This window comes from Columba livia, chromosome 21 (genome assembly GCF_036013475.1).
Source record: "Columba livia isolate bColLiv1 breed racing homer chromosome 21, bColLiv1.pat.W.v2, whole genome shotgun sequence".
NCBI lineage: Eukaryota > Metazoa > Chordata > Aves > Columbiformes > Columbidae > Columba > Columba livia.
The window spans coordinates 8,838,640-8,909,347 of NC_088622.1; the positions used below are offsets into that span (position 1 = coordinate 8,838,640).

General features: G+C 44.7%; 1 protein-coding gene and 1 pseudogene across 1 annotated transcript; one reads left to right on the forward strand and one right to left on the reverse strand.

Moving 5' to 3' along the window:
* Nucleotides 1-10,977: 10,977 nt before the first annotated feature.
* Nucleotides 10,978-11,910, reverse strand: LOC135575994 (olfactory receptor 14A16-like). The gene has a single exon (XM_065038227.1). It carries the CDS (start codon nt 11,908-11,910, stop codon nt 10,978-10,980), a length of 933 nt encoding a protein of 310 aa, XP_064894299.1.
* Nucleotides 11,911-15,540: 3,630 nt separating this feature from the next.
* On the forward strand, nt 15,541-43,208 carry LOC135575995 (la-related protein 6-like; annotated as a pseudogene).
* Nucleotides 43,209-70,708: the final 27,500 nt, after the last annotated feature.

The following is a 70,708-nucleotide window of genomic DNA, read 5'->3' on the forward strand; positions in this document are numbered from 1 at the left end:
CTGGCCTTTCTTCTGCTTTGACTTCCTGGTGGCAGATGCCTGGACTGCCAGTCATCTCTTTCATTTTGGGTTTAAACTTACAAGCGCCACATTTGAAGCTGGAATCAGCTTGACTGTCTAGACCCCAAGTGCACACAAGCGGCCACATCTGGTAGGATGCAGGACTGCTGTTCTGCCAGTTGAAGAGCAGAAATACTCGGTGTCGAGGGTTAAGATTGCGGGGTGACAATAAAACCCTGGCAGATGTATTGTTAACCCCCTCTCCCCCCCTCCCCACACTTCCCCCTCCCTCTCCCCCCTTTTCACTAAGGAGAGGCGATTGAGAGGAAAAGAAGCACAGAGTGAAGAGAGTTGGAAAAAATTAAAGATGTTTTACTAATGCTACTAATAAGAATAGAGAAAATAATACAAAATATACAAAACCAATCTTGAAATTCTCAGCAACTGCAGAGCCGGCAACCAAAGTCCTGGATTAGACTCCGCAGCCAATAGGAGCTGGATTCAGTCTGTCACTGGCCTCAGTTCGCAGGGACGACTAGCAAGGTCCTCTCCTAATGTCAGCCATAAGCAGAAGGGAAAAGGGAAAAGCACATGAGATCCTTGTGATCTCCCACTTCTATATGAAGTATTCACGTGAATGGAATGTTATACACAGTTGGTCAGTTTCTTGCTCACTTGCTTCTCGTCGCCCCTCTCGCGAGATGTCCATCCGTGCTTATCAATAAGTTTGCATTCCATTGCTAGGTTTACCAAAACATGTGTCTGGTGCTCCAGGAAAATGCAGTTAATATGAAGGCTTTAGCTGACAGGCAAAATTCACTGAAAGAGAAACTTGTTTTTAGCAAAACCAGGACACTGGGCTTCCTGAGGATTTTGTTGGTGCTGGCAGTGAGTAGTGACAGGGAGGCCATTCTGTTTCTGTGGCTTCCTAGAGAAGGGAACGAGACATAAAACTGACACCAGTACTGGGTCTTCTGACTGTGGAATCCTGTGCAGGCGAGAACTTTCCAGTGTATTTGCTGAGGCATCTGGTCACTGCTTCTTCCTTTGCTGTTCTCATGGCCCAATGAGGGAACATCTTGACCATGACAGGTCAAAAGTCCCCGCAGGGCAGCAGGAAGGAAGCTGTTGAATGAGGCCATTGCTGTGGCACGTCTGTCAGCGCTCACGTGCCAGAGAGGAAAAAGCAACTAATTTCTTCTTGTCATTGCAGAATGAGCTCCCTGGGGTCGTGAATTACATCAGGCTGCAAGTGCTGAGCAACTGGGGCCACCCGGACTACACCTGCCTGTATCGGTTCAGGGTGCACGGTGATCCGCCCAAAGATGGGGGAGACGTTCTTGCTTCATCTGTCAATTAATTCCATTAATGTTCACCAAGTCGAGTTCCAGTCTGCTTTGCCTGTGATGCTGCCTGGTCCTCCCTGAGCTCACTGGAGCTCCCCGTCCTTCTCTAAACCCACCAGCTTATGGGAGACTCCAGGAGTACACAGCAAGATTTTCCTTATTAAGAGAAACAGGAAAACTCAGCTACAAATCTGCAGAAAGCCTGACATCCACACACTTGCTGCCTACTCAGGAACATCAGCAAGGCCCTGCCTGGACACCAAAGATTAAATTAATCGACACGTTTCCTGTGCAGGAAGCAACCAAGGATCAACTGAGTGTTTTCAGAAGAGGCAGATGCTGCTTCAGCTTACACCTGTCAGTCTGTTGCCAATGAGAAAATGGAAGGCTGTTTGTTTTGGTTTTTTTTTTTGTGAGATGGAAACCTTAACTGGAAAGTTGGTTCATGAACTTATTTGGCTCTCTGGGCACATATCGTGTTTATATCCCAGGAAACATTACAGAGTGATTAGCAAAGCAATCCCAGGACACTTAAGAGATCCCATAACCACACGAGTCTGTCTTTCTTTTTCACCACATGATGCTGAAAGCAGAAGTTGCGTGTGTGTGTGTGTGTGTGTGTGTGTGTCTGGGAAGCCTCGTGCTGTGAAAGCTGTCAGACACCCATGTGTTCTCTTAGGTCGAGGATGGGCAAGGGACTGGAGATACAGCAGAGGAAGGGAGAAAATGACAGACAGACACAGACAGGAGGGCCTGAGCTCCACAGCTTGCCTGGCTGTGCAGAGAGCAGGAGCTCTGGTGAGTCCTGGGCCCTTGGGGTCATGTCACCTCTTCTGTGTCCCCATCCCTCCCTGCCCCCTCCCCTTTCCTCCTGCTCCCTCTCCCTCTTTCTGCCTTTCTTCCTCTTTCCCGGCTGATTCTTCTTCCATCTCTTTCCACATCCCTGTCCCTATTTCCCTCTTGCTGTTCTGTCCTTTTTTTTTATTGTCTGTCTTTCTATCCTATTCTCAGTCCTGTCCTTTCTCACTACATCCCCCTGTCCAGCTGGCAGCCCCTTCTTCCCTCATTCTCTTACTCTTTTTTCCTCTCACCATCTCTTTGTCCTGCTGCCCACCACAGCTGTTTTATTCCCTTCAGTGCTGTCCTGCCCCCTGTTCCTTTGCCTGTCCCCGTTCCTTGTTCTGTCACTCTGTCCCAGTCACAGTGTATTTTAAATATTTTTTTCATTTAATTTTCTTCTTCTTCAAACCCTTTTGTCCTGCTCCCTGCCCCCGTCTTTCTCTCCTTCTCTTTGTTCTTCTGCCCATCTCATTTTCCCTTCTTCCTCCAGCTCTCTGTCCTGCTCCCTGCCCCTCTCATTCCCTCTCTGTTTCTCTGCCCTTCTCCCTGTCTGTTCCCCACTCTGGTTTTCTGTCCTGCTCCCTCTGTAGTTTTTCCACTCTCTCTGTCACTCTCTCCTGCTCCCTGTCACTTTCATTTCTCACTCCATCTCTGTCCTGCAGCCCAGCCCAGGCTTTTTAACTTCTACCTGTGCCCTGCTGCCTGTCTCTCACTTTTACCTCTCTTTCCCTATGTGCTGCCTCCCTGACCATTTTTCTCTGTCTGTTTGTGTTTCTCTGACAATTCATGTCCTGCTCCCTTTCCTTCTCTCTTAGTCTCTCCCAAGTCCTTCATCCAATCAATTTTCTTTCACAGTCACAGATGTCACAGAGTCACAGTCATAGCCACAGAGTCAGAGTCACAGAGTCACAATCACAATCACAGAGACACATAGTCACAGTCACAGAGTCACAGTCACAGAGTCACAGTCACAGTGTCACAAAGTCACAGTCACACAGTCTGATTCACAGGCACAGAGTCACAGAGTCACAATCACAGAGTAACAGTCACAGAGACACAAACACACAAAGTCACAGAGTCACAGTCACATAGTCATAGGGTCACAGTCAGAATCACAGAGTCACAGAATCACAGTCACAGCCACAGAGTCACAGTCACATAGTCAAAGAGTCACAATCACAGAGTCACAGTCACATACTCTCAGAGTCATAGAGTCAGGGTCACAGTCACATAGTCACAGAGTCAAAGATGTCACAGAGTCACAGTCATAGTCACATAGTCACAGCCACAGAGTCACAGTCAGAGAATCACATAGTCAGAGTCGCATAGTCACAGAGTCACAGTCACTTAGTTACAGAGTCACAAAGTCTCAGGTGTCACAGAGTCACGTCACAGCCACAGAGTCATAGAGTCACAGACACTGAATCACAGTCACAGCCACATAATCACAGAGTCATAGAGTCACAGTCATAGTCACAGAGTCACAGTCACAGTCACAGAGTCACAGTCACATAGACACAGAGTCACAGTAACACAGTCATAGTCACAGAGTGACAGATGTCACAGAATCACAGAAGCAAAGACACGAAGTCACAGAGTCACAGTCACATAGTCAAAGAGTCACCATCACAGAATCAAAGTCACAGAGTCCCAGTCACAGATTAACGGTCACATAGTCTCAGAGTCACACAGTCAGGGTCACAGTTACAGAGTCACAGTGTCACAGAGTCAGAGTCACATACTCACAGAGTCACAGTCACAGAGTCACATGGTCACACAGTCACGGTCACAGAGTCATAGTCACAATCAAAGAGTCACAGTCACTTAGTTACAAAGAGTCTCAGATGTCACAGAGTCACGTCACAGACACAGAGTCATAGAGTCACAGACACTGAATCACAGTCACAGCCACATAATCACAGAGTCACAGAGTCACAGTCACAGTCACAGAATCACAGTCACAATCACAGAGTCACAGTCATATAGACACAGAGTCACAGTAACACAGTCATAGTCACAGAGTGACAGATGTCACAGAATTGCAGAAGCAAAGACAAGGAGTCACAGAGTCACAGTCACATAGTCAAAGAGTCACCATCACAGAGTCAGAGTCACAGAGTCCCAGTCACAGAGTAACGGTCACATAGTCTCAGAGTCACACAGTCAGGGTCACAGAATCACAGTCAAAGAGTCACAGTCACAGAGTCACAGCTGACACAGAGTTACAAAGTCACGGAGTCACAGAGTCACAGAGTCACAGTCACAGAGTTACAAAATCAGAGTCACACAGTCACACAGTCACACAGTCACACAGTCACACAGTCAGAGTCACAAAGATATGGAGTCACAGATGTCACAGAGGCAGAGTCACAGTCAAAGAGTCACAGTGTCACAGTAACACAGTCATAGTCACAGAGTTACAGATGTCACAGAATCACAGAAGCAAAGACACAGAGTCACAGAGTCACAAAGTCACAGAATCACAGTCACAGAGACACAGTCATAATCACAGAGTCACACAGTCACATAGTCAGAGAGCCACAGTCACACAGTCTCATTCACACAATCACAGTCACACAGTCACAGAGTCACAGGCACAGAGTCACAGAGTCAGGGTCACAGTCAGGGTCACAGAGTCACAGTTACAGTCACAGAGTCACAGTGTCACAGTCACAGAGTCACAGTCACACAGTCATAGTCAAAGAGTCATAGATGTGACAGAGTCACAGTCATAACAACAGAGTTACAAACACGGAGTCACAGTCACAGCCACAGAGTCACAGAGTCCAAGTCACAGAGTCACAATCAGAGAGCCACATTGTCACATAATCACAGAGTCACAGACACACAGTCACAGAGTTACAATCAGATAGCCATAGATTCACAGTCACAATCACAGAGTCGTAGAGTCACAGAGTCGTAGAGTCACAGAGTCACAGTCACAGAGTCACAGTGTCAAAGTCACAGTGTCACAGAGTCACAGTCATAACCACAGAGTCACAGAGTCACAGAGTCACAGAATCACGGAGTCACAGAGTCACAGAGTCACAGTCATGGAGTCACAGATGTCATGGAGTCACAGATGTCACAGAGTCACAGTCACAGTCACAGAGTCACAGAGTCACAATCACAGATTCACAGAGTCAGAGTCACAGAGGCAGAGTCACAGTGTCACAGTCACAGAGTCCAGAGTCACAGAGTAACAGGCATAGCCACAGAATCACATAGTCACAAAATCAGAGTCACATAGGCACAGTCACAGAGTCACAGAGTCACAGAGTCACCAAGTCACAGAGTCACAGAGTCATAGTCACAATCACATAGTCATACAGTCACAGTCACAGAGTCACACACACAGTCACAGACTGACAGTCACATAGTCGTGGAGTCACAGTCACGGTCACAGAGTCACACATTCACAGAATCAGTCACAGAGTCACAGTAACAATCACAGAGTCAGAGTCACAGAGTCAGATTCACAGAGTCAAAGCGTCACAGAGACTGTGTCATAGTCACAGAGTCACAGTCACACAATCACAGTCACATACAGAGTCACAGTCACAGAGTCACGGATTCACTGTCACAGAGTCACAGAGTCACTGTCATAGCCACAGAGTCACAGACAGAGTAACAATGTCACTGTCACAGTCACAGTGTCACAGTCACAGAGTTACAGTAATAGCTACAGAGTCACAGAGTCACAGAGTCACAGAGTCACAGTGTCACAGTCACAGTGTCACAGAGTCACAGTCATAGCCACAGAGTCACAGTCACAGCCACAGAGTCAGTGTCACAATCACAGTCACAGAGTCACAGAGTCACAATCACAATCACATGTTCGCAGAGTCAGACTCACAGAGTCACAGTGTCACAGTCACAGAGTTACAGTCATAGTCACAGAGTCACATTCACAGAGTCACTGAGTCACAGTGACAGAGGCACAGTATCGCAGTCACAGAATCACAGAGTCACAGTCACAGAGTCACAGAGTCACAGAGTCACGGAGTCACAAAGTCACAGCTACAGACTCTCAGTGTCATACAGTCAAAGTCTCACAGTCACAGAGTTAGATTCAGAGAATCTCATTCTCTGAGTTACAGGGTCTAAGTCACAGAGTCACTGTCACAGTCATATTCACAATGTCACAGATTCACAGAGTCAGAGTCACAGAGTCTCTGTCACTGTCACAGTCACAATGTCACAGATTCACAGAGTCAGAGTCACAGTTACAGAGTCACAGAATCACAATTACAGTCACAGAGTTAGTGTCATAGTCACAGAGTCACGGTCGGAGATATAGAGTCAGAGTCACAGTCACAAAGTCACAGTCACAGAATCACAGAGTCACAGATTCACAGAGAGTCTCAGTCACAAAGTCACAGAGTCACAGTCACAGAGTCAGAGAATCACAATGTCACAGAATCACAATGTCCCAGTCATAGAGTCTCAGTCAGAGATTCATAGAGTCACAGGGTAACATAGTCACAGTCACAGAATCACATTCACAAAGTCACACAGTCACAGAGTCAGGGTCACAGAATCACAATCATCATTTTGTAGACTCACAGAGTCAGAGTAACAGTCAGAGTGTCACAGTCTCAGAGTCACAGAGTCACAGCACCGAGGTGCTCCCTTCTGCAGGACTGGCTGTTCCGTGTGACTGGAGTTACACGAGGGTTTACACTGAGTATATATTCTTAATTTAATTTACTTTGATTTTTTATATTTCATTTTAGTTTTTTAATTTCGTTTCATTTTGTTATATACAAAGTAGTAGTAGCATGTTAGTAGTAGTAGTATATTATACTATACTATTTTTATTGTCTTATTAAAATGCTTTTTCTGAACCCACAGGTTTCTCCCTTCCCATCGGTTATCCCACTTCATAGGTTGAGGGAGTACGTGAGCAACTATTGTGATCTTAGTTGCTGGCTGGGGTAAAACATTGACAGGGAAGAATAGCAGTGGCTCAAGAATTCTTGAAAATCGCTTTCCAAGACGATGGCACTTTTTTTTTTTTGGTAGAGGGAAACAGCATGAGAAAGGAAAACCATGAGAAACTGCAGCTCTGGAGTTCCAGAGTGCAGCTCAGGATCAATAAATGTCATTCTGAGCACAGTGCTGTGGTCATTCAGAAGGACTATGGATCAGCCGTGACTTTGTGTTTCAAGGAACAGCAGATGAGGATGGAGAGACAGCAGCACAGGTGGGGACACACTGGGGTGAGAACAAGGTGGGGAAGTGCATGGGGTGTCTGCAGCCTGTAGGGAAACAGCCGCAGGCCTGGGACAGTTTAGGACAGCCTGTGGTGGAGATGGCCAAGGTGTTGGGAAGGGCAAACATCCAGACAGTCTGCTGGAAGTTGTCCTTTGACATGGACATATAATCAGGAGAGGTGGAAACTCCTGAATGACAAGAGAGATGAAATAATAAAGTGTTGGTAATAGAAGTACAGGGGAAGACCAATATTTCTTCTCCTATCCTTAGTAAACTTCCCAGTAATTCACTTTTTGGCTTTTTTTTTATTTAATTTTAATATGTTAAAAAAACAACCGAACAAAATTCTCCAATCAAACAAACAAACCGAACAAACAAAAGAAACAAAAAAACACACAAAACCAAAGCAAAAAACAAACAAACAAACCCGGACCAACCAAACAACAATCAAAACCAAAACCAAACACAAACAAACAAAACCCCAAACAAAACAAAACAAAAACAAAAAAAAAAAAAAAAAACAAAACAAAATCCAAAAACAAACAAACAAAACAAAACAAAAACAACAACAACAACAAAAGAAAACAAAACCCACACAACAAAAAGTGCACCTTTCCAGGCAGACATCAGTTGTGTCACCATAAACAGCCAGTGCCATTTTAAGGGACCCAGTGTACCTGAGGTGCCGGCCTGGGATTGGCATCTGTTACACAGGACCTGGGGGAGACCAGAGCACCTTGCAGTGCAGATGGAGACTGGGCAGGGGTTCCCAGGGCATCTACACTGGCACCAGGTGTTTGTATCCCTGGAGCTGAAGACATTTGTGTCCTAAATCCATGCCCAGTTCTGGAAAACTCCTTCGTTTTCAAAGAAAACAACCCTCCCCAAAGAAAAATAAAGAAAAGTACGTTGACACCTTCCTTTGCTTTGGATCTTTGTCTTCAGTTCTTCTTATTTTAATTTTCATTGACATTAACTGACATCTGATGGGCCTACAGGCATTAAGCCACGATCATTTTGTGTCTTGCATAGCGCCCCATGCCCTCTAAACCTTCCCTGCCCAGGACTCCTCACACTTTGCCCAGAGCGAGTCACACTGAGGTGTTGGCTGACTCACTGAAATGTTGGTTTAGGTGGTCACCTACAGCACAGGTGGATTCATGTCCCATAATCGTCTGCTCTGCTCCAGTTAGAAACAGAGCCCAACATCACAATGGGATCATAAGAGAACTGAGGTTAAAGGGAGCTCAGGAGTCTGCAGTCCAACCTGTCACAAACTGGATCACACCAAGGTGTTCAAGCTTTGATTCAATCAGAGACTGACAACCTGCAAAGACAGAGACTGTGCAGCCTCTCTGGGTGACCTGAGACAGCACTTGGCTGAGCTCCTGGGGAAAAAGCTTTTCCTTGTGTCCTGGCTGAACCTTTCCTTTTTCACCTTCCACCCATTCTCTTTTGCTCTTCTACCACACATCATGGTGAAGAGCCTGGCTGTGTGTTCTCCATGACCTCCTCGCTGGTACTGACAGGCTGTGATGAGGTCCCTGTCAGCCTTCCCTTCTTTGGGCTGGACAAGCCCAGCTCCCTCAGCCTCTCCCCACAGGCAAAGTGCTTCAGTCCCTGGCTGCCCTGAGGCCTTTTGCTCAACCCACTCCAGCTTGCCAATATCTTTCCTGAATTGGGATCTGAGATCTCAATGGAGTATTCCAGAGAATCCCTTCCCTCCATCTCCTGGCCGTGCTCCTGATGGCACAGCCCAGGGTACTCCTGGCCTCCCTTGCACCAGGGCACACACTGCCTCCTGTCCAGCTCCCTGCCCACCCAGACCTTTCCCACAGCAGCTCCCAGCCAGGCAGCCCCAGCCTGTGCCATTGCCAGGGTGAGGCCCCTGCAGGGACAGACACTGGTGTTTGTCCTGCTGGGGTTTCCTGAGGGTCCTGCCAAGATGTGCTCTCCTCCTTGAACCCCTTCATTAAGCACAGAGGCCTGGGAGGGTGTTTCAGTAAAGACCGAGGCACAGAAGGCATTGAGTTGCTCAACACTAGCATCACTGCTGTTATTAAATTCCCCTCAGCAGCACCCCCACATTTCCCTTGTACAGTCGTGGTCTCTGACGAAGTTGTTGAAGCTCTTGGTTTTGCTCTTGACTTTTCTCACAGCCACCAACTCCATGTGAGCTTTGCCTTTCCTGAAGTCACCCCTGCACAGCAAAGGTGATGCACATGGACTCCTTGTCTGCACCTGTCCTTGCTGTCACCCCTGACAGCTGCTTTGTGGCCCCTGTCTGCACTTTGCGCTGTGACAGCCCAGCCCTGCTGCCCCTCAGATGATCCCACAGCCCCACGGTGCAGGCTCAGCACAGGACAGGGTGCATTCAGGGTGGCGAATGGTCTCCCGACATGATGCCCACATCAGTCCTTGGTGCTTTGTCACCCCATGGCCTTCCTGTTAGGCAGCCTCTCCAAGCTCCTGGAGAGGCTGTGTCAGCTGTGGGGTCACAGACAGCCCTGCTCCAGGCTCTGCCAGGATCTCGGCCAGGAGAGAGGCTGGGCAGGGCTGGCCATTCCCTGAGACAGGCCCTGAGCCCAGCAGGAGGTTGGACATGGCCTCACAGGGAACCTCACCCATAAACCTGGGCTGAGCGGCCAGTGCTGGAAATGGCCCATGAGAGATGGTGAGTGGTTGGATGGTGACAAAGGCCCTGGGCCATCTTCCCAGTCTTCCCATGTCACCAAGGGCACAGAGCAGCCTCCTCTCTCCTGCACCTGCATGTCTTTGATCTGTTCCACAAGCCCTGGCTCTGCACCACAAACCCCTGGTGTGAGTCTTCACCCTGCATGGCCATGCAGCATGAAATACACACTGATGTTTTTCTCTCCCAGGTCCTTTCCAGCCCAGCCCAAGTCGTCGAGTCTCTCCCACCTCCCCTGACCTCTCTCCACCCCCAATGCCCCCTCTCCAGCAAAGCCCAGTTGGGGCTGGTCCCACGGCAGTGCCCATTGCAGGTGCTCTGGGCAGTCACCCCACAGCCTCTGCTCCTCTAAAGGGCACAGCAGCTCCTGGGGCTCAGAAAGGAGTCACCCCAGAGGTGGGTGAACATGCATAGCGAAAGGAAAGAAGGTGCTCTGTGTGTCCTTTGCTCTCCTCTCCAGGTGATCCTGAGAGGTCCTCAGCGGCTCCAAGCCATCCTGTGTCCCCAGGCCAGCACAAAAACCCTGGCCCTTGAGGTCCTCAAGAACTCTTACTGCTCCCACCACAGAGCAGCCTTCCCAGAGCTGGTGCAGGCAAGAAAGTGTTTTCATTTCCCATTCATTCTAACTGTGCTGAGGATGGATCTCAGACTGAAAAAGAAAAGCTATTCTAGATTCATTTATTTCACTTAAATACGAGAAACTGCTCATTTACACGGAGTGTCTTGGTTACACAAGATGTGAGGATACTTAATGGGATGAATAGTGACATTACTTTGAAGACGTCATCACATGGAGAAAAGAAAAAAAAATGCAGAGAAGGAAAGACAAACTTGGCCTGTCATGATGTACATTGGAGCCCTTTGCAGAGGAAAGCAGGCAGCCTATGACTGTTGAAAACACCCAGTCATCAGCTTCCTCAGAGCATCCTTGATCTCTTGGTTCCTCATGCTGTAAATGAGAGGGTTCAATGTTGGAGGTACCACTGAGTACAGAACAGACATCACCAGATCCAGGGATGGCGAAGAGATGGAAGGGGGCTTTAGGTAGGCAAATGCACCAGTGCTAATAAACAGGGAGACCACGGCCAGGTGTGGGAGGCACGTGGAAAAGGCTTTGTGCCGTCCCTGCTCAGAGGGGATCCTCAGCACAGCCCTGAAGATCTGCACATAGGACAGCACAATGAACACAAAACATCCCAAAACAAGAAGACCACTGAAAGCAAGAAGCCAAATTTCCCAGAGGTAGGAGTGTGAGCAGGAGAGCTTGAGGATCTGGGGGATTTCACAGAAGAACTGGTCCACAACATTGCCCTTGCAGAGTGGCAGTGAAAAGGTATTGCATGTGTGCATCCCAGCATAGAGAAACCCAGTGGCCCAGGCAGCTGCTGCCATGTGGACACAAGCTCTGCTGCCCATGAGGGTCCCATAGTGCAGGGGTTTGCAGATGGCAACATAGCGGTCATAGGACATGACTGTGAGAAGGGCACACTCTGCTGATATTGCAAATAAAAGGAGAAAGACCTGAGAAACACAACCTTGGTAAGAGATGTTCCTGGTGTTCCAGAGGTAATTGGCCATGGCTTTGGGGACAGTGGTGGAGATAGATCCTAGGTCGAAGAGGGAGAGGTTGAGGAGGAAAAAGTACATGGGGGTGTGGAGGTGCTGCTCACAGGCTATGGTGGTGATGATGAGGCCGTTGCCCAGGAGGGCAGCCAGGTAGATGCCCAGGAAGAGCCAGAAGTGCAAGAGCTGCAGCTCCCGTGTGTCTGTGAATGCCAGGAGGAGGAACTGGGTGATGGAGCTGCTGTTGGACATTTGCTGCCTGTGGGCATGAGGAACCTGTGCAAGGAGGAAAAGACAGTGACAAGTTAGGGGAGACTTCTCTGAGGAAAATCAAAGCCATTTCCCACATACTCTTCCCTGTCCACACCCCCTTATCCTTTCCCCGACCTTCCTTCAGCTCCGTGTCTGAGCCCTGGGTGGCACTGGCTGGAGGTGTAGTGAGGAGCAGGGCCTGTGCCTGCTGGCTGCTGAGGAGTCAGCCCTGCTCTGCAGCATGGGGTCATGGGAACGGGGAGCAGGGGCCAGACCTGGGGTTCAAAGTTGTCATCTGAAACTGCTGCTAGTGAAGAATGGTCTGTCAGCACCCAAAATATCACAGAAAATGAAACAGGATGGTAAAATGAAGTTTGAGAGGATTGGGTTTTTTACAGCTTCCTGCATATTCCCAGGAGAGTGTTGCTGGGTGTCAGAAACCCTCAGCATTTCTGCTGCACTCAGGGAGAACAGAGCGAGTCCTGTGAGACCAGAGGATGCCTGTGGGTCAGTGCAGAGTGAGGCAGCTGGTCTGTCCCTCTGTCTTGCTCCAGCTGCCCTGGGCTGGCACCTCTCTGAGATGGAGGCTGATCACACTCCCATGTTACCCTGAAAAGCCACCAGGTGCTGCTGAGAGCAGAGGCATCCAGCTCAGACCATGACATGTGTAACCCTTTCCCAAGGTCTCAACACCCCACGTTTAGCCCAGGACACACACGGCTCATTTCACAAACCCAACAGCATTTCCTCTATCATAGCACCTCAGGACTTCTCCATGGGGAATTCAGATAATGCTAAAGTGCTATAGAATAGTTTTGCATCCTGGAGGGAAGCTCACGGCTTGGAAGGAAACCTCAAGGACATAGTAAAGTGTTCTAATGATGGCATTTGATTAAGGGAGACTCAGCTCATTCCCCAGCCCCACAGACTGCATTGCCCACAGCCCCACAGGTCAGAGCAAAGCTGGGACACATGTTCCCATGGACACACCTGCAGGAAAGGACCCACAAGATCAGGCTGTGACTCTGCAGCTGAAACTCCCATCCCCAGAGAGCCTGACAGCAAGAGCAAGATCACAACAACAGTGACCCAGAGCAGTGGAGCAAGAAGGAAAATGCAGTGAGGATGGGTGTGAGAGAGGCCAGGGCAGAGGCAGCCGGGCACTCAGACAGCGTCACCCTTCCCCAGCTGTGCAGCCACCTCCCAGACACCAACACTGCCGGGCAGCTGCTCTCAGCCCCTGTGCTCTGCAGAGGAACTGGAGCTCTGGCTGCACAGGAGCTGCTTCATGCCTTGGAGCCCCCAGCCCTGAGGGCAGAGGCTTTGCTGGGTGGGAGAGGAGGCCAGGGGGCTGCTCACAGGAGGGATCTGCACTGCAGGGGATCATACAGCGTTTTCTCTGTCCTCTCTCCCATAGCAATTCAGGGTTTAATTTCATCTCATTTCTGATAATTTCCCAGCTGCCTGGAGATTCTCCTCCTGGAAGGTGTTTCCCTGTCCATGCCTCTTCCCTGTCAGCACACACAGACCATCCCACCCTCTGTGCCCTCCCCCTGGCCCTACAGATCCTGCCTGTTCACAGGGCACTGCCTGGGGGCATCTTCCTGTTTGCAGGTTGGAAAACAGGACAGGTCAGAGTAAGGCTGACGGGTCCAGCCAAGGTGATGCAGGTGCTGTCCACAGGCAGAGGGGTGGTGAAGGGATGTTCTGAGCCTTCTGGCAGATGTACTGATCACTCAAAGTTGCAGTTCAGGAGTGTCAGTGACTTGTTTAAGCATGAGAGCTCATTTTCATTTTATCCTTTCCTGAATCCCCCACCCCTTGAGAAAGAAAACGGAATAGACAGACTCAGGAAAGCTCCTTATCTGTCTGCTAATCCTTGCATTGATCTTGTCCTTGCGGCATCCCCTTGGAAAAATTGTGGGGGTGATCTGGAACTGTGAGCACCACTGAGCCACACAGCACCCACTGCACTGCACAAGCACCTTTCCTGCCCTGACTGGGGTCACTCCTTCCCCCCACAGCTTCTCCCCACAGCACCGTGGGGATCTCCCTGGGCAAGCTGAGCACTGACCCTGGCAGGCGGCAGAGTCCATGCCCCAGCACAGCCCTGGGGTGCAGGAACCCTGCTCTGCAGGACAGCCCTGGGCAACCCTGGCTGCAGAAACAGCTTCACACACCTGGAGTCATCCTCAGCAGGAGGCACCTACCATGTGTTATCCCTCTGATGCTTTGAGAAGGAAATCCCTGCACTGCTGCATGTCCTCCTTATCTAGACAAGAAGGTCTCTGATAGTTTTACTTACGTATCTTGTTTATTGTCCAAGTGCTAGGAAATCCCACCACGATTTGTAGATGCAATGATGTGCAGCCAGAGACAGACTGTCTTTGAAGATTTCTCTCCTTGTGAACTCACAGCAAATCTCCCACCTTACATTGCCTTTCCCCTCTCTCTGCCTGGCTCCTCTGCCCTCAGCCCTGCTGCGCTTTGCAGAGGAGCTGCTCCTGGGCAGAGCTGTCTCTCTGCAGCGCTGCCGCTTGCCATGAGCTCCCTCTGTCCCAGGAGCCCAGCCCAGCTCAACAGCACAGGAGCAGCACATGATGACCCTTTCTCTGTCCCCTCTGGGCTCCCTTGTGTTCTTCCTGGATCTCCAGGGGAATGGCCCATGAAAAAGTCTGAAATAATCAGTGATGTTTCTTCTCTCACCACTACAGAGACAATTCTTTCCTGCAGTAGTTTTTTTCATATTAAGAAATAATTTTGGCATGAGAAACATATTTTCTTGCCCCATCATTAGACAGGACACCAGGAAGGTTACAGCAAAGGATCTAATTCCTCCAAGCTGGGGGAGGAGTATCTTCAGTTGAATGAATTTAGGCATTTTATTCTGGTTTTATACTCCTAGGTGTAGAGAGACATTCAACAATCTGTGCTCTGTGGCAAAATCATGTCTGTGCTCTGAGCAAAGCCTACGCACACATGGGGTCTTGGACACTTGGTACCAGGTTTCCTGTGGCAGGTCAGAGCCGGGCTGGTGCCACAGCTGGGGTGGTTCAGCCCAGATGTGAGGCAATGTCCTCAGCCAGGGACCTGACGGGGTGGGCTGGAGCTGTCAGTGCTGCAGACAGAGCTGTGACACGGATGGAATAAACTGCCAGGCAGGGTGGCAGGAGTGAGTTCATCTGGTGCTCAAGGACAACAGCCTCCAAGCACAGCAGCAGTCCAGATCAGAACTCAGTCTAGACCTGTAAGGCAATTGAAGGTCCCCATAATGAGCTGTTACTACTGCAGGAACAGTTAAAGGAGAAACAAAGACACTGTGTGGTGACTGATGACTTTCATAAGAGAAAGAGGTGAGAATTTCTGTGTCCTCTTGTTCTCCATCTTGACCAGCAAGTTCTCCCAAGCATCTGTGACTTGAGACAGGAATCTGGAGAACAAGCAGCAGTGAATGGGGATCAAGTCAGGGATCACTGGAACTAACACAATCCTTTCCAGTCTATGGGACAGGAGGGGCAGCACCCCAGGAGCTGAGACAGCAGGACGATGTCACAGTGAGGCCACTCTCCACCATCTTGGAAAGTTCATGGACCAGTGGCAGCTCTCACACAGTGTGTGCACTTCTCAAAAATGGCCAATGGGTGAGCAGGGGAACCAAGGGCTGTGCCCCAGAACATGTCCACTGGAACCCCATTTCTGGGTGTCTGAAAGAGCAAGTGACAGGGTTTACCCAGAGGTGGTTGTGCCTGTCCGTCGTCTTTGCTTTCTGTGAGGAAAGGACAGGGTTGCTGTGCATGGGGAGAACATTGATGGTCTGTTACCTGAAAGTCGTCAAGACATTAAGTGTCACCCTCTGTAATGTTCTTGTGTTCAAGGTGGGATATTATGGTCTGTGTCAGTGTGTAAGTAGATGAGTAAAAAACAATCTCAATGATTGGGCTTGGAAAGGTTCTATAGAAGGGGAGAAACTTTCCCATCATGAGGACAGTCAAGCACTGGAAGCTGTTTCCCAGGAGTGTGCACCCACTCTGGCCCAGAAAGTGACCAAGATGTGTTTGGATAAAGTCCTGAGTAATCTGGTCTGACCCTGATTTGAGCAGGATGTTGGTCAAGACACCTCCCAAGCTCCCTTTGAGCCTGAATGACACTGTCCTTTTATCCTCCTCATGTTTTCAATTTAGAGAAAGCTCTCAAGTTCTCTCTGACCACGGGAATAATTAACATGAGGTGCAGGGCTGCTTTACAAGTACCTCTAAAAAGCTCTGACGGCAACTTTTGCATCCCTTTTCTTTTGCCCCAACCCAGGGTCTTCTTTTTTTGCTATGCTAATACCCTTTCAGAAAGAACTGCTCATCTTGTTAGCCCTTTCAGAGCGGGTTGTTCAACAAGTGTGAGTATCCATGTACAGAGTCTGCACATCAGTCAGGCATCAAAGCCACCATTACAGAAACGGAGACAAGGCTCTTGACCAGCTCTTTGAAGCCAGGAATCAGCATGCCATGTCTGCTGAGATGCTCCTGAACACCTGAACTTGAAGAGCAGAGCATGTGAGTCCTCATTGAATGTCCTGGCTTGTCTCCTGACCCATGTGGTGCTTCAGGCTTTGAAGAGAATCAAAACCAACCATTTGTCTGGGGTGGTTCCATTTTACATGCTGTCATGCTGGGCAGATGAAGGGAGCTCAGAACTCCAGACGCTGCTGCACAGTTGAATCTTCAGAGACTGGAAATGCAGGTAACAGTGTGTGTCAGTGCACACCTCATAAAGATTCCGGCTTCCTTTGTGCCTTTGTACTGACCTGGGATCTGGACCCTTTTTGTCCCCAGGTGCACGGACACTGCTCATGTGCCTCTGCAGAGAGTGGCAGATGCTGGATCCCCTTCTTGGGACAGACTCCTTCCGGAAGAGACACAGACACAGGGATAACTCGTCAGGTCTTTACGGCATTTCACTCAGCATCAGTTTTGACATATTGGGTGCTTTCCTGTGACTACCCTTTCCGCACAAACGATCATAAAAAGACAACCATTTAGTAAGACATGGTCATAAAGGGGCTGTTATGGACAAGAAAGCTCACCATGAACTCTGGAGAGGGTGAGGAAGTTTGTGATAAGCACCAGGAAGAACCAAGAACATCAAGGCCTCTTCTGAAGAGCAGAAGGCCCTGAGCAGCTGTGATTGCCATGTGTAGGTGTGCGAGAGGATCAGGGCATGTCAGGGAGAAGCAATGAGATGGCTGATGGCTTCAGTGAACTGTTACAGCCATGTCTGAGCCCAGAAGTGGAAAGCAGTTGATGTCTGCAGGTTGAGGAGGAATAGGAGGAAGATTTTTCCTTGGAATATGGAAGGAAGAAAGGCCTCTATTGGGCTAATCATATATGGCAGTGACATTTCCATGTTGTGGGCACGGCTGTGCCTGGGAGATGGGAAATGGCTGCTGCTGGGGGTGGCTGTGCTCAGTCATGGCCCATGAGCTGACCCTGCTCTGCTCTTCTCTTACACTGCCCACACTTGGATGGACCTCAGGAAATATCCATAAACCTGGTGGATGCACGAACCTCCTGGAGTGATGTTGTATGGATCCAAACAGGATTTATGCAAGTTTGGGACTGGGACATTGAGGTGACTGGTGACCATTACCAGAGGTATGAAAGAAGCTGGATGAGTTGTGAGGAAACTCACAGGCATTTCCAGCTCCACAGAAAACCAGAGCCTTGCAGTTACAGCACTTGACATAAAACCCACCCCCAAAACACAAAAGATTCACACAGTCCGCGGGCAAATCCTTGAAAAATATTTGAGAAAAATCTACCAGGTCCCAGGGGTTAGGGCTCAGCCATTCTGGGAATAAACAAGCATCAAGGGCTGACATGGCATCAAAGCCACCACCACATTGCCCTCACCACCTGTAACCAGTGTCTCCAAGTCTTTCCTTCACCAGCCTCCAGGGACAGGGACCTGGACTAGTTGACTCCTTCACAGCTTTGTCAGCTATGGCCCTTCATGGGGTCCCAAACTCCCTTAGGAATTTGGGTTTTGCTTATGCCTTTCACTTCATTAGAGGTTTGTTCATTCTTTCAGTAGCTGCAGTTCAGGATCATGGCAGCAGAGGGCTCATTAACATCTAAAATGCTCTTACAAGACAAGGCTTTGTGCATCATTTTTCTGGAGTCTTCAAGTCTGCTGTGGATGATTAGGGGGATTTCAGGAACAGCCAAACAGAGAGCATTTCCATACTAAAGATCAATAAAGCCAAATTTCTTCTATTTCCTTCCCCCCATCCCTCCTCCACATTTCCAGAAGAGGTGGTATCAGCAATCTCCAATTTTGATTTATTGGAGTATTTACTGATGAAGGTGAAACAATATTTCAGAAAAGTGGGTACCTGACGCACCACTTGATACAGGAGATAGGCCAGGACACCTCAAGAGGAATCACACTCCTCTGGACCAAGAAGTAGGTGTTCCTGGGAATCTCAGGTGTCACAGCACAGTGATACTTGTGTTTGAGGAGCTGGTCAAATGACCCATCTCCTTTTCTGTAATGGTGTCTGAGTTTGCTCAAATCACCCCTGACATCAGCCCCATCCACTCCTGGGTGTTCTCCAGATTCCTGACTTCAGGAACAAAGTCCTGGGAGACATTGATGGTGAAGATGGAGGCAAAAAAGCCATGAAGTATCTCAGTCCTGTCTGATTCTAGTCTTATGAAGTTCAGCAGCAGGCCCACGATTGCCCTGTGTATTCGTTTTCTGTAAGGAAGCTATATCAGCTCATCTTGCTGCCCTTACCCTCCCCCTCAGGTATCAAGTCCAGGGCAGCTTTGGCATCATCTCTACATTCATGGCCAAGGTTTCTAAATTCCTCCTTTGCAGCTTCCCCTGCTTCCACCTCCTGTGTGCTGCCTTTTTGCCCTGGAGCTCCATCAGTTCAGACGAGCAGCCTCACAAGACAAATGCTTCTTTTCATGGGTACTTGGAGAGATCATTCTTGTGCTTGGAGCAGGCTGTCCTGTAAGGCTTCTCAGATTCCCTGAGCTCCTTCACCCCTCAGACCTACTTCCATGTCACTACCTTGCCTGTCATCCCCCAGTATGTCAAAGTCTTCTCCTCTGGAGCCCACCAGCCTGTACTATGCTGCTGGCCTTCCTCCCTCCCCTCTTGTGCCTGGAACCACACTGTGTCCTGGTCACAACAGACAAGGTGGACACTGATGTTCACATCACTTACCAGCTCTTCCTTGTTTCCCAGTTCCAGAACCAGGTGAACATCACCCTTGTTGTCCCACCAGACAGCCACATTAAGAAGTTGTCCCAAGATCCTCTAGACTGTTGGCACCTGATAGTTTGTCTGGCCAGTGAGTGTCAGGGCAATTACAGTTCCCTATAAGAAGCTGCTCATTGACTGGAGTCTTCCTCAGGTTGCTGACAGAAGATTTTCTTCATTTCTTCTCCATGATCAAGTAGAACATATCACCCAAAATGTTGTCACCCTGTATTGGGTTTACATGGCAAATTCTTGGAACTTGGGGTGAAGGTGGGTGTAATACAGCTGTTGACTCTCAGAGAAGACAACAGGAGTTTGACTGACATCAGAGTGGAATTCATATGACTCCAAGATGGACGCACTCCTTGCCAAATCTGACACACTCAGTGATGCTGGCAGCACCTCTGTGATATTGTATTTGAGAAAGGGTAAAAAATGCTGCACAACAGCAGATGGGAGAGAGGAGGGAGGAAATGCGAGAGAAAAACCGCTGCAGACACCAAGGTGATATCCCATAGGACCCAAGTAGGTCCCTCAGCAGGCCAAAGCTTGCTCTCCTGAAATCCTGCTCTTTGCCTTGTTACCATCTTTCAGGAGCCTCAACTGTACTTTCCCATCCCTGACTGTTCCTTCCCTGACCAACTCTTTCTGGTTTGTAAGTGTGAAGTCCCACAGGGCACCACACCTCACTGACTCCTCAGTCACCCATGTCAGGAAGATATTGTCAATTGGCTCCAAACCCTCCTGGATGGCTGGTACCTTGCAGATATTGGGATATCTTAGGTCTCCCACGAGGACACTGCCCTGGAAACATAAGGCTTCTTTCATATGTCTAAAGGAGGCCTCATCTAATTCCTTTTCCTCATCAGTGAGTCTGTATCTGATGTCCAGTCACCACAATATTGCCCATGTTGTTCTGCCCTCTCATGCTGACTCCTCAGTCTTCAGCTGACATTGTCTGTCCACAGGCAGAGCTCCACACATTCCTGCTGCTCTCCCACATGAAGGGAAACGTCCCCTCTGAGTCCAGATCTCTGGCGTTATGAATAACAGACCCCCAAGACCTCACAGGTTCTCCAGGAGATGGTATGTGAAGTGCCCTGCAACTCCTTATGCTGTTATCTTGGGAGAAACACTCTGATCAGGATAAGCCACCTGCATGCAAACATTAACAGTTGAACAAACTGAGCTTCAGTCCAGGGAGAGTCACAACTTTGAGGAAATCTGGGATTCACCCATCAGAAAACATTGAAAAGTGGGAATTGACCAGTTCTGTGTTAGGGCAGAAGAATAACTCCATACATGAGGACAGACCAGGACCTGATGCGCTGAGCAGTGACCCTGAGGAGAAGGGCCTGGGCACTACAAGGGCCGCCACACAAGCCCATGGTGCACACTCACCATGAGCAAGGCAGCTGCACACGGGGCTGCATGAGGAGGAATGTGGGAACCCAGACACCTGGAGTTCTCATCCCATTCGGTTCAGCACTGGTGTGACCCACACACACGGGTGTGTGCCAGTGTGTGACTTCCCAGTTTGGAGAAGCAGGGAGGAACTGGAGAGTGCAGGGCTCTGCCAAGGCAGGTTCAGCACCTTGTGCACATGGTGTGGGGTGCTGAGGGACCTGGGCTGCTTTGGCCCAGCAGTGCTGGGGAGGCTGCAGCAGTGCAGGAGTAGCCTGAGTGCTTGAAGGGTGGTTTCAGAGATGGTGGATGTTTTCTCCATAGTGGGAAACAGCATGAGAAAGAAACAACGGCCCAAAGTGCAGCTGGGGAGGTCCAGGCTGGACATAAGCAGAACGGATTGTGAGTAGAAGGGCAGTGCTGTGGTGGAGCAGGTCAGCAGAGGGAGTCTGCATCAGCCCAAGGCTTTGTGCTTCAAGTAACAGCTGGGGAGGATGGACAGATATCAGCAAAGGAAGGAAGATGCTCAGACAAGAGCAAGGTGGGGCAGCAGGGGGGATGTCTCCAGCCTGCAGGGAAAGAGGTGCAGGGGATGCCACAGCAGAGGACAGGCTGTCGTGGAGATGATCAAGGAATGTAAAGAGGCTGAAAGCCCCCAACAAACATGAGCTCCTTCTCCCCTTAGATATGGCTGTAGTATCCACCTCTGATGCCTGTGAGGAGACACCTTGTCCTTACAGCACAAGGGCCTCATGGCCTCCTTGTCCCCACCCAGGAATCTGGGAGGTGTTGAACCACAGTCCTTCCCTTGCACAGGCCCACATCACACTGTCCCAGGAAGAGACCTGGAAAATGTGGGAGGGACAGGATCTGCCTTCCCAGGGTTGGGGGTCAGGGATTGGCCCTTTGGTTAATGAAACACATCCAGCATCAGAGACACCTTTATTGTGCTTATTCTTTCATCACATTCTCCATTTTTCTTCTGAAACTGACTCTAGGGATGGTTCCTCAGCAGTTTTCACCAGTGGGACCCATTAACATTACAAGAAACTTTTGAGTTTAAATCTGACTTTGACTTCTTGAGAGGTTTCTTCAACTGCCTCCAGGGTCTGAGGTCCATGGACTCAGCACCAAAGCCACCAGAGGGGTGGACCAGGCTGAGCCTCTTCCTTCAGATCCCAAGTCTCAGGGCCCAAACAAGGGGGTTATTTACCCCTGGGGGGCTCAGCAGCACCTCCTGACGCAGAGCAAGAGGTGGTGGGTGAACCATCCCTGGAGACATCCCAGGCCAGGCTGGAGGGGGCTCTGAGGAACCTGAGCTGGTGAAGATGTCCCTGTCATGGCAGGGGTGGCACTATGGAGCTGGGGAGGTCTCAACCCAAATCATTCTATGATTTTACGCTTAACAGCAGCAGTTCACTGCTCTGCCAGGTACCACTGCCGTGCCAGGTGCCAGTAGCTCTGTCTCCGCCCCTCCACCTGCTCTGGGTCACCACAGGCGGGCCTGACTGCTCTTGGGCTCAGATGGGGCTGTTTAAGCCCTGACAGGTCTCACCTGGAGCCTGGTGGGTCCATAAGCACCCACCTGGGCTCTTTGTGGGCAGCTCCCGTTAGAAACCAGCAGCCTGCTTGTCCTGAGGGCTTTTTCTTTCTTCCTTTGTTTCTTTCTTCCTTTGTTTCTTTCTTCCTTTGTTTCTTTCTTCCTTTGTTTCTTTCTTCCTTTGTTTCTTTCTTTCTTTCTTTCCTTCTTTCTTTCTTTCTATTTTTCTTTCTATTCTCTTTCTTTCTTTCTTTCTCTCTTTCTTTCTTTCTCTCTTTCTTTCTTTCTTTCTTTCTTTCTTTTTTCTTTCTTTCTTCTTTTTTCTTTCTTTCTTTCTTTTTTCTTTCTTTCTTTTTTCTTTCTTTTTTTTTCTTTCTTTCTTTTTTAATCTCTTTCTTTCTTCTTTCTCTCTTTATTTCTTTCTCTCTTTCTTTCTCTCTTTATTTCTTTCTTTCTTCCTTCTTTCTTTTTTCATTCTATCTTTATTCTTTATTTCTCTCCTTCTTTCTTTCTCTCTTTCTTTCTTCTTTCTTTCTTCTTTCTTTCTTTCGCTCTTTTTCCTTTCTTCTTTCTTTCCTTCTTTCTTTCTTTCCTTCTTTCTTTCTTTCCTTCTTTCTTTCTTTCCTTCTTTCTTTCTTTCTTTCCTTCTTTCTTTCTTTTTTTCTTTCTTTCTTTTTTCTTTCTTTCTTTCCTTCTTTCTTTTTTTCCTTCTTTCTTTTTTCTTTCTTTCTTTTTTCTTTCTTTCTTTTTTTCTTTCTTTCTTTTTTCTTTCTTTCTTTTTTCTTTCTTTCTTTTTTCTTTCTTTCTTTTTTCTTTCTTTCTTTTTTCTTTCTTTCTTTTTTCTTTCTTTCTTTTTTCTTTCTTTATTTTCTTTCTTTCTTACTTTCTTTCTTTGTTTCTTTCTTTCTTTTTTAATTTCTTTCTTTTTTTTCTTTATTCTTTCTTTGTTTCTATTTTTCTTTGTTTCTATTTTTCATTGTTTTTACTTTCTTTGTCTTTTCTTTCTTTGTTTTTTCTTTGTTTTTTCTTTCTTTCTATTTTCTTTCTTTCTTTTTTCTTTCTTTTTTCTTTCTTTTTTCTTTCTTTTTGAGTTTCTTTCTTTCTTTCTTTTTTAATTTCTTTCTTTCTCTCTTTCTTTCTCTCTTTCTTTCTCTCTTTCTTTCTTTCGTTCCTTCTTTTTTCTTTCGTTCCTACTTTCTTTCTTTTTTCTTTCTTTCTTTTTTCTTTCCTACTTTCTCTTTCTTTCTTTCTTTCTCTCTTTTTCCTTTTTTCTTTCTTTCTTTCTTTCTCTCTTTTTCCTTTTTCCTTTCTTTTTTCTTTCTTTCTTTTTTCTTTCTTTCTTCTTTCCCTTTTCTTTCTTTCTTTTCTCTTTTATTCTTTCTTTCTTTGTTTCTTTCTTTTTTCTTTCTTTCTATCTTTTTTCTTTCTTTCTTTCTTTCTTTCTTTCTTTCTTTCTTTCTTTCCTACTTTCTTTCTTTCCTTCTTTCTTTCTTACTTTCTCTCTTTCTTTCTTTCTTTTTTCTTTCTTTCTTTTTTCTTTCTTTCTTTTTTCTTTCTTTCCTCTTTCTTCCTTTTTCTTTCTTTCTTTCTTCCTTTCCTACTTTCTTTCTTTCCTTCTTTCTTTCTTACTTTCTCTCTTTCTTTCTTTTTTCTTTCTTTCTTTTTTCTTTCTTTCTTTTTTCTTTCTTTCTTTTTTCTTTCTTTCTTTTTTCTTTCTTTCTTTTTTCTTTCTTTCTTTCTTCTTTCTTTCTTTCTTCTTTCTTCCTTTTTCTTTCTTTCTTTCTTCCTTTTTTTTTAATTTCTTTTTTTTCTTTCTTTCCTTCTTTCTTTAATTCTTTCTTTCTTACTTTCTTTCTTTCATTCTTTCTATCTTTTTTCTTTCTTTCTTTCCTACTTTCTTTCTTTCTTTCTATTTTCTTTCTATTTTCTTTCTATTTTCTATTTTCTTTCTTTATTCTTTTTTTTCTTTCTTTTTTCCTTCTTTTTTTCTTTTTTCTTTCTTTTTTTCTTTATTTTTTTTTCTTTTTTTTCTTTCTTTTTTCTTTCTTTTTTCATTCTCTTTTCTTTCATTCTCTTTTCTTTCATTCTCTTTTCTTTTGTTCTCTTTTCTTTTGTTCTCTTTTCTTTTGTTCTCTTTTCTTTCGTTCTCTTTTCTTTCGTTCCCTTTTCTTTCGTTCCCTTTTCTTTCGTTCCCTTTTCTTTCGTTCCCTTTTCTTTCGTTCCCTTTTCTTTCGTTCCCTTTTCTTTCGTTCTCTTTTCTTTCGTTCTTTTTTATTTCGTTCTTTATATTTCGTTCTTTTTGCTTAAGTTCTTTTTTCTTCCGTTCTTTTTTCTTTCATTCTTTTTCCTTACTTTCTTCTTTCTTTTTTCTTTCATTCTTCTTTCTTTTTTCTTTCTTTCTTTCTTTCTTTTTTCTTGCTTTCTTTCTTTTTTCTTTCTTTCTTTCTTTCTTTCCTACTTTCTTTCTACTTTCTTTCTTTCTTCGTTCTTTTTTCTTTTTTTTTCTTTATTCTTTGTTTTTTCTTTGTTATTCTTTCTTTTTTCTTTCTTTTTTCTTTCTCTCTTTCTTTCTTTTAAAATTTTTTCTTATTCCTTTTCTTTCTTTTATCTTTCTTTTTTTTAATGTCTTTCTTTCTTTCTTTTTTCTTTCTTTCTTTATTTTTCTTTCTTCTTTCTTTCGTTTTTAGTTTCTTTCTTTCTCTCTTTCTTTCTTTCTTTCTTTCTTTCTTTCTTTCTTTCTTTCTTTCCTTCTTTCTTTCTTTCCTTTTTCTTTCTTTCCTTCTTTCTTTCTTTTTCTTTCTTTCTTTCTTCTTTCTTCCATTTTCTTTCTTTCTTTTTTTAAATTTCTTTCTCACTTTCTTTCTTTTTTCTTTCTTTCCTTCTTTCTTTAATTCTTTCTTTCTTACTTTCTTTCTTTCTTTCATTCTTTCTTTTTTCTTTCTTTCTTTCCTACCTTCTTTCTTTCTTTATTTCTCTTTTCTTTCTATTTTCTTTCTATTTTCTTTCTATTTTCTTTCTATTTTCTTTCTATTTTCTTTCTATTTTCTTTCTATTTTCTTTCTATTTTGTTTCTTTTTTTCTTTCTTTCTTTTTTTCTTTCTTTTTTCCTTCTTTTTTTCTTTTTTCTTTCTTTTTTTCTTTCTTTATTTCTTTCTTTTTCTTTCTTCTTTCTTTCTTTTTTCTTTCTCTTTTCTTTAGTTCTTTTTTCTTTCGTTCTTTTTTCTTTCGTTCTTTTTTCTTTTGTTCTTTTTTCTTCCATTCTTTTTTCTTCCGTTCTTTTTTCTTCCGTTCTTTTTTCTTCCGTTCTTTTTTCTTCCGTTCTTTTTTCTTTTGTTCTTTTTTCTTCCGTTCTTTTTTCTTCTGTTCTTTTTTCTTCCGTTCTTTTTTCTTCCGTTCTTTTTTCTATCTTTTTTTTTTTTTTCGTTCTTTTTTCTCTCGTTCTTTTTTCTCGGGTTCTTTTTTCTTTCGTTCTTTTCCCTTTCATTCCTCTTTCTTTGTTTTTCTTTCTTCTTTCTTTTTTTCTTTATTTCTTTCTTTTTTCTTTCTTTCTTTCTTTTTTCTTTCTTTTTTTCTTTTTTTCCCACTTTCTTCTTTCTTTCTTTCTTTTTTCTTTCTTTCTTTCTGTATTTTTTCTTTCTTTCTTTATTTCTTTTTTCTTTCTTTCTTCTTTCTTTCCTTCTTTCATTTTTTTTATTTTCTTTCTTTCCTTCTTTCTTTCATTCTTTCTTTCTTTCTCTCTATTTCTTTCTTTCTTTCTTTCTTCTTTATTTCTTTCTTTCTTACTTTCTTTCTTTTTTCTTTCATTTTTCTTCCTTTTTTTCTTTTTAATTTCTTTTTTTTAATTTCTTTCTATCTTTTTTCTTTTTTTTCTTCTTTTTTTCTTTCTTTCTTGCTTTTCAAATATTCTTTCTTTCTGTTTTCTTTCTTTCTGTTTTCTTTCTTTCTGTTTTCTTTCTTTCTATTTTCTTTCTTTCTATTTTCTTTCATTCTTTTTTATTTCTTTTTTCGTTCTTTTTTCGTTCCTTTTTCGTTCTTTTTTAATTTCTTTCTTTCATTCTTCTTTCTTTCTTTTTTCTTTCTTTCTTTCTTTTTTTTTTCTTTTTTCTTTCTTTCTTTTTTTAAATTCTTTCGTTTTTCTTTCTTTCTTTATTCATTCTTTCTTATTACTTTCTTTCTTTTTTCTTTCTTTTTTGTTTCTTTTTTCTTTCTTTCTTTTTTTCTTTCTCTCTTTCTTTTTTCTTTCTCTCTTTTCTTTATTTCTTTCTTTTTTCTTTCTTTTTTCTTTCTTTCCTTCTTTCATTTTTAATTTCTTTCTTTATTTATTTTTTCTTTCTTCTTTTTTTCTTTCTTCTTTTTTTCTTTCTTCTTTTTTTCTTTCTTCCTTTTTTCTTTCTTCCTTTTTTCTTTCTTTCATTCTTTTTCTTCATTTTTCTTTCTTTGTTTTCCTTCATTTTTCTTTCTTTCTTTCTTTCCTTCTTTCTTTCTTTATTTATTTCTTTCTTGCTTTTTGTTTCTTTCTTTCTCCTTTCTTCCTTATTCTTTCTTTCTTTCTTTTTTTGAATTTCTTTCTTTCTTTCTTTTTTCGTTCTTTCCTTCTTTCTTTAATTCTTTCTTACTTTCATTCTTTCTTTCATTCTTTCTATCTTTTTTCTTTCTTTCTTTCCTACTTTCTTTCTTTGTTTTATATTCTTTTTATATTCTTTCTATTTTCTTTCTTTTTTCTTTCTTTCTTTTTTCTTTCTTTTTTCTTTATTTCTTTTTTTTCTCTTTTTTTTTCTTTCTTTTTTCTTTCTTTTTTCTTTCCTTCTCTTTTCTTTCGTTCTTTTTTCTTTTGTTCTTTTTTCTTCCATTCTTTTTTCTTCCGTTCTTTTTTCTTCCGTTCTTTTTTCTTCCGTTCTTTTTTCTTCCGTTCTTTTTTCTTTTGTTCTTTTTTCTTCCGTTCTTTTTTCTTCCGTTCTTTTTTCTATCTTTTTTTTTTTTTTCGTTCTTTTTTCTCTCGTTCTTTTTTCTCGGGTTCTTTTTTCTTTCGTTCTTTTCCCTTTCATTCCTCTTTCTTTGTTTTTCTTTCTTCTTTCTTTTTTTCTTTATTTCTTTCTTTTTTCTTTCTTTCTTTCTTTTTTCTTTCTTTTTTTCTTTTTTTCCCACTTTCTTCTTTCTTTCTTTCTTTTTTCTTTCTTTCTTTCTGTATTTTTTCTTTCTTTCTTTATTTCTTTTTTCTTTCTTTCTTCTTTCTTTCCTTCTTTCATTTTTTTTATTTTCTTTCTTTCCTTCTTTCTTTCATTCTTTCTTTCTTTCTCTCTATTTCTTTCTTTCTTTCTTTCTTCTTTATTTCTTTCTTTCTTACTTTCTTTCTTTTTTCTTTCATTTTTCTTCCTTTTTTTCTTTTTAATTTCTTTTTTTTAATTTCTTTCTATCTTTTTTCTTTTTTTTCTTCTTTTTTTCTTTCTTTCTTGCTTTTCAAATATTCTTTCTTTCTGTTTTCTTTCTTTCTGTTTTCTTTCTTTCTGTTTTCTTTCTTTCTATTTTCTTTCTTTCTATTTTCTTTCATTCTTTTTTATTTCTTTTTTCGTTCTTTTTTCGTTCCTTTTTCGTTCTTTTTTAATTTCTTTCTTTCATTCTTCTTTCTTTCTTTTTTCTTTCTTTCTTTCTTTTTTTTTTCTTTTTTCTTTCTTTCTTTTTTTAAATTCTTTCGTTTTTCTTTCTTTCTTTATTCATTCTTTCTTATTACTTTCTTTCTTTTTTCTTTCTTTTTTGTTTCTTTTTTCTTTCTTTCTTTTTTTCTTTCTCTCTTTCTTTTTTCTTTCTCTCTTTTCTTTATTTCTTTCTTTTTTCTTTCTTTTTTCTTTCTTTCCTTCTTTCATTTTTAATTTCTTTCTTTATTTATTTTTTCTTTCTTCTTTTTTTCTTTCTTCTTTTTTTCTTTCTTCTTTTTTTCTTTCTTCCTTTTTTCTTTCTTCCTTTTTTCTTTCTTTCATTCTTTTTCTTCATTTTTCTTTCTTTGTTTTCCTTCATTTTTCTTTCTTTCTTTCTTTCCTTCTTTCTTTCTTTATTTATTTCTTTCTTGCTTTTTGTTTCTTTCTTTCTCCTTTCTTCCTTATTCTTTCTTTCTTTCTTTTTTTGAATTTCTTTCTTTCTTTCTTTTTTCGTTCTTTCCTTCTTTCTTTAATTCTTTCTTACTTTCATTCTTTCTTTCATTCTTTCTATCTTTTTTCTTTCTTTCTTTCCTACTTTCTTTCTTTGTTTTATATTCTTTTTATATTCTTTCTATTTTCTTTCTTTTTTCTTTCTTTCTTTTTTCTTTCTTTTTTCTTTATTTCTTTTTTTTCTCTTTTTTTTTCTTTCTTTTTTCTTTCTTTTTTCTTTCCTTCTCTTTTCTTTCGTTCTTTTTTCTTTCGTTCTTTTTTCTTTCGTTCTTTTTTCTTTCGTTCTTTTTTCTTTCGTTCTTTTTTCTATCGTTCTTTTTTCTATCGTTCTTTTTTCTTTATTCCTTCTTTCTTTTTTCTTTCTTTCTTCTTTCTTTCCTTCTTTCTTTTTTTTTCTTTCTTTCCTTCTTTCTTTCATTCTTTCTTTCTTACTTTCTCTCTATTTCTTTCTTTCTTTCATTCTTTGTTTTTCTTTCTTTCTTTTTTTCTTTCTATCTTTTTTTCTTTCTTTCTTTCTTTTTTCTTTCTTTCTTTCTTTTCTCTTTCTTTTTTCTTTCTTTATTTTTAATATTTTTCTTTCTTTCTTTCTTTATTTTTTCTTTCTTTCTTTATTTCTTTTTTCTTTGTTTCTTCTTTCTTTCCTTCTTTCTTTTTTTTCCTTTCTTTCCTTCTTTCTTTCATTCTTTCTTTCTTACTTTCTCTCTATTTCTTTCTTTCATTCTTTGTTTTTCTTTTTTTTCTTTCTTTCTTTCTTTTTTTCTTTCTTTCTTTTTTTCCTTTTATCTTTTTTTCATTCTTTTTTTTTAATTTCTTTCTTTTTTTTTTTCTTTTTCCTTTCTTTTTCCTTTCTTTTTCCTTTCTTTTTCCTTTCTTTTTCCTTTCTTTCATTTTTCTTTCTTTCTTTCATTTTTCTTTCTTTCTTTCGTTTTCCTTTCTTTCTTTCTTTTTTCTATCTCTCTTTCTTTTTTCTTTCTTTTATCTTTCTTTCTTTATTTTTAATTTCTTTCTCTCTTTCTTTCTTTTTTCTTTCTTTCTGTCTTTGCTCTTTCTTACTTTTTTCTCTCTTTCTTTCTTTTTTCTCTCTTTCTTTCTTTTTTCTCTCTTTCTTTTTTCTTTCTTTCTTACTTTTTAATTTCTTCTTTCTTTCTTTCCTCCTTTCTTTTTTTCTTTCTTTCTTTTTTCTTTCTTTCTTAATTTCTTTCTTTCTTGCTTTCTTTCTTTCTTTTTTCTTTCTTTCATTTTTCTTTCTTTCTTTCATTTTTCTTTCTTTCTTTTTTCATTCTTTCTTTTTTAGTTTCTTTCTTTCTTGCTGGCTTTTTTCTTTCTTTCTTTCTTTTTTAATCTTTCTTTCTTTCGTTCTTTCTTTCTTTCTTTCTTTCTTCCTTTCTTTCTTTCTTTTTTCATTCTTTCTTTTTTAGTTTCTTTCTTTCTTTCTTTCTTTCTTTCTTTCTTTCTTTCTTTCTTTCTTTCTTTCTTTCTTTCTTTCTTTTTTTTCTTTCTTTGTTTCTTTCTTACTTCCATCCCTTCCTACTTTTTCTTCCCTGCTTTCTTTCTTTTTTCTTTCTTTTTTCTTTTTTTCCTTCTTTTTTCTTTCTTTCTTTTTTCTTTCTTTCTTTTTTCTTTCTTTCTTTTTTCTTTCTTTCTTTTTTCTTTCTTTCTTTTTTCTTTCTTTCTTTTTTCTTTCTTTCTTTTTTCTTTCTTTCTTGCTTTTTTCTTTCTTTCTTTTGTCTTTCTGTCTTTGTTTTTTCTTTGTTCTTTTTTCTTTCTTTCTTTCATTTTTCTTTCTTTCTTTTTTCATTCTTTGTTTTTTAATTTCTTTCTTTCTTTCTTTTTTCTTTCTTTCTTTCTTTCCTTTTTTCTTTTTTCTTTCTTTCTTTCTTTTTTTTTCCTTTATTTCTTTATTTCTTTATTTCCTTTATTTTTTAATTTCTTTCTTTTTTCTTTTTTTCTTTCTTTTTTCTTTCTTTTTTCTTTCTTTTTTCTTTCTTTTTTCTTTCTTTTTTCTTTCTTTTTTCTTTCTTTTTTCTTTCTTTTTTCTTTCTTTCTTTTTCTTTTTCATTTCTTTCTTTCTTTGTTTTTTTTCTTCTTTCTTTCTTTCTTTCTTTCTTTCTTTCTTTCTTTTTTTCTTTCTTTTTTCTTTCTTTTTTCTTTCTTTTTTCTTTCTTTTTTCTTTCTTTTTTCTTTCTTTTTTCTTTCTTTCTTTTTTTCTTTCTTTTTTTTTTTCTTTCTTTCTTTTTTCTTTCTTTCTTTTTTCTTTCTTTCTTGTTTCTTTCTTTCTTGTTTCTTTCTTTCTTCTTTCTTTCTTTCTTTCTTCTTTCTTTCTTTCTTTCTTCTTTCTTTCTTTTTTTTTCTTTCTTTCTTCTTTCTTTCTTTCTTTTTTCTTTCTTACTTTTTTCTTTCTTTCTTTCCTACTTTCTTTCTTTCTTTCCTACTTTCTTTCTTTCTTTCCTACTTTCTTTCTTTCCTACTTCCTTTCTTTTTTTCTTTGTTTTTTTTTTTTAATTTCTTTTTTTCATTCTGTCTTTTCTTTCTTTCTTCTTTCTTTTTTCTTTCTTTCTTTTTTCTTTCTTCCTTTTTTCTTTCTTCCTTTTTTCTTTCTTCCTTTTTCTTTCTTCCTTTTTTCTTTCTTCCTTTTTTCTTTCTTCCTTTTTTCTTTCTTCATTTTTTCTTTCTTCATTTTTTCTTTCTTTCTTTTTTCTGTCTTCCTTTCTTTTTTCTTTCTTTTTCTTTTTTCTTTTTTAATTTCTTTCTTTCTTTTTTCTTTCTTTCTTTTTTCTTTCTTTCTTTTTTCTTTCCTTCTTTTTTCTTTCCTTCTTTTTTCTTTCCTTCTTTTTTCTTTCCTTCTTTTTTCTTTCTTCCTTTTTTCTTTCTTCCTTTTTTCTTTCTTCCTTTTTTCTTTCTTCCTTTTTTCTGTCTTCCTTTTTTCTGTCTTCCTTTCTTTTTTCTTTCTTTTTCTTTTTTCTTTTTTAATTTCTTTCTTTCTTTTTTCTTTCTTTCTTTTTTCTTTCTTTCTTTTTTCTTTCTTTCTTTTTTCTTTCTTTCTTTTTTCTTTCTTTCTTTTTTCTTTCTTTCTTTTTTCTTTCTTTCTTTTTTCTTTATTACTTCTTTCTTTCTTACTTCTTTCTTTCTTACTTTCTTTCTTTTTTCTTTCTCTCTTTTTTTCTTTCTTTTTTCTTTCTTTCTCTTTTCTTTCTTTTTTTTGATTCTGCTTTCTTTCTCTCTTTCTTTTTTAGTTTCTTTCTTTCTTTTTTCTTTCTTTCTTTCTTTTTTCATTCTTTCTTTCTTTTTTCTTTCTTCCATTTTTCTTTCTTTCTTTTTTTTTTGATTTCTTTATTTCTTTATTTCTTTTTTCTTTCTTTTTTTCTTTTTTCTTTTTTTATTTCTTTCTTCCTTTTTTCTTTCTTTCTTTCTTTTTTTTTCCTTTATTTCTTTATTACTTTATTTCCTTTATTTTTTAATTTCTTTCTTTTTTCTTTTTTTCTTTCTTTTTTCTTTCTTTTTTCTTTCTTTTTTCTTTCTTTTTTCTTTCTTTTTTCTTTCTTTTTTCTTTCTTTCTTTTTCTTTTTCATTTCTTTCTTTCTTTGTTTTTTTTCTTCTTTCTTTCTTTCTTTCTTTCTTTCTTTCTTTCTTTCTTTCTTTCTTTCTTTTTTTCTTTCTTTTTTTCTTTCTTTTTTTCTTTCTTTTTTCTTTCTTTTTTCTTTCTTTTTTCTTTCTTTTTTCTTTCTTTCTTTTTTCTTTCTTTCTTGTTTCTTTCTTTCTTGTTTCTTCTTTCTTTCTTTCTTCTTTCTTTCTTTCTTTCTTCTTTCTTTCTTTTTTTTTCTTTCTTTCTTCTTTCTTTCTTTCTTTTTTCTTTCTTACTTTTTTCTTTCTTTCTTTCCTACTTTCTTTCTTTCTTTCCTACTTTCTTTCTTTCTTTCCTACTTTCTTTCTTTCTTTCCTACTTTCTTTCTTTCTTTCCTACTTCCTTTCTTTTTTTCTTTGTTTTTTTTTTTTAATTTCTTTTTTTCATTCTGTCTTTTCTTTCTTCTTTCTTTCTTCTTTCTTTCTTCTTTCTTTCTTCTTTCTTTCTTCTTTCTTTCTTCTTTCTTTCTTCTTTCTTTCTTTCTTCTTTCTTTCTTCTTTCTTTCTTCTTTCTTTCTTCTTTCTTTCTTCTTTCTTTCTTCTTTCTTTCTTCTTTCTTTCTTCTTTCTTATTTCTTTCTTTCTTCTTTCTTATTTCTTTCTTTCTTCTTTCTTATTTCTTTCTTTCTTTCTTTCTTTTTTCGTTCTTTCTTTTTTCGTTCTTTCTTTTTTCGTTCTTTCTTTTTTCGTTCTTTCTTTTTTCGTTCTTTCTTTTTTCGTTCTTTCTTCTTTCTTTCTTTTTTCTTTCTTTCTTTTTTTAAATTTCTTTCTTTCTTTCTTTATTCTTTCTTTTTTGTTTCTTTTTTTTTCTTTCTTTTTTTCTTTCTCTCTTTCATTTTTCATTCTCTCTTTTTTCTTTATTTCTTTCTTTTTTCTTTCTTTCCTTCTTTCTTTTTTCCTTCTTTCTTTATTTTTCTTTCTTTTTTAATTTCTTTCTTTCTTTGTTTTTTCTTTCTTTGCTTTTTCTTTCTTTCTTTTTTCTTTCTTTCTTTTTTCTTTCTTCCTTTTTTCTTTCTTCCTTTTGTCTTTCTTCCTTTTGTCTTTCTTCCTTTTTTCTTTCTTCCTTTTTTCTTTCTTCCTTTTTTCTTTCTTCATTTTTTCTTTCTTCCTTTTTTCTGTCTTCCTTTCTTTTTTCTTTCTTTTTCTTTTTTCTTTTTTAATTTCTTTCTTTCTTTTTTCTTTCTTTCTTTTTTCTTTCTTTCTTTTTTCTTTCCTTCTTTTTTCTTTCCTTCTTTTTTCTTTCCTTCTTTTTTCTTTCCTTCTTTTTTCTTTCCTTCTTTTTTCTTTCTTCCTTTTTTCTTTCTTCCTTTTTTCTTTCTTCCTTTTTTCTTTCTTCCTTTTTTCTGTCTTCCTTTTTTCTGTCTTCCTTTTTTCTGTCTTCCTTTCTTTTTTCTTTCTTTTTCTTTTTTCTTTTTTAATTTCTTTCTTTCTTTTTTCTTTCTTTCTTTTTTCTTTCTTTCTTTTTTCTTTCTTTCTTTTTTCTTTTTCTTTCTTTTTTCTTTCTTTCTTTTTTCTTTATTACTTCTTTCTTTCTTACTTCTTTCTTTCTTACTTTCTTTCTTTTTTCTTTCTCTCTTTTTTTCTTTCTTTTTTCTTTCTTTCTCTTTTCTTTCTTTTTTTTGATTCTGCTTTCTTTCTCTCTTTCTTTTTTAGTTTCTTTCTTTCTTTTTTCTTTCTTTCTTTCTTTTTTCATTCTTTCTTTCTTTTTTCTTTCTTCCATTTTTCTTTCTTTCTTCTTTCTTTCTTTCTTTTTTTTTTGATTTCTTTATTTCTTTATTTCTTTTTTCTTTCTTTTTTTCTTTTTTCTTTCTTTATTTCTTTTTTCTTTCTTTCTTTCTTTTTTCTTTCTTTTTTTTTCTTTCTTTCTTTTTTCTTTCTTTTTTTTTCTTTCTTTCTTTCTTTCTTTTTTCTTTCTTTCTTTCTTTTTTCTTTCTTTTTTTTTTCTTTCTTTCTTTCTTTTTTGCTTTCTTTCTTTTTGCTTTCTTTCTTTTTGCTCTCTTTCTTTTTGCTCTCTTTCTTACTTTCTTTCTTTCTTTCTTTTTTCTTTCTTTTCGTTTTTTCTTTCTTTTCTTTTTTTTTTTCTTTTTTCTTTTTTTCTTTCTTTTTTTCTTTCTTTTCTTTTTTCTTTCTGGCCAGTGCTGACATCCCAAAGGCCACCAGCGCACTCCTGTGTCCCTTCTGCTCTGCCAGGAGCTTCTGCAACATGAGCGATGCGTTGGGGACTGATCTCTTGGACTGTTGCTACTCCATCCCTGACCCACAGCTGGTCTGGAGGATCATGTCCCAGTTGGAGTTCTACCTTTCCGGTGAGAACCTGGCCATGGACACTTTCCTGCTGAAACACGTCCAGAAGAACAAGATGGGTGTGGGTTGTCTTGGCTGTATTTGTGGGCAGTGTGCTGATTTTAGTTATTGGACCTGCTGTGTTAGCATGGGAAGTTACTGGGGGGTTGTGGAAAATTACAGCCGATGGGTGTAAGAACAAAGCACAGGAGCTGGTGGTTTGGCAACAGTATCTTGTTATAGTCGCGCGAAGCTTTCCTAACACGAAAGGCATGTAGTTACAAGGACCTAAGATAAGATATGCATGCTTTCTTACTAACCTATCATGAGCTCAGCTTTTGTAATATGTATGAGCTAATTAGTTGGTATACCAATCAGTATAATCCACGATAGTAGTTGTAATGTATGTAACAGTATAAAAGGATTGTGTAGAGAACAATAAAGTGGACACTTTGCTTGCATCAAGTTGCGCCCCCGTCTCTTCATCGCGGCAAATGGTGCCCCCCGACGTGATCTTTGGTGAAGACTCCGCCGGAGGCTGATAATCACCTATCTGGTGGCGTGCTGCGAGTCCCGCAGAACTGGGAACGCTGCTACAAGGAGCAGGGAAAAGCCGGCTACTGAAGTCATCACCCCCGTCTGGAACGAGAGGTGAGCTGTGGGAAACTAGCAAAATGGGGAATCAGACGAGTTCCCCTGAAAGAGACGTTTATGAATTAATGAAAGCTTTACTTAATAAGCATGGGGGAAAAACCCTTTCGGGTCAGGACCTCAAGCTGATCCTTAAATGGGTCCAGGTTAAGATCCCTACAGTTACTGCTTCTTCGATTTTTACCCGGGAACTTTGGGACGATGTAGGGGTGAAATTATGGGATGCAGCTACCTCTGGAGATGAGGAAGCGCAACATATGCTCCCACACTGGAGAAAAATTTTTGAGGCTGTGAAAGCGCAAGAGCAGAGCCAGCAAGGTTCTGAAGGGGAGACAAAGCCCTCTGCACCATCATTACCGTCACTACCCCCCTTGGCCTGTGCAGCGGGGTATCCCCCGGAGGATGATCCCTTTGATCCCGGACCTGTTGATCCCGAAAAAGAACCCGATCTTTTCCCTCCTGATCCTCATAATGTCTGGGGAGAGATCAAACGCCAAGCCTTAAAGGAGGGGGAGTTAGAGATAGCAAGGACTATAGTAGCGCCTGTTATATATCAAGGAAGGGGGGGGGCGGCTCAATGGGAAGCATTATCCTTCTCAGTGATTAAGGAGTTGCGTCGTACGGTTACCGAGCACGGGTTGTCTTCTCCTTATTTTGCAAGCCTTTTATCTTCTGTATTCGATACATATGTCATGACCCCACATGATTTAAAATCTCTCGCGCGATTGTTATTAACCCCGACGCAATATACAATGTGGGAGTCTCAATGGAGAACGGGGCTGCAGACAATTTTGTTGGGGTATGCGGGACATGCGAATGCTGCCCTAGCTGCCTTAACCATAGAACATCTTACTGGGACTGGGCAACATGCAGACCCGGCCGGACAGGCAAGGGATATCCCCCGAGAAGCCTTAGAAGCAGTCCGGGAGGAAGCGAAAAAGGCTTTATTGAAAGTTCCTGATTCTCAAAAGCCTCAGAAAGCGTTTACTAATATCACCCAAGAGCCCCGAGAGCCGTATATGCAATTTGTAGACCGCTTGAAACAAGCCTTAGATCGGCAAGTAGATAATACCGAGGCTCGAGATATCCTATTACTTAAATTAGCAGTGGAAAATGCCAACGCTGATTGCAAAAAACTTTTAAAATCGCTTCCAAACCAAAATCCTACTTTGATTGAGATGATTGAGGCGTGTAACAGAATTGGCACTATGGATTATAAATATGAAGCGATGGCTGCTGCCTTTGCGGCCATGCGCGGACCTGTGGGAAACAGTAAGCAACAGAACTGTTTCGGTTGTGGGAAGCCAGGTCACTTTAAAAGAGATTGTCGCAGCGCCGGGGGGAGGAGACCCCCAGCACCTGGTATTTGTCCCAGATGCCAGAAGGGACGGCATTTTGCAAACCAATGTAAATCTAAATATGATGTGAATGGGCATCCCATACCGGGAAACCGGCAGTGGAGCGCGAACCCGCGGCGCGTGCAGACACAAGTTCCGCGGCCAGCCTCAACGCCCTTGCAAGCGCGGGGGGAGGAGCGGGGGACCGGAGGGTTTCCAGTCTCTCTCCCGCAACAGCAGGGAGCGCCGGCCTGGACCTGGCAACCGCCCACACAGTAACGCTGCTTGATTCCTCTGTTCACTTACTGCCTACCAAAGTTGCAGGCCCTTTGCCTCCTCAAACGCAGGCTTTATTATTGGGAAGATCATCCACCACCCTGTCAGGGCTTTTTGTATTGCCTGGAGTAATTGATCCTGACAGTAATTCCGAAATCAAAATTATGGCTTGGACCCCATTTCCTCCTTGCACAGTACCAGAGGGAAGTCGTATTGCTCAATTGATACTGATCCCTAAGGAGGACTATGTCTCAATCCCTGACCAAATGCTCCCGCGGAGACAGGGAAGCTTTGGGTCTACGGGAGAACCACTAATTTTATGGGTTCAAGCCATCTCACAAAAGCGTCCTATATGTCAATGTACCCTCATTTGCAGAGGTCAGCAAGTCGTGTTGAGTGGAATCATTGATACAGGTGCAGATGTTACCGTTATTTCTCAAGCGAAGTGGCCTTCTAGGTGGCCTTTAGCTGATATCTCTCAGACGTTAGCAGGGATTGGGGGGTGCGGAGCTAGCCGCCAAAGCGCAGAAATGATACAAGTTCAAAATTCAGAAGGACAAGTTGCCTCAGTCAAACAGTTTATCTTACCAGTACCTATGGTCTTGTGGGGACGTGATGTGTTGTCTCAGTGGGGGGTGTCTATCCGGACACATTTTTAGGTGGGGCCATTGAGGGGCGTGAAACCCCAAAGTTAACCTGGAAGACAGACACTCCTATTTGGATTGATCAATGGCCCCTGCCACTGGAAAAACTTCACGCCCTCCAAGAAATAGTTAACGAACAACTATCTATGGGACATATTGTACCCTCAACGAGTCCGTGGAACTCGCCTATCTTTGTTATTAAAAAACTGACTGGCAAGTGGCGCCTGCTCCATGACCTCAGAAAAATTAATGACGCTATGGAAGATATGGGGGCCCTGCAGCCTGGGCTTCCATCACCTACCATGATCCCTCGAGATTGGCATTTAACTATCATAGACCTCAAAGATTGTTTTTTCAACATTCCATTGCATCCAGATGATGCCCCTAAATTTGCCTTTTCTGTACCAAGCGTCAACATGCAAGCTCCTTTGCAAAGATACCAGTGGGTTGTGCTACCGCAGGGAATGAAAAATAGCCCTACAATATGCCAATGGTATGTAGCAAAGATACTTAGTCCTGTTAGAACTGCAGTGCCTGCTGCATTGTTATATCATTATATGGATGACATTCTAGTGGCAGCACAGCACCATGAAGTCATGGAGGAAGCTGTAGCCCTTGTCGTGGCTGCTGTAAAATCAGCAGACCTCTGTATTGCACCAGAAAAAATTCAAAGAATGCCACCTTGGAAATACTTAGGATGGCGTATAAGGGCTCAGACTGTTACCCCGCAACCCTTACAGATACAGGCAAATGTAAAGAACTTACATGATGTACAAAAACTGCTGGGTACAATCAATTGGGTCAGACCATTGTTAGGAATCAGTAATGCGGACCTTCGTCCCTTATTCGAAATGCTTAAAGGAAGCTCGGATTTAAACGCTCCGCGAACTCTTAGTCCTGAAGCCATAGCTTCCTTGCATAAAGCTGCAACAGCAATTGCCTCCAGACAAGCGCATCGATGGGAACCAGAATTGCCTTTTCAATTGATCATCCTTAATCCTGCTAGACAGCCTTATGCGCTTATTTTTCAATGGGACTGCCAGAAAACGGACCCTTTACTAATCATTGAATGGATTTTTCTGCCTAACCAAGCCACAAAGACGATTTCTACCCAACATGAGATGTTTGCATCTTTAATCATCAGGGCCAGACAGCGATTACTTACCCTGGCGGGCACGGACTTTGCCCTCATATGTATGCCAGTAACAACTGTTTACCTGCAATGGCTACAACAACAATCAGATGCACTAGGTATAGCCCTGACTGGCTATGCAGGCCAACTCACTTCTCATCCGCCTTCTCACAAGCTGTTAAGCATTGATTTTCACCTTTTACCTGTTCCAAAGCGGAGTGACCAGCCTTTACAAGCCCTTACTGTATTCACAGATGGGTCTGGCAAATCTCACAAGTCTGTTATCCTTTGGTGGGATGAACATCGGGAACGGTGGAGCTCAGATGTAGAGACTGTACAGGGTTCTCCTCAAATAGTAGAATTATCTGCAGTTGTTCGAGTGTTTCGAAAATGGTCTATTCCTCTCAATATAATCACTGATTCTGCTTATGTTGCAGGAATTGTTAGCCGAGCAGAAGCTTCTGTGCTACGGGATATTTCTCATGCGGCACTGTTCAATCTGTTACAAGAACTCATTTTCCTGTTAGATTCCCGCCTTCATCCTTATTTTATTATGCATGTCCGATCTCACACTTCTCTACCTGGTTTTATTGCAGAAGGGAACCGACAAGCGGATTTGCTTACGCTACCAGTGCAAGTGTTACCAGATCGATTAGCGCAAGCTCGACTCAGCCACTCCTTTTTTCATCAAAATGCTGCAGGCCTTAAGCGTCAATTTGACCTCACTACACAACAAGCCCATGATATCATTGCGGTGTGTCCTGATTGTCAAAGGCACTCTTTCCCTTCTATAGCAGAAGGAGTTAACCCCAGAGGGCTACAAAGCCTTCAACTCTGGCAAACAGATGTCACTCATTTTGCTGAATTTGGTCGTTTAAAGTTTGTTCATTGCTCTATTGATACATTTTCCGGAATGTTATTTGCCTCCTGTCATATAGGAGAAAAAGCACGCGATGTGCGAAAACATCTGATGCGCGCCTTTGCTACTTTGGGGGTACCCTCTCAAATCAAAACTGATAATGGCCCTGCGTATATGTCTAAGACCTTAACGACCTTTTTTGCCTCTTGGGGTATATCACACATTACAGGTATCCCTCATTCTCCTACGGGACAAGCTTTGATAGAACGATCTCACCAAACCTTAAAACGTTTGTTATTAAAACAAAAAGGGGGAATAGGGGCTGCTACACCAGAGGAGCGCTTACAGAAAGCCTTGTATGTTTTTAATTTTTTGAATTGTTCCCTGTTAGACAGCAATCCTCCAGTAGTTCGTCATTTTAGCACAAACACCCTTTTTGAACCCAAGATTAAGCCGCCAGTATTGATCCGGGACCCCGAAACAGGTAAAGTGATGGGACCCTATCCCCTTGTTACATGGGGTAGAGGTTATGCTTGTGTTTCCACAGAGAGAGGTCCTCGCTGGATCCCGGCAAAGAACGTGAGACCCTTCCGAGAAACATTGCAACGGCAGTCTCCTGATAACGCTCCAGAACCTGCGTTCGATGAGGAGAACGTTGCTCCCGAATGAATTCCGTCTCAGAAACAGATAAGCGAGAGCTTCAATGTCCAGACTGCGAAGTGTGCAATTTCTGGATCCTTAGAATTTGTGCTGACTGCGAAAGACCACAGTGGGTAAATAGGTGCCGCGTAAAACGGTGGTGTGACTATTGTTTGCAGGATTATCAAGGGCTCTTACAGAGGCTGTCAGTGGAAACTGGAATTGAGGGCGATAGAACTCGCTCCTATCAGGAAAAATTAGAAAAATGGCATAGGTATATTTTTGAGCAATCAAATATTGTCCTTTGGAAAGCCATTGAATGTGATAAATCTGTTCCAGTACCACAGACCTGGGAAGTAAACCCCGATAAGTGGGAGGAAACAAAAAGGAGGTGTCGGAAAAAGAGAAACAGAAGGAATACTAAGAGCCTGCAGGAATGGGCCGAGTATTAATCTTTTTGTTAAGTACTATAAGCTTAGGTCTTAGCTTTGATTTACATCATGTTGACCCTCGTACTAATGTGTGGCTCACGTGGGCAAATCGTACCGGGACCACAGACTTTTGTCTGTCCCTGGCGCAAGTAAGCGATCCGTTTAGAACATGTTTAATTGGGTACCCATATGTACACCTAGACGATTTTCGAGGTTACGTTAACACCCCTGATTTGTCGAATGTACTCAATTCCTCATATTGGCAATGGAGGAGAAATAACAGTGACGGATGGTGTATAAAAAGTAGCGACTGGCCAGTAGAGCAGGGAGCCATGCTCCAGCAAGGCTTAATTCAAAGGCTCAATTTCTCTAATCACTTACCGTTTCAGGAACTGACACTTTGGGGCTCCTTCCCTCCACAGGGGGAATGGGAGAACATCTCAAATCGCGAAAATTGCTCTAATATGAGTCCGGAGATTCTTCCTGTTAACGGGACTGGAGTGGTCTATTTTGGTGATAGCTGGACTGGGTATTTGATTCGAGATGGTCACAAAGAGACATTAGATTCACTGATTCATTATCAAAACGTGTCAGGTAACTCTGGTCACTGGAACATTTCGATAAATACAGGGACTAGAGATGTGGCCGATATCACTGGACAGGTAAGGTTGCCAAAAGGCTATTTCTTGATTTGTGGAGATAGAGCATGGCCCGGAATTCCTTTTAAACCTGTGGGAGGACCTTGTTATATTGGGAGACTTACGCTGTTCGCACCCCATATGAGGGACGTGCTTAATCGTTCCCTGAGCAATAGTACCAGATCAAAAAGGTCATTGCGACAATTACAACCAGATTGCGATGATCACGTCAATTTAGGGTCTTTAGGATCTACTATAGCTCTGTCCCTATTTTTGCCTGGTGGAATGGCCGCAAGCAATTGGAATAAAATAAAACAATTGGCATGCTGGGCTGTCAAAGAATTTAACATGACCTCTGACATTTTGTCAGGATTAGCTCAAGATGTAGATAGCTTACGACATGTAGTCTTACAGAATCGTGCTGCCATAGATTTCCTTTTACTAGCCCACGGACATGGATGTCAAGAATTTGAAGGAATGTGTTGCATGAATCTATCTGACCACTCTGTGAGCATTCATAAACAGATTGCAGAACTACGAGAAAGGATTCACAATGTGCAGGAAGGAATGGATGGACTCGATGGGTGGCTAGCTTCTTGGGGAATTACAGGGTGGATAAAAGATTTACTTAAACAGGGAATTTTGATCCTTTTAGTAATTTGTGTATTATTACTAACGATTCCATGTATTTTGCAGTGCTTACAAAAGTCGATAACCGCTTCAGTAAATAAGATTTTTCTTGTACAAGCACAAGACCTTCCGAAAACTCCCAGTACAGAAATGTTGGTGAAGCAAGACGTCCTCGAACTGGTTGGGCGCCGACCTTGGGAAGAAGCAAATGTTTGAAAACAAAAAGGGGGAGATGTGGGTTGTCTTGGCTGTATTTGTGGGCAGTGTGCTGATTTTAGTTATTGGACCTGCTGTGTTAGCATGGGAAGTTACTGGGGGGTTGTGGAAAATTACAGCCGATGGGTGTAAGAACAAAGCACAGGAGCTGGTGGTTTGGCAACAGTATCTTGTTATAGTCGCGCGAAGCTTTCCTAACACGAAAGGCATGTAGTTACAAGGACCTAAGATAAGATATGCATGCTTTCTTACTAACCTATCATGAGCTCAGCTTTTGTAATATGTATGAGCTAATTAGTTGGTATACCAATCAGTATAATCCACGATAGTAGTTGTAATGTATGTAACAGTATAAAAGGATTGTGTAGAGAACAATAAAGTGGACACTTTGCTTGCATCAAGTTGCGCCCCCGTCTCTTCATCGCGGCAGATGGGCTTTCTCAGCATCAAACTGCTGACCTCTTTCAAGAAGGTAGGTGGCTCCCGGTGCCGGCCAGCGGGGCTGGGAAGTGGTCTTCATGTGGAGGGTGTCCATGTGTCTGGGTGTCCTCTGGCTGTTTCTGCTGGGGTCTATGGGGAGGTCCAGATTGCCATTTCCAGAGGCCATTGGGAACGTTCTTATGCAAACCCCAAAGATGCTCATGTGGCATCGAGACGTTGCTTTGCTGTGGTTTCAGGTTGATGGTGCCGCAGCCTGCCCGGACAGCAGGCTTAGGCTGGTCCATGCCTGAGACGCTCATGGGGACGTGGTGACCCCCGTCTCTTCCACAGGTGAAAATACCTGACGAGCGACTGGCGGCTCGCGCTCTATGCCCTGCGGTTCTTGGAGCTGCTGGAGGTGAACGAGGAGGAGACCATAGTGCTGCGGGGTGTCCCCATCCCTGAGTCCCGGCTCAGCATCCCCCCCAGCAAACTGCTGCTGGCCTGGGAGCTGCTGCCCCTTGAGCAGGATGCGCTGTCGCCGCTGCAGGAGGACTTCCTGGAGACCATCACGAGGATGTTCAGCCCCTTCTGCGCCATCGCCTCCATCCGCATCCTGCGCCCGGGCCGCAAGCTGCCCTCGGATGCGCGCAAATACACGTCGCGCTTCCCCGAGCTGCTGAGCCAGTGCTGCGTGCCGGTAGAGTACGAGAGCCTGGGGAGCACCCGCAGAGCACTGGAGGAGCTCGGCCACCCGGGCGGCCGGAGCATTCAGGGTGGTCCCACTCAGCGGAAGGGCTCCAAGAAGAAACCAGAGGCGGTGGAGGAGCTGGTGGATCAGCTGGGTTGGAAAGCGCAGGCGACAGCCGCGACATTCCCCTACGGCCTCGGGGGCTCCCTGCTCAGCAGCGCTTGGGAGCTGAACGGTGCCTCGGCATTGCCATAGCTCCTCCTGAACAAGGAGCCCTCGGAACCCACCTGGCCCAGCAGCGACTTCAGTCTCAGCGACTGGAGAGACACCTTCACTGGATCGCTCCTCTCCAGAGACCTCTTCCCTCCCTTTGACACCAGCATGGGCACCGGCAGCTGCTCCAGCCCCGAGAGCCCCTGTGGTGCCTGGGGCAGCAGGGCGCCCGCCTGGGCCCCCTGGGCCGGCAGCTCCTCTCGGGATCCCAAACCCCGCCCCGGGATCTTCCCAGCAACAACCAGGGTTTCCGAGCTCCTCGGGCTCTGTGACGGGGTCCTGCGCCTGCCCCGCAGCCACAATGGCACCAGCAGCTTCTCCAGCAGCATCGGGAGGGGAGAGCTCGTCCTGCAGCGCTGAGGCTTCTCTACATTTGGGTTTGGGGATTCTTTCTTTCTTCTTTTCTCTGTGCCCCCCCAGAGCTGTGGTGGGTTCTGCAGCTGCTCCATGGACATGGACTTTGTTTTGGACCAGGATGAAGCTCGGGGTGCTGAGCAGCAGGAGGGGCTGCACCGTCATCATCGTCCGGGATGGGGACTCAATGCACCTGCTGCCACCCAGACCCACGAAGCTGGGGTCGCCGGGTGCTCCATGGGCCCCAGGTTGTGGAGCTGGGGTGGGAAATGAGCAATAAAGGGAGATGAGATTTCCAGGCAATTTCTGGCCAGTGTCGTGATTGTTTAGTTGGTTGCAGGACCAGGGAGTGGAAAAACAGCTGCCCAAGGTGCAGACAGACAAGGGCAGGAGGGTCCCTGCCCTGCAGTGCCTCCCTTGCCATTCTGGGGGTGATTTGGGTTTATTTTGCTGCAGCAGGGAGGCGACACCGGGTCTGTGGTTCCCAGTGCCCCTTTACCCCACCCCACACAGGCATAGAGCAGATCCAGAAAAACAGCATTTAATGGAAAACTAAAAAGAAAAAAGGTCCCATGAAAGCCACTCCAGCCCCCCTCCCCCCTAATGCAGCATCCCGTCCTCCAAATCCCCTCCAGCCCCCTCCCTAATGCAGCATCCCATCCTCCCAAACTTCTCCAGATCAGCCCCCAATGCAGCGTCGCGTTCCCGTAACTCCTCCACCCCCCTCCTTAACGGAGAATCGCGTCCTCCCTAACTCCTCCACCCCCCTCCCTAACGTAGCATCGCGTTCTCCCAAACCCCTCCACCCCCCACCCCGCCCAGAACCCCATCCCTTGCTCTTGGTCTAATCCCCCCCTCCCACCCCCACCCTGCGCTTGCTGGGGGGCTCAGACTCGGGGCTTTGCCCCCATTCGTGCCTCCGTTTGCGGCCCCGCTGCTCTGCTGGGGCAGCCTGGGACTGCGGCAGCTCCATCTCTGCACTGCGCTTGCTGGGGGGCTCAGACTCGGGGCTGTGCCCCTGTTCGTGCCTCTGTTTGCGACCCCGCTGCTCTGCCGGGGCAGCCTGGGACTGCGGCAGCTCCGTCCCTGTGCTGCGCTTGCTGGGGGGCTCAGGGCTGTGCCCCTCTTCGTGCCTGCGTTTGCGCCCCCGCTCTTCAGGCTTGGGGACACTGCTGACATCTTTCTAGCCCCGGGCATCTTGTGGAATGGTCTTCTTGGGGACCGCAAGGTGGCTTGTGGGGTCCACAGCAGCTTTGTTGGGGGCAGCCAAGCAGCTGGGGCAGACATGGCTGCCTGGAGGTGTCCCTGCAGCGGTGGCCTTGCTGGAGATGCTCAGTAGTGCGAATTTTTCCTCCAGGCTCTGGTAGCCAGAGGGGATGGGAGTTGGCAGCACTGGAGTGGCTGCGGCCACCGTTGTGCCTTAGTGGTTATAGGGCACAGTCCATTGAATGCGGAACACCCTGGGGTCAAAGCAGCACCCACATGGTGCCCTCAGAAGCCCTGTGAGGGGGAGAGGGAGTTGTCATGGGCTGGTCCCCATCACCAGTGTTCCCTGGGTCTGCTGGTGGCCGGGACATCCCCATGGGGTGAGCTTCTGTGCGGGGAACGGGGCTGCAAAGCGGGAGGAGGCTTGGTTCCGGGAGGGGAAACGGGAGAGATGGCCCCGGGTACTGGGGAAATGCTCAGAAAATGGGATTTTCTGGGCACATATGACCCAGGGCAGGGCCGCTTGGCCGTGTTGGCTGAATCCCTGTGCCGGGGACAGGGGTGGTGGGTGCTGGAAGTGCCCAGGGTCGGGGATAGCAAAGGGGCCGAAGGTGCCGGGGTGTCCGAGCAGACGGGGTGCAAGGGCTGCCATACCTGCTGGTGGGGCCTGAGGGGGCGCCCAGGCTGCAGGGAAGGGCTGCTGCTGCATGGTCGGTGGGTGCAGCGGGGCTGAGCCTGCAAGAGAGACAGGAGCAATGACCAGCGCTCGCCTCCGCTCTTGCCCCCATGAGCGTCCCAGGCTGCAGGGGTCGGGGTGGGTTCCTACCTGGGGGAAAGAAGTTTTGGGGGAGCACGAATGGCTGTAGCAGCCGCAGGACCGGGGGAACCCAGGAGCCGTGTGCTGGGAACATCGTGGTCGCTCTGACCGTTGGTAACTAAGGACTCTTTGGGGTGTCCCAGCAAGGAATGTTGGGGCTCCCAGTGTTCCGCCCCAGCCCGAGAGCCTCCCCAGCTCCTCCTGGGCAGGGAAAGGGTTCAGGGGGTTCGGTGGGTGGTGGGTACAAATGCTTTTTGCTTTAAATATTATTTTTCTAGGGGAAAAGGAACAAGTCGATGCAGCCATGTTGTGTGTGGAGACCAAGCTGCACCTTGTGCCACACAGTGAACATGTTGGTGACCAATGCCTGTGTTTCTGTGTGCTGGAGTGATGCAGAGACAGGAAAAAGGGACGCAACGGGGTGTCACACAGCACGTGTTGCCCAGACTTCACTCCACCAGTCCCCTGATCAGGAAATCCGAGCAGCCCTGTCTCCCCCTCGGAGGGGCTGATCTTTCCCAGGCGGGTGACACTTGGGAGGAGACAGAACCCACCACTGTGTGCTCCCCAAAAAAAGGGCTGGATGCTGCACATCTGCCCCCAGGTTGAAGTTGGATCTGGGGAACCATTTCTTCCCCAAAGGGCTGTAGGGCATTGGAACAGGCTGCCCAGGGCAGTGCTGGAGTCACCATCCCTTGAGTGTTGGACAGACGGACATGAGGTTCTCAGGACATGGGGCAGTGCGAGGGCTGGGTTATGGTTGGACTTGATGATCTTGAGTGTCTCTTCCAACCAAAATGATTCTGTGATTCTGTTCGCCAGAGCTGTGCCTTCATCCTCCTTCAGCAGCACTCAAGCAGTTTTGAGGAAGCCAATCCTCAAGAACTCGCTGGGAAAGGCCAAGCCAGGAAAAAGGAAAGGTTGATTGCAGGAAAGTATGAAATATATATGCAGGGTGCACTAAGTCAGAAAAGGCTTCCCATGGATGCGCGAGTGAGACGCCCTGGAGCTGTGCAGCACTGTGCGAGGAGGACACCCCATCCGATGCACCCAATTCCCGGCTAAACCTGAATAGCAATAAACATGTATCAAATGCTCAGGCCTGTACAAGGATTGTTGTGGTCCCATTTCTTCTTTAATCACTAAAAGGTGTCGGGCGGATGCTGCAGCACTGGGGGGAGATGCAGGGTCTGGTCTGATTGAAGCGATTTTGGCCGGGGATCCGGGGCGTGCAGGGAGGTGGATTCACTGCAAAACGGCGGCTGTTTTGGGGGGTGAGACCAGAATCCACGGAGTGGGAGATGGGGCTGCAAGAAGCACCTTGTAATGATGCTTCCAGACTGATTGTGGAGGATGGGAGCAGGACACAGGGATGTGACCAGAGACGGGTCCTTCCTGCTGGGAGCCCTCCGGAGGGGGAAGGTGTAGCCTCAGCTTCTCCCTCTGCATCCTTTTTCGCTCTCCCTCTGCATTGTGCCCAGTCGTGCAGGGGTGGCTGGACCTTGTGCTGCTCCTGTGCTGCTGTAGAAAAGACGCTGATACTCCTGAACTGCAACTTTGAGTGATCAATACATCTCTCAGAATGCTTAAAATATCCCTTCACCACCACTCTTTCTGTGGACAGCACCAGCATCACCTTTGCTGAACCCGTCAACTTTAATATGAGCTGACCTCTTTTCCAACCTGGCCTCTCTCACACCCACCCTCACCGCATTTTCCTTCTTGCTCCACTGCTCTGGGTCACTGTTGTTGTGATCTTGTTCTTGCTGTCAGGCTCTCTGGGGATGGGAGTTTCAGCTACAGAGTCACAGCCTGATCTTGTGGGTCCTTTCCTGCAGGTGTGTCCATGGGAACACGTGTCCCAGCTTTGCTCTGACCTGTGGGGCTGTGGGCAATGCAGTCTGTGCGGCTGGGGAATGAGCTGAGTCTCCCTGAATCAAACGCCATCTTTGGGACACTTGGATATCTTTTTGGGTTTTCATTAGAAGCTCTGTACTACCCTCCAGGATGCAAACCTGTCCTCCAGCATCTGTGTGTTATCTGAAAGCCTCATGGAGAAAGAAGCACAGAGATACTGCAACAGAGAAAATGCTGTTTGGTTTGTGAGAGGAGCGGTTTCCGGGATAAATGTGGGGTGCTGAGACCTTAGGAAAGACCATGTCATGGTCTCAGGTGGGTCCCACTTCTTTCAGCAGTACCTGGTGGCTTTTCAGTGTAACGTGGGAGCATGATCAGCCTCCATCTCAGAAAGGTGCCAGCCCATGGCAGCTGGAGCAAGACAGAGGGACAGACCAGCTGCCCTCACTCTGCACTGACCCACAGGCATCCTCTGGTCTCACAGGACTCTTTCTCTGTTCTCTCTGAGTGCAGCAGAAATGCTGAGGGTTTCTGACATCCAAGAACACTCCCCAGGGTGGGAAGGGGGAAGGAGCTGTAGAAACACCAAACCTCTCAAACTCAGTATCTCAGGCCTGGGGGTGCAGGTGCTGACAGTCCCTTCTGCACCAGGAGCGGTTCCATCTGACAAAGCTGAACCCCAGGACTCGCCCCTGCCCCACCCAATCACACAGGGTCACGGTGACTCCTCAAGAGCCCCTGGGCACAGACCCTGCTCTTCTTGCACACTCATCAAACACCGACGAGGCTCCAGCCAGGACGTTCTACTGGAAATATAAAAATGTCTGTTTGTGGAAGGGTCTGTGGGAAATGGCTTTGGTTTTTCCCAGAGAAGTCACATCTAAACTGTCACTGTCTATTCCTCCATGCACAGGTCCATGGCCAGTTCCCTCTAGGACATTTGGGACATCTCATATGTAGGATGTGCTGCACAAATCTTTTTGTTTCTCTTTTTCATTTCAGCAGAGTATTGTCTCTTCACAGTCATGTCCTATGGCTGCTACGTTGCCATCTGCAAACCCCTGAACTATGGGACCCTCCTGGGCAGCAGAGCTTGTGTCCACATGGCAGCAGCTGCCTGGGCCACTGGGTTTCTCATTGCTCTGCTGCACACGGCCAATACATTTTCACTGCTGCTGTGCAAGGGCAATGCCCTGGACCAGTTCTTCTGTGAAATCCCCCAGATCCTCAAGCTCTCCTGTTCAAACTGCTACCTCAGGGAACTTGAGCTTATGGTGGTCAGTGCCTGTTTATCTTTTATGTGTTTTGTGTTCATTGTGCTGTCCTATGTGCAGATCTTCAGGGCGGTGCTGAGGATCCCCTCTGAGCAGGGACGGCACAAAGCCTTTTCCACGTGCCTCCCTCACCTGGCCGTGGTCTCCATGTTTGTCATCACTGGCACATCGGCCTCCCTGAAACCCCCCTCCATCTCCTCCCCATGGCTGGACCTGGTCATGGCTGTTCTGTACTCAGTGTTGCCTCCAGCAGTGTATCCCCTCATCTACAGCATGAGGAACCAGGAGCTCAAGCATTCAGTGTGGAAACTGATAACTGGACATTTTAAATAACAAACAGCAATAAACTGTCATCCTCTGCAGAGCAGCTATAGTGTAATGCATTGCAGGCTCATCCATTCCTGTTTTGTTGTTGTTGTGTTGGTGTTTTGTGATAATGTTGTCATCCCTTTCCTAATTCAATATCTGCCTTTTTTTCTGACCAAGTGTCTATGGAAATGAGGAGCCATTTTCTCTGTGTTTTGTTTTGTTTTGTTTTTAATAAAGGGCTCTGCACTGTTTTGTTTTGGTTTTCCCCTGAGATATTTTTAAGGCCTTTTTGGAGCTGCAGTGACAGTTTCTGTCTGCATTGGTGGAGGGGAACAAAGTCCCAGCCTGGCAGCTGTGACAGGAAGCACCAGCGCTTGGTCTTCCAGAGCTGTTCTCATTCCACTCCCACACTCTCCTTCTCATCCCTTGTGTTGGTGCAAGGCCTGAGTGCTCTGGCAGCTTGGTCACAGTCCTGCTGTGTGTCAGTCCTGTGAGCGCAGGCAGGTGTGGATGTGTTTCTATTAGATGGAGATTTGTTACTGAACTGGCCAGGCCCAAAGGAATTTCAAGGCCACCTCAGAAAGCTGAAAATAGGACCTGCTGTGGCAGTGAGGCAGTTCTGCAATAACAGGGCCTCAACATGATGTAAAACAATGGACCTATCTGCAGTGAGATTCCAGCACGTGGACAGCTCGTGAGCATAGATGATATCCAATTAGTGAATGCGTGATTGGAGCATGGACACGTGATCAGAGAATATTGCATATATAAGGAGGCTTGTTTCTGTAATAAATGGCTTTGCATGATTCACATTGAATTGGAATGCTGAGTCCTTTATTCGCTCCAACAGGCAGGGACAGGCAATGGGCATTTCTGTGACAGAGTTGAACTCAGAACAGCCTTTCCACAGAGAAAGGTGATCTCCTCAGGGCAGTGCATGGTGGTTTATATCTTCTTGCAAAGTTTCTCTCAAGCATATTCCTACAAAAGTTGCCCACAGATGCAAGCCCCAGGGTACAGCTGAACAGTGTGTGTGTGCAGGGCTGGGACACAGCAGTGTCCTCTCACAGCCAGGCTCCTGCCAGAGACCTGCAGGACCAGCAGAGCAGGGGCTGGGCTGTGCCCGTGTGCACCGGACACCCCTTCAGAAGGAACCTCAGGTCAGTCATCATGTACTGGCCCCTCACAACCACCATTTCCAGCACTGACCTCTCGCCCCAGCTCAGAGTTCTTTTTCCCTCCATGGGATTACACTGAATGAGTAGGTCAGAAATCCATGTTTGCTTTGTACAGATGAGATGTGAGCATGCACATCATGTATGTGAGGTGACACGAACCTGAGTCAGCACAAACAACATCAGCTATTTCTTGGGGTTCCATGAAGGCCTGTGAGAAAAAGGGTTTATTGAGGTCACATCATGTTGGGACTAATATCACTTAGGAAAGCACCAGAATGCAGCACTGAGATGTGCTTCCTTGAACCAATGTCCACTCCTAATGATGACGGACATCAAAGATGAATGCAGAACATGGGGACACACCATGCAGCTGAGGTGCCTCCCAACCTTTGGGTATAGGAACAGGAGCGCAGAGAGATACTGTGACTGCTGCCTCTGTGCGTAAAAGGGAATGCGTCTGACCCTGATTATCTCAATGTGTTTTAAGAGTCCACAAGGCAAGCTCAGATGTGGACACCCGACTGAAACCTGATATTTCTGTGTGTTACTCCAAGGACAAACCCCAGTGGCCCATTGAGATTCATCTCATCTCCCTTGGACAGGCTCCTTGCAAGTGTCCCTGTTTGCTACATCACCTTTGCTCCATCACATGCAGTTCTACACAGTCCTACACCTGCCCCTCTTTCCCTGTGGGAAATTCTGGATTGTGGTCTCAAAAGTGCCAGAGTAATCAGAGAGGTTCAGAGGCTCCTCAGAAAGGCAGATGTCAAACCCATCTTCAAGAATGACAGGAAGGAGAACTGGGAGAGTGACAGGCTGGTCAGTCTGCGTCTGTCCCTGGGAAGGGAATGGGCCACTTTATCCTGCAGCCATCTCCAGGCAGTTGAAGATCAAGGAAGGGATTGCTGAACCCAATGGGCAGGGGAAAGAAAGGCATGTTGTGTACATGGAGTTTTGCAAGGCCCCAGACATGGTCTCCTGTGATGGCCTTAGAGCAGATTGGTGAGATCTGGGATGAAGATGTGGATGTTATGATGGGTGGGAAGTTGGCTGGATGACCAAGCCCAAGTATCATCAGTGGTACAGATTCTTACATTTAGCCAGTTTCTAGCAGCAACCCTCAGTGAAGAGTACTGGGGCCAACACTGTTGAACGTCTTTATTCTCCCCCTGCATCACGTCATGGAGCACATTTTCAGCTCCTTTGTGGATGATGCAAAGCTGGGCAGAGGCCTAGAACAACCTCACCTGGTGGACCTTGCCTTGAGCAGGAGAGTGAGATAAGATGATGTTCAGGGCTCTCTTCAAACCTGAGTTATTCTATGATTCAATTCATCTTTACCTTGGAGAGATGGTTGAAGACAGAATATGTGGTCCTTACCAGTTAAAAGAGTGAAACCTGCCTGAAATTGCTAGCCTAAAATATGTAAATCCTCTCAGTTTTGGTCAGTCTGCTCCTCTAACAAAGATAAAAGTGACTTTTAAAACACCCAATGAGAACTTGCAAAGAATACTGTCCTTGCAGTGCAGACACTCTAGAACCTGCACAATTAGTTGAGTCTTGTTTTAACATCCGTCTCAAGACTGTTACGTAAAGTGTCCTTTAGCTGAACTTTTCTCCTTATACACTCATTATAATACTAAAATGCAGATCCCGAGGATGGGAGACCCAGGCTCAGCCTGGGATCCTTCCTCAAGAACCATGCATGGTGATAAAATAATTATCCAACCAAGATGCTGAGATGTAAACACTTGGCTCTTTAGGACTGTAGTGAGGGTCTGAATGTAGGGTTAAGATTTTTGTATATATTAGCTGTTTCTTTTCTGTCTGATGTACTGGCTTTGTTCCAGCATCCAGACTTGCACAACTCTGTAATAAACAGTATCTTATTTCTGGGTGTGGGATTGGCTTTGCACTTCAAGTAGTGAATTCACAATTAGTGACCAGGAAGAAGGAAAACAATAAAAAAATAAAAGAAGCAGAGGAGGACACAGAAAAGGTGTCAACATTTCACATTCCTGCAAAGAATGCTTCTCCAGTCAGGTCCTTGATAGGAAATAGATTTGATCAATTTGATAAAACAAGCATAATGTTACCTAGTCAGGTCCTGGTCCATAAGGAGGGGGATGGATGGGTATGGGATTATGAGGTCAATTGTGTCTCAAAAATTCATAATTGAGTTGGAGGACTTTGGCTGTGAAATGGACTGTGACATCAGTCCTGTCTCTGAAGCTGAGAGGCCAGCAGCAGGAATACAGCTGGGAAGGTATCTCTGCCTAAGTACCCAGAGGTCCTACCCAGGAAGAGGCCTTGGAGACACGTTGTCATGTCCATCCCACCTGAGCACATGACGGGACAGCAATACGGACATGGTCATGTCTGTCAGAGAAGCTGAAAGGCCAGCAGCAGTCCTGGGATTTAGACTATCATGGTGAGGTTACTTCTCTCTGGTCAGATAAAAAACCACAAGAAGCCTAACGGGTTGGGTTCCCTGCATGAAGAGCAGTTTTCGAGACAGTTGAGTTTTCCTTAGTACTGGGAAGAGTCAGGAAAGAGAAAAAAAAAAGATTGCAAAGTGCAACTGGGAAGGTGGAGAATGGATATCAGGAGGAAGAAAAGTCACTGGAAGGGCAGTGTTGTGGTGCAAGAGGTCACCCAGAGGAAGCCGGATTAGCCCATGATTTGTGTTCCAAAGAACAGCCAGTGAGGGTGCAGACACATCAGTGAAGGTGCAGAAATGGTGGTGTGAGAGCAGGTGGGGAAGCGAGATGGGTGTCTGCAGCCTGCAGAGAAAGAGGGGCAGGGGTAGGACTGTGTAGAACAGCCTGTGATGGAGATGGCAAAGGGCGCTATAAGGTTGGAAGGGACCAACAGAACCCAGGTCTCTGTCCCCTTGGTCATGGCAGCTGTCTCTGCCACTGAGGCATATGGGAAGACATGTTGTCCTCATGGCACTGGGGCCTCGTTGCCTCCTTGCAGCTCCATGGGGAAGTTGGAAGTTGTTGTACCAGTGTTGTCCTTCCCTCGGCCTTGCACACCCACATCCCACAGTCCCAGGAAGAGTCCTGAGCCGTGTGTGAGGGACAGGATCCCCCTTCCCATTGCCTGGAGGACACGGCTTCTCCTTTCTGCTTCAGAAAGCAAACCAAGGGGTTTCTAACAATCAGAGCTGAAGAAAAGACTCAAAGGAGACCTTATGGTGGCTACAGCTTCCTGACAAGGGGAGAGGGAAGGGTAGGAACTGATCTATTCTCTCTGGTGACCAATGACAGAACCCAAGGAAATGGAAGAAAATGTGCCAGGAGAGGTTTAGGTTGGACATGAGGAAAAGGTTCTTCAGCCAGAGACTATTAGACACTGGAACAGGCTCCCCAGGGAGGTGTCAGGGCCTCAAGCCTGACAGTGTTCAAGAAGAAACTGAACAATGTCCTCAGACAAACAGTGTGAACTGTGGGGTGTCCTGTGCAGGGACAGGAGTTGGACTCCGTGATCCTTGTGTGCCCTTCCCAACCCAAGAAATTCTATGATTCTATGAAATACTAGGTCAAAAGTCCATGTTTTCACTGTACGGATGAGTTGCAAATATACACATCATGTGCATGTCCATTTTGTGCATGTGGTAAGATGAACCCACGGGAGCACAAATGCCATCAGCTATTCCTTGGGGTGCCATAAAAATCAGTGAGACAGAGATGGTGTTCAGGGGTCTCTTCCAACCTGCGTTATTGTAGGATTCCATGAATCTTTTCCTTGGAGAGCTCTTTCATGTCAGAAAAGACAGAGGAAGAAGGAAAAAAAAAAAAAAAAGAGGCAGAAGCAGAGATATAAAATGCCCCAGTGTAAATACAGCAGCTCCTTTGAGGAACGTTTCTCCGCTCAGACCCTTGATAGGAAATCTGTTAGATAAATTTGATGAAACCAGCTTAGTTTTATCTGCTCACACACTGGACCATAAGGAGGGTGATGGTTGGGTACGATGTCATGTGGTCACTTGTGTCTCAGGAACTCATAGTCCAGTAGGAAGCCAAAGGTTGTGGAGGGGACTGTGAGGTCACTTCTGCCTCTGCAGAGGATAGGCCAACAGCAGGAACATGAGTGGGAAAGGACTGTGAGGTCACACATACGAGACAAGCGATCAGGCCCAATCAGCATGGCTTTATGAAAGGCAGGTCCTGCTTGACCAACCTGACCTCCTTCTATGACAAATTGAGTGGCTTAGCAGATGAGGGAAAGTCTCTGTCATGAGGAGTGAATCCACCACACAGGATGTGAATGTTGTGCACTTAGACTTCAGTAAATCCTTTGACACCGTATCCCACAGCATCTCCTGGAGAAGCTGCAGTTCATGGCCTGGATGATGTATATGCGATGGGTAAACAACTGGCTGGAGGGCTGGGCTCAAAGAGTTGTGAACGGAGCCAAATCCAGTTGATGGCCGGTCATGAGTGATATTCCCCAGGACTCAGTATTGGAGCCAGTTCTGTTTAATGATCTGGACGAGGGGATCGAGTGCACCCTCAGTAACTTTGCAGATGACACCAAGTTGGGTGGGAGTGTTGATCTGCTGGAGTGTAGGAAGGCCCTACAGAGGGATCTGGAGCTACTGGTTCATTAGGCTGAGGCCAGTTGTCCGAGGTTTAACAAGGCCAGGTGCCGGGTCCTGTGCTTGGGTCGTAACAACCCCGTGCAACACTACAGGCTTGGAGAAGAGTGGCTGGAAGTCTGCTTGGCAGAAAAAGACCATCCCTTTGTAGTTGGTGCTGGTGAGGTCACAACTCGAATCCTCAGTACAGTTTTGGGCCCCTCACTATAGGAAAAACCTTGAGGTGCCAGAGTGAGTGCAGAAAAGGGGGACAAGGCTGTTGAGGGTCTGGAGCACAAGTCTTCTGAGGAGCAGCTGAGGGACCCAGAGGTGTTTAGCCTGGAGAAAAGGAGACTGAGGGGAGACCTTTTTGCCCTCTACAACTATCTGAAAAGAGGTTGTAGCATGGAGGGTGTTGGTCTTCTCCTGAGTTGCAAGTGATAGGATGAGAGGAAATGGCCTCAGCTTGTTGCAGAGAAAGTTCAGAATTGATATTAGGAAACATTTCTTCATGGAAAAGGTTGGGAAGCAGTGGAACAGGCTGTCCAGGGAAGTGGTTGAGTCACCATTTTTGGAATTGTCTAAAAGATGTATAGATGAGGTTCTTAGAGACATGCTTTAGTGCTAGAGTTAGGTTATGGTTGGAGTCAATGATCTTAATGGTCTCTTCCAACTCAATTATTCTATGATTCTGTGATTCTATGATTCTATGCTTGAAGGGTTATTTCCCAGATGGTGGAGCTTTCCTTGGAGGTAGGAATCATAGAATCAAAGAGAGTGTTGGAAAGGGGCTTCAAAGGTCATCTAGTCCAACTTGTCTGCCTTGAGCAGGGCCATCTTTAAGCAGATCAGGCTGCTCAGAGTCCCATCCACCCTGGCCTGGGATGTCTTCAGGGATGGGGCATCCACCACCTCTCTGGGCAAACAGTGGTTGTGTTTCATCACCCGCATTGTAAAAAATATCTTCCACGTGTCTGGTCTCAATCTCCCCTCTTCTAGTTCAAAACCATCACCCCTTGTCCTATCACAACAAGCCCTGCTAAAAAGTCTGTCTCCATCATTCTTATCGGTCTCTTTTAAGTACAGAAACATGGCAATAAAGTCTCCCTGGAGCCTTCTCTTCTCCAGGCTGAACTACACCAACTCTCCCAGCCTGTCCTCCCAGCAGAGCTCTTCCATCCCTCTGATCATCTTGGTGGCCCTGCTCTGGACCCTCTCCAACAGGTCCACATCTTTCCTATGCTGAGGGCTCCAGAGCTGGGTGTGAGACTCCAGGTGGGGTCTCACCAGAGAATTCCCTCCCTTGACCTGCTGGTCATGCTCCTTTGGATGCAGCCCAAGATATCTTTAACCTTCTGGGCTGCAAGTGCACATTGCCGGCTCCTGTCCAGTCTTTCACCCACCAAGTCCCCCCAAGTCCTTTTCGTCAGGGCTGCTCTCAATCCCTTCATCCCCCAGTCTGTACTGATAGCGCAGGTTGCCCCAACCCAGGTGCAAGACCTTGTGTTTGGCCTTGTTAAACCTCAGGAAATTCACGTAGGTCCACGTCTTGAGCTTATCCATGTCCCTCTGGATGGCCTTCTGTCCCTCAGGTGTGTCAGCAACACCACTCAGTTTGGTGTCATCTGCAAACTTGCTGAGGGTGCACTTAATCCCGCTATGTCATTGATGAAGATATTAAACAGTACTGATCCTAGTATGTGGCCATCCAGATACTGTGCCACTGACCACCACTCTCCGGGTGTGAACATTGAGCCAGCTCCTCACATACCAAACAGTCCAGCCATCAAATCCATATCTCTCCAATTCAGAGAGAAGGATGTTGTGAGGAACCACGTCAAAGGCTTTACAGAAGTCCAGACAGATGACATCCATAGCCCTTACTTTGTCCACTGAGGTAGTTACTCCATCATAGTAGGCCACTAGGTTAGTCAGGCAGGACTTGCCCTTGATGAAGCTGTGCTGGCTGTCTCAAATCACCTCCCTGTCCTCCTTGTACCTTAGCACAGCTTCTAGAAAGTTCTGTTCCATGATCTTCCCAGGCAAGAGGCTGATAGGTCAGTAGTTTTCAGGATTCTCCTTTCTACAGCAGAGTGAAACACTGCCACACAGAGCAGCTTGGAATGTGGAGACTGGACATGAGGAGGAAGAAATATCACTCAAAGGGCAGTGCTGTGGTACAAGAAATCATCCAGAAGGAGCATGAGATTCGTCCATGTCCTTGTGTTTCAAGGAACAGAGCATGAGAGTGGAGACACATCAGTCAATGTATGGAAATACCAGGGTGAGAGCAAGGGGAGGAAGTGAGATGGGTGTCTACAGCCTACAGGGAAACAGAAGCAGCTGTGGGACAGTGTAGGACAACCTGTGGTGGAGATGGCAAAGGGCACTGGTGAGACTGGATGTCATGAAGAGAAACCAAATCTTTGTCCCCTTGGCTATGGTGATTGTCTCTGCCATCAAGGCCTACAAGGAGACATGTTGTCCTCAGGCACTGGGGCACCTCATGGCCTCCTTGCACACACCCAGTAAGGCTGAGAGCTGTCACACCATTGTCCTTCACTCAACATCACACAGCCCACATCCCCCTGCCCCAGGAAGAGCCCTGAGCAATGTGTGAGGGACAGGACATGCCTTCCCAGGGACTGAGGGTCAGGCCTTGGCCTGTCTGCTTCATCCAACGAAACCAGGGTTTTCTCAGCACCTCAGCTGCCTGCACATTTCCCTTTGTTTATCTGCTATCATGGCTTCCAATTATCTGCTTTAACGAGTCTCTGGGGAGGCTTTGCTGGTACTTGCCCTCAATGGAACTCATTAATACTTCAAGGAACTTAGTACTTTTTTCTTCTGACTTTGACTTCTGGAAAGGTTTGTGCAATCTCCTCTCAGCACCTGAGGTTCAAGGACTTAGGACCAAATGCACCATGGGGCTCATTACACTGAAGAAGGCTCTAAGAAACCATGTCTCTTCTTGTAATTTCCTTCTAGTCTTGTACAGTTAATTAGAGAGGTTTCATACTGTAGTTACAGAGAGTGATTTCAAAAACCTTTTAATAAAAATTACTCTTTTTTTTTTTTTTTTTTTTTTTTGGTAAAGGGTATAGGTTTGTTGTTTTTTTTTTCAGTGTGGAGAAGAAGTGATTGCAGCATTATCTGATGTTGATCCAGGGTCTCTCCTAAGGAGGTCTAGACTGGTTGGAGAAGCTGTCCCTTGAGGTCTGACACCATGTGGACAACCTTGATCCTCACCTCCCCAACCCCGTCGTTTCTCTCATTGGCCACCTGGGACCTGCATCCCTTTTCCTTACACCAGACTTCTCCACTGCAGACTGCAGCTGGATGTTCCAGCTCCTTTGCACCACCTCCCACCTGCTCTCATTGGAGCTTTGGCTGCACACAGGAAAGAGGGACTTCTCTTTACTTTTGAGTAAACAAAATAAAACTGATAAGATTCATTATTAAAAGAAAAGACACTCCTCAACTGTATGCCAAGGACAAACTGCCACCAGTGAGGTTCACCTCCAAGGCATAACCATTCAAGAAATGTTTTAGAGAGAAAGGAAATTATAAAAACAAACAAACAAACAAAAAAAACCAACAACAACAACAAAACCCCACACAGTGAAAGAGCTGCCTAAAGACAGAATTAGACAGACTACTGAAAGACAAGGAAGCTTTTAACTCCTTGAAGCTGAAAGCAGCAACTGGATTGTTGACAAGTGTGTGAGTGATCAAACAGTAAGAGGAAGGGAAATCCAGAGAGCAATCACAAGTGCTTGTGTGCGGATCAGCTGCTGGAAATGGTACGTCAGACATGGTCAGTTTAGTTAGGGCAGGAGGAAATACATGGAGGATGAGGGAGATCAGATGCACAGCCTAACAGAGAGAGTGCTGAGAAGGCAAATCTTGTGGAAGATCAGAAGTTCTCCTCTTGCTCTTAATGCACATCCTGAAAAGTCTCAATTTGATCTCATGGGAAAACACTGATATTTAAAGTATTCAAAACAAAAAAAGAGAATTACAACACCAAGAATGTTCGATGCTTAAAGTTGCAATAAGACATTTCCTTCATTCAACATCTTTCATTTGGTTTCTTTTCCCCCCATTTTTAAAAAATGTTCTCTAGATTTGTCTCCTACCAAAGCCTACAGCATTAAGAAAGGTAATCCTTGTGTCTTTCACAGAGTTGAAGACACCAAAAAATGCACTGCCATGGACTGTCAATGCCACTTTTTACTCTTGGCACAGAGTAAGTCATGCTCGAAGCTCTTGGCCACTCTTGCCTGATGGAGGAAAGAAGGATAAAAACGTTAATTGAACTGTGCTCTTTTTAGATGGCCATGTTGACATTGTTCTTACCAGATCTGTGTTATCTGTCTTTCTATGCGATCACAAGGAAAAAAAAAAAAATCATGAGTTGCAAAATACATAGGAAATTATACAATTGTGTCCAGTTACTCAGCAAAATACATTTTCTACCAACACTCTCAAAGGAAGAACCTTTCATCTGAGAAACTGCTGCCTCCCAAGCATCTGTGACTTGAGACAGGAATCTGGAGAACAAGCAGCAGTGAATGGGGATCAAGTCAGGGATCACTGGAACTAACACAATCCTTTCCAGTCTATGGGACAGGAGGGGCAGCACCCCAGGAGCTGAGACAGCAGGACGATGTCACAGTGAGGCCACTTTCCACCATCTTGAAAAGCTCATGGAGACTGGGGGGACTCCCTGACCACTGGCAGCTCTCACACAGTGTGTGCACTTCTCAAAAATGGTCAATGGGTGAGCAGGGGAACCAAGGGCTGTGCCCCAGAACATGTCCACTGGAACCCCATTTCTGGGTGTCTGAAAGAGAAGGTGATGGGTTTTACCCAGGGCAGGTTGTGTCTGTCCATCCTCTTTGTTCTCTGTGAGGAAAGGACAGGGTTGCTGGCCGTGGGCAGAGCAGTGGTGGTCTGTTACCTGGAAGTCAGCAAGGCATTCAGCATCATATCCCACAATATTCTTGTGTCCAAGGGAGGACATTATGGTCTGTGTCAGTGTGCAAGTAGATGGGTAAAAAACAGCCTGGATGGTTGGACTTGGAAAGGTGCTATAGAAAGGGAGAAACTTTCCAGTCATGAGGACAGTCAAGCACTGGAAGCTGTTTCCCAGGAGTGTGCACCCACTCTGGCCCAGAAAGGGACCAAGATGTGTTTGGATAAAGCCCTGAGTAATCTGGTCTGACCCTGATTTGAGCAGGAAGTTTGGTCAAGACACCTCCCAAGGTCTCATCCAGCCTGAATGACACTGTCCTTTCATCCCCTTCATGTTTTCAATTTAGAGAAAGCTCTCAAGTTCTCCCTGACCACAGGAATAATTCACAGAGGGTGCAGGGCTGCTTTACAAGTGCCCCCAAGCAGCCCTGAGCACATCTTGTGCATTCCTTTTCATTTGCTCCCACACAGGTTCTTCTGTTTTGCTACATCCTCATGCCCACCTTGTTAATCCTATCAGAGCAGGTTGCTCAACAGGTGTCAGCATTCATGTACAGAGTCTGCACATTAGCCAGGCAGCAAAGCCACCGTTACAGAAATGGAGATGAGGCTCTTGACCGGGTCCTTGCACCCAGCAATCAGCACGCCTTGTCACCTGAGACTCCCGGGAACACCTGAAATAGAAGTGCAGGTCATGTGAGTCCTCGTTGGGTATCCTGGCTTGTCTCCTGACCCACGTGGTGCTTCAGGCTGTGAAAAGAATCAAAACCAACTTTTTGACTGGGTTAGTTTTATTTTACATGTGTCACACAGGACAGATGAAGGCAGCTCAGAACTCCAGACTCTGCTGCACAGTTGGGACTGCAGAGACTAGAAAAGCACGTGAAGGTGTGTGCAAGTGGACACCACGTAAAAATTATGGCTTCCTTTATTCCTTTGCACCAACCTGGCATGTGTTCGATGGCTTTCTTTGGCTAAAAAGAAACAACTCCCCTTTTGAGAAGCTAGAATAACTGTTGACAATGAAATTAAAAAGCTGTAGTTCACCACTGTCATTTGGAATAAAGAGTTCCCTGCGACTGTTATTAGTCATAGTACCACTACTCAAAAACATCCTTGAGAGCATCTCTGTTTTCCCTCAGCTCCAAAGCTCAGTCTACGACACAAGGAGCTAGGGAAAGAGATGAGTAAAAACACAAAGGAAAAGTTGAAAAAGTGTTGACTTTTTCCATTGTTGGCAAGGGTCCTTCCCTGGGACATGGAGAGGGGTTTCACAGTTGGCTGTGGCTCTGAGATCAGCCCAGAGTGATGCTGGAAGTGGGGACATCTGAGGCACTGTCCCTGGGGGCCTTTTCTAACCGAGGGACCTTTTCCACAGTCACTATAGACAGGAACCTGTTTTCTGGGGCATCAAGGGCCAGTGGGCACTCAGAGAAATGAGGTCAAGATCTGAATGTCCCTGTGAGAGAAAGGAGAGGATGAGAGTGCAGTCAGGGCCGGGACGGATCAGGGAAGCTCTGCTGGGCTGGACTTTTGACTTCCACATGGGGGAGAGCCAGGGAGTATTTATCTACCACATTAGCCAATTTCTATCCCATTTCTAGCTTTGCTTATGCAAACCTCCAGGAAGCTCTGCCATTTGGCCACCCCACGTGCCCCCTGTACTGACAGAAGGCCCGTCTCCAGTCCCAGCACTACGGCACTCGTGTCCCCTGCTGCTACCCAGCATTTTCCTCCTTGCCCAAATCCATTCTGTTCCACCCAGGAACCAAACTGGCCTTGATGGGAAGCTTCTGCTTAGGACCCCTTTCAGCATGTGGGCAGAGGGACCACTCTGAGGCCACCCTAAAAATTCCAGCCCTGACCTTGAGCAAAGCTTGTTCCTGAGGACGCTGCTGCGAGTGTTGGGGGGTTACAAAGCTGAATTTCATGTTGCAGGGGAAGGTCTTTCTGCACTATTTTCAGGAGATCTCAGGCTGCCAGGCTGGGAACTTCACATCTTGTTGAAGTGCTGGGAGTTGCAGTCCTGGGGCTGCCAGGCCGCCATGTTTCAGGCCCGGTTTCTGCTTCAGTGGGTCCTTCCCCCTGCTCAGAGTCATTTTGAATCTTCAGACCGTGCCCAGAAATACTGAAATTTGTCCCCAGCTGGTGAGGGTTTTGCCCCTTTGAAGCCCTGTTGAGATGTTTCACTCAGGTTTGAGCTTGGACTGTTCCTTGCGATGGACAGAGACACTGCAGGAAGGTGAGGAAAGGAAGAAACAAGAGACACAAGTAGGGACAGGATTCCTTCATGGATGAATTGCACCAAACCTTCACCCTTCTGAATGGCTTCTGAACAGACAGAAAAGGGTGCACTGAGCCAAAATGGTGACTTTCCAGAAAACTTTTGCCTTGCCTCGCCTCGCCTCGCCTTGCCTTGCCTTGCCAGCCAGGCCCGGGGCTGACAGGCTCCCCCTCCCCTAGGGGGCGCTCAGCTGGCACACCCAGCTGACGTTGAACCTTTGTCACAATGCCCGCTACCGTGGCGAGGATGCGGTGACTCTGCAGGTGACAGGGACACTGCAGGACTTGGTGTCAGCTCAGCAATTTCTCAGTTCCCTGATGTCATGGAGGCACCCCAAGGTCAGTTTAAGGGACAAGAGGGTAAACCGGTGAGAAACGGGGTTTTAGCACTCCAAAAGTGACTTAAATATAGGTTCGGATAACAGTTGAGGAAAATTATTAGGGGGCAGCAACTAATACAACAAGAGGTCCACAGTGTCCATACACATGGCATCACCAAAAATAATGCCGGAGCTGCCCCTGAGTCTGGGAAGAGTACACACTTGCCTGATACCGTGTGGGCTTATTTTTAAAGGGATACATGTACTCATATTGAGTACGGGAAGTGTACATTCACGATTCTGCGAGGGTAAATTTATAGTACACTTGCAATCCTGCGAGGAGAAATACACGTGCAAATGTGCACAGAAAGTATAAATACACATGCAAATATGCACGGAAAGTAGATGCACTTGCAATCCTGCGAGGGTTAATTTTACTTACACACGTGGTGGCAAGGCAAGCGGAGTCTCAGTCCAGGGGAGGAGGGGCTGTGGCTCCTGGCGGCGGTGGCTCAGCTCATAACTCCAAGAGATAGTGCGTAAAAACCACACATCTCGACGAGAGTCGCGTTTTTATTGGCTGATCATATCTGACTGCGGGCATTCCAGAAGCTTCTCTGCACCCCCACCCTGGCTGTGGGTGCCCCTCCAGCCTCCAAACATCCCCCACACTGGCCGCGGGTGCCCAGCGGCTCTCTGGCGCCTCGGCGCTCCCTTCTCCTAACAGCCCTGGCCAGGGGCTCTGGGGCCAAAGGAAAGAAGCTGTCAGCCTCAAACAGCAGAGAGAGAGGGAGATGTGTCTGATCCTGCCATGATGAAGGACAGAGGGGGAGAGAGGGGGGTTTGCATCCTGCCGCACCCAAAGAAGCTGAATTCTGCAAATTGGTGTTTTGGCTGTTGAAATTATGTCATCAAGTGGGTGTTTTGGTGTCATACACTGAAAAACAGAGAAAAAATGGTTAAATACTCCCATGATATGCATGATCCCTGAAACAAACCACCATGACAGAGCCTAAATAGATCTGCAGCTTTTTTTTCCTTAACTGCCAGCAGATTGTGAAAGTACAGTAGAAAAACCATCCTTATGGAGAGATCTTTGCATTTTAGACTTAGTCTAAGTGTCTCAAGTAGTTGTGGTTTTTGTTTGTGCCTAGTCTAAAAGGTCTGATGGCTTTCTGACTCGTCAAAAGATGAATATTGTAGAAAATATAAATTAAAAAACCGTCATGCAGCCTTGCCTTGCCTTTTCCTTCTCATCCAGTTCTCTGTCCCGTCCTCTCTCACTAACCCCTCGTCTGGTTGCATGTCTCTTCTTTCCTCTCTTCTTTTGTTTCCTCTCACTCTCCTGCTTCCTGGCTCTTTCAATTCCTCCCTCTCAGTCCTGCAGCCCAGCACTAGTTTTTTCCTCTTCACTCCCTTTCTCCTGCTCCCTTCGCTTTCTCCCTCTGTCCCATATGCTTCTTCCCGTCTTTTCTCTTGGAGACTTTGGGCCAGTTTGGCCCAAAATCTGGGAATGTTTTCACCCTTTTTGGCCAGGTTTGGGAGACCTGGGGGCTGACAGGAGGGACAGCAGGCAGTGACAGACCAGGGGCTGACAGGCTTCCCCTCCACTAGGGGGCGCTCGGCTGGCACACCCAGCTGACACTGAACCTTTGTCACAATGCCCGCTACCATGGCAAGGATGCGGTGACTCTGCAGGTGACAGGGACACTGCAGGACTTGGTGTCAGCTCAGCAATTTCTCAGTTCCCCAAAGAAGCGGAATTCTGCAAATTGCTGCCTTTGCTGTTGAAAGGATGTCATCAGGTGGGTGTTTTGGTCTAACACACTGAAAACCAGAGCAGAAATGGTGAAATATTCCCATGATATGCATGATCCCTGCACCAAACCACCATGACAAAGCCTAACGAGATCTGCAGCTTTTTTTTTTTTTAATTCCTTCATCTTTTTTTTACTCTTAAAACTGCCAGCAGGTCCCAGGGAACAGCTGCTCATGAAGCTTTCAAAGATTTAGACATATCCAGATTGTGAAAGTACAGTATAAAAAACATCCTCATGGAGGAATCTTTGCAGTTTAGTCTTAGTCTAAGTGTCTCAGGTAGTTCAGTCCTAATCTAAAAGGTCTGATGGCTTCCCTCCTTGTCTAAAGAAGAATGTGGTATAAAATATAAAAATAAATACCATCTTTTTGGAGGGATCTTGATGTTTCAGGCTCAGTCTAAGTTTACCAAGGAGTTGTTTTCTTTTTTTTTTCTCTTCTGTGAAAAACATTTTGCTGCTTGTGGATTCTCAAAATGTCTCATTGGTGAGTGGAGAGGATAGAAGTGTGATGTTAAGTATAAAATTTTGCATTTGTAAAGGGATTCTCATATTCATATACACACATTAATTGGCTTATTTATTTTTCTTTTCTGTATTTCTGTTGTTTTCAGAACACACAGATGACAACACCCCAGTCCCTAAGGACCCATCAGAAATTGTTGGAAGAATCGTGGCTGAAGCAGTTAAAGCTCCCGGCAAAACACACATTTTGTACTTATTCCTAGGGCTTTGTACTCTTTGTGAGGCATTTCAGTGTGGTTTAACCTTTCTGATGGTTATTAGTTTACAGTGGCATTCAGATTGCATCTTACTTATTAAATCAGCTCTTAGATTTTGCTGTTATGGGGTGGATTTGAATGGATCTGACCCAAAGTAGACTTAGATTTTTCAGCCTCTGTTTTTATGCCTGCATTTTTAGGCCCACATTTTTCAGCCTAAAACTTTAGGCCTACATTTTTAGGCCTGATTTTTCAGGCCTACATTTTTAGGACGTGAGGTTTGAACTCTGAGAGCGGTGACTCTTCAGATGATTTAAATGGGTTTGTTCTTGGGGTTGGTTGTTCTGAGACCCAAGTGTAGATCCCATTTCCTGGACATGGAGAGATTCCTTGGTTTATGTGTTTGCTTTTATAGTAAAGACATTGTAGCATAAGCTTGGAATTTGTTCCCATCTGGGAAGAGTCTCATTCTCAGTGTTTGTCTATTTCTTCCGTTTGGGTGAGGGGGGATATAGCAGGTATTTGTAGGCCCCAAATCTGTGTTTTTTGCGCACTAAAGATAAAGATCAAATAAATACGAAAGAACAAAGTGACAGATTAATGAGTATGTGGAATCTCAGCAAGTTTTCAGGTGCCATAAATATTTCCTAAAATATCGCAGTGCTTTCAATATTACTTTAAAGCACTTAAAGCAGTTTCTGGCAATTAAGATCTTTTTATTTGGTTTCTTTTCAGTCTGTTGCAGGGCTCCAAATAACACAAACCCCTTGTAACTGCTTTCAAATGACATTTCTACTGCTATTTCTAGTCAATGCAGCATATATTTTATGACATATTTAGTATTTTGTTGCTTTTTTGTTAAACGTGGCAAACACCTGATCACAGTGCTTGGGCTTCCACAAAGAAACACTCTTCAAAGAGATTTTTGCTGTGTCTTTGTCAGATGACTGAGTAGAGTGATTTGTCACAAAGTAGGAATGTAATTTTGGGTTGTTTTTTTTCAGTTGCACTGAATCCACCGAGAAGAATTTACGTATAAGAATAAATTTCCACATTCCTTAGGCAATCAGAACATAAAGTTTTGATTTTCATGTTTTAGAATCTGGTTTCACTGCTTTTTCTTGGGTCAGGATCGTCTATTTAAGTTCTGATCACCTTTATTTCTCCTTCTAGAAGTCACAAGGAGCCAGTGAGCGGAACATCAAAAGCAGCATGTAAAAACATTTTCTCACCCTTTTTCCTACACACCACACTGAATTTTAACCAACGCAGCCTTGTATGAATTTTCCAAGCATTAACATAATGTATTTTCCAGTAAATGTTTTAAATATTGGACTCAGCAAGGTAAAAAGTGAGTTCACACCGTTGCTGTGAGGACAGTTCTGTGCAGCTTCGTGATCCATTGTCATGTCCCTAAATACTTGGGGATTTGTTCCTAAAACCGTGTAATTGAAGTGATTTGGTTGGGGCCCCTCTGAGTACAAAATTTCTATAATAGATTGTCAGGAATTTAAATATCGTTGGTACACAACTATGAATTTACATTTGGGAAAGGGGTGGTGTTTTTCTTAAGGTTTCCAAACACTGTCATTCTGCTGCTTAAATTTTATATAAATGAGAAAGGCAAGGAAATGCTTGACTGGTAAATGGTCTGGATCTGGATTTGCCACTTAGGTCGAATAGTATGTGTCTCTTACTTGGTTTTTATATTTTGTCTTTATTTTAATGGAAATTGCATTTATTGTATTCCAGCTACTTCAGATGGGTTTTTATTTCTTGAAAACAGTTATTTTTCCCTTTTTTTGGGGGGCTCTGTCAGATTTTTTGGGCTGTGTCAGGCTCTATAGTTCTTTGTTGGGTTTTATTGGGCTTTGTCGGGCTTTGTCCCACCCTGTCCAGCTCTGTCAGTCTCTTTTGGCAAAGCCCAACAGAACCCCACAAACCTTGAAGGAGACCGACAAGGCCCGACAGAGCCAGACAGAGCCCGACAAAGACCAACGAAGCCCAACAGAGCCTAATAAATCCCAACAAAGACCTACACAGCCTGACAGAGCCTAAAAGAGTCTGACAGAGCCCAAAAGAGCCTGACAGAGCCTGACATATCCCAATAAAGTCCGACAAAGCCTGACAGAGCTCGGGCACTATAGGTATTTGTTGGGCTTTATTAGTGTATGTCAGGCTTTGTTGGGCCCTATCAGGCTCTGTCAGGCTCTGTTGGGCTCTGTCAGGCTCTGTTGGGCTCTGTTGGGCTTTGTCAGGCTCTGTCGGGCTTTTTCAGGCTTTTTCAGGGTCTGTCAGGCTCTAAGTGGTTTTGTCAGGCTTTATTGGGCTTTGTCAGGCTCTGTCTGGCTCTGTTGGGCCTTGTCGGTCTCTTTCAAGGTTTGTTGGGCTCTGTTGGGCTTTGCCAAAAGAGACCGACAGAGCTGGACAGGGTGGGACAAAGCCCAACAAAGCCCAATAAAACCCAACAAAGACCTATAGAGCCTGACACAGCCCCAAAAATCTGACAGAGCCCCCCCAAAAAATGGAAAAATAACTGTTTTCAAGAAATAAAAACCCATCTGAAGTAGTTGGAATACAATAATTGCAATTTCCATTAAAATAGGGCTCTGTCGGGCCCTGTCGGTCTCTTTCGGGCTTTGTTGGTCTCTGTCAAGCTCTGTTGGGCTCTGTCAAGCTCTGTTGGGCTCTGTAAGACTTTTTCAGGCTCTGTTGGGCTCTATAGGTATTTGTCAGGCTTTATTGCGCTTTGTCAGGCTTTGTTGGGCCCTGTCGGGCTCTTTCCAGCTCTGTCGGGCTTTTTTGGGCTTTAATGGGTTTTGTTGGGCCCTGTCAGACTTTCTGGCTCTGTCACTCTCTGTCGGTCCCTGTCGGTCTCTTTCAGGCTTCATTGGTCTCTGTTGGGCTCTGTTGGGCTCTGTCACACTTTTTCGGGCTCTGTCAGGCTCTGTAGGTCTTTGTCGGGCTTTATTGTGCTTTGTTGGGCTTTCTTGGGCATTGTCAGGCATTGTCTGACAGAGCCCAAAAGAGCTTAGTTCATGCATCAAACATAAATGATTTACATAACCCCGCCCTTTGCCGGAAGTCCATCTTTGGCATTCCAGGGTCTTCATCGAGGGTCTCTGGTGTCCCCGGTGTCTTTGCAGCTGCTGCCCCCAGTGTCGGCTCCTGGGCCTGATCTCTTGAGCGTGCGTGGTGTCGTTTTGTGCTGCTACTCAGCAAAAGTCACGCAGCTCTTTCTTCATTCGGTGGAACATTCCGCTTTCCCAGCTTGCCAACCAAGGACATCCCGCTGTGCCTCACGTCCAGTCTCTACAGAGCTGGTGTTTCTCCATTCAGTTCCTGTTATGTCAGTGTGCTAATTCGGGGCCCACACGCCCCTGGGGGTTCTCTCTGATTGGCTGCCTAAGGTGTCACTCTGCCAGGCACAGTGCCCACCCTTCCCTGAGGTGATGTTTCCTCTGATTGGCTGCCTGGGATTGCCCTCTTGCTCCTCCCATCAAATGATTGGTCAGAAATCCTGTCAATCATTCATGTCCCAATATCTTTCCAGGCGTGATTGGTGGAGCCAGCATGGCCCGCCCTTCACGGTGCCCACCTGTTCAACCCTTGCCACCATCCCTGCAGCCCAAAAGCTTTATTGGTTGGATACATATCCATCACGGACCTTCTCCTGCCTCCTCAAATGTGATTGGCCGTCCTGACTCCTCCACCAACTTCTGGGCGGTTGTTGCCAGGCAACGAGCTCCATTGAAAAATGAAACTGGGGGCTCTAAACAAAGGCCACAGGTAATGAAAGACATGTCGGGACCCTAAACATGAGGATTTGGCCCCAAGAAGGAGGCTCTGGGCACTCAAAAGGATGGGCAGATGCTACAGATGGCGCTTTGGGCCCTGAACACGAGGGGACCCTCTTGGTTCCCACACGAGCTGGGTTTGGTGCCCATGACCCCACGGAACAGACACCTGTGCTGCCCGGAGTGGCCACGGAACAGGCGGAGCCCAAAGCCACGGACTCCGTGAGCTCAACGGGCTGTTGTGACATTTTGTAGATGTTTTAGAGGGGTGGCCCATGGGCTGAGGAAATGGGGGGGAGAATCAGAATAAATGTGAGAAAACTCATGCATTGAGATAAAAGCAGTTTAATAAGTGAAATTAAATAATGAGCATAATTACAAATTGTAATGAAAAGGCAAATAGAGAGAGAAATAAAACCCAAGAAAGACAAGTGATGCAGATGAAAACAATTGCTCCCCGCCAACCTCCGTCCTCAGTGGAAAAAGGTACAAAAGGGCTACAGGGGCACCTGCCACGAGAAGCTGCGAGAAACTTCCACTGTGTCCCATAGATTCAAGTCTGGCCGGCTCCAAGAAAGACCTGACCCAGACTGAGCCAATCAGCAATGGTGGTGGCACCTCTGTGATGAAATATTTAAGAAAAGGGAAAAAAACAACAAAAAGAACAACAAATTGCAGTATTCACAGGAGGCCCAGAAGGTGCTTGAACCTGTAGGACACTGCAATATCATCCTCAAGACTCATCGATATTGTCTTTTTTTTTCTCCAGCACTACCGTCCATGTTTTCCAGGAGAACCACCTTCTTCACCACTACAAGGAAGAAGAAGAACAGAAACCCGTTGTGTTAACAAGGTGACCCTGTTGATGGGGATGGTCAGTGGCAATGTTTGTAGTGCTGTGTTTTCATTGTCTCTCTAGTATCCAATGTCACACATGGGAGAAGACACAATGAATCCCACACATGCAACCTGAGCCTCTAATTGAGCAACCCTGGAGATGCTCCGTTCCTGGGCATTTTTGCTTTGAGATCTCTACATGCTAATTTAAGATGCTCAGCACCTGTAGAAAGCTTCCACCTTATGGATCACAAGGGTGCTTTCATAGAGGAAGTCTGAAGTTAAAAATAAATTAAAGAAAGAAAGAAACAAACAAAGAAAACCCCGAACACAAGCCAAACCCAAAGCTGTTCTGTTCTTTCCTGCATGGTCAATTTCTACAGAAATCAGATGCACCACTGGAGACTGGGTTTGGTTATGATGGTATTTTTATTGTTTCTGTCATAAATGTCAAGTTCAGTGGTCAGCTTTCTCTTGAGCATGTTTGTCTGTGGCCTTTGTTGGCCCCTTGCTGGTTGCGATGGTAATTTCAGTCACAAGTACTGAAGGCTTCTGTCCATAAGCCGTGCACCTGGAACACCTGGCAGAGAGGTCGGCAACATTTCCAGGGGAGGCTGCAAACACTGCCTCCTTTATAGTCCTCCTCTCCAGTGTTCTCTTTGGATTTCTTTATCTTCTTCCCTTTCTAGCATTTGCTTTTCCAGTTTGGATCACCAGAAGGCTCACTTCCATTCTTTGCCACTTTCTTTCGGGTGCACTTTCACCCTCTGTCACTGTGACTGTGTGACTGAGATTTCGTGACTCTGTGACTCTGTGGATGTGACTGTGACTCTGTGACACAGGCAGGACGTCACTGAAGGACACAATAGACCAACACAAATCACACAGTTGACTTTTACCTTTAAGAAGCAGTAATAGTGTCCTGTCTGACAGCTGTAACCACCATGGACCAGGACAGTATACAAGGAATAAAGGAGTGGTGCTCCAGCTGCTTGAGATGTGTATGTGCCAAGGTCCAAATGTTCCGGGTACTGCACAACCTAAGGAGAAATCAAGAGGATTCCAAAATAATCCTGAGAGTCTTTAAGAAGCAGCCTGAGAAAATCTTGTCACCAAACAATGTGACTGTGACTCTGTCACTCTGTGATTGTGACTGTGACTCTGTGCCTATGTGACTCTGTGACTCTGTGACTCTGAATCTATGACTGTGACCCTGTAACTCTCTGACTCTGTGACTGTGATCCTGTAACTCAGTCACTCTGTGACTCCATGATGGTGACTCTGTGTATCTGTGACTGTGACTCTATGACTGTGACTCCTAATCTGTGACTGTGTGACGTTTGTGACTCTGTGAATGTGACTCTGTGATTATGTGACT

Excerpts from the sequence above, each read along its gene's own strand:
- LOC135575994 (XM_065038227.1), bottom strand. The coding sequence starts at position 11,910 with ATGTCCAACAGCAGCTCCATCACCCAGTTCCTCCTCCTGGCATTCACA.